We start from the raw sequence: 72,089 nt of genomic DNA on the forward strand, positions 1-72,089 counted from the left end.
GGAAAAGATTTCAAGGTTTCATGTCGAGTCTTAGGATTGCCCTAGGTTTTTTTTTTTTCATGTAGATAAACTTTATGAGATTAAGAAAGTTGCCTGTTGAAGTAACCTGCTTTAGAAATAGCCCCTCCAATCCCCATCTGCTGTACAGGCCCTTGTGTGGTTCCTTCCTACACTGCAGAAATGGTAATGTGTGACCTCCACGTGTGTGTGATAAAAAAGGGATGGATATACTCGTTAGTTTGAATGTGGTGATTATTTCACAAGGTATACATATGTCAAATCATCAAATTGTACACATTAAAAATATATAATTCTTAATTGTCAGACCTCAAAAAAAGAGCTTTTGTTAAAAAATGTAAAAACTGAATTACAAAAGATGTTGAGTCTTCCATCTTGCTCCTTGGAATCACTGTTCTTGGAGAGGCCAGCTGACATATCATGAGAACCTGAAGCAGCATATGGAAAGATTACGTGACAAGTTGTCAACATCTGGAACCAATTCATCAGCAGTATTTACTAGCCATCAGGAAGTAGATCGGCCATCCTCAACCTAATCTTCAGATGGCCTTAGTTTTACCTAATATATATTTTTCCCCAGCTTTACTGAGATATAATTGACACATAACATTGTGCAAGCTTAAGGTGTACAGTGTGATGATGTGATACATGCATAGATTGTGAGATGATTACCACAATAGAGTTACTTAACACCTCAGTCACCTCACATAATTACAATTTGTGTGTGGATGTGGTGAGAACACTTAAGATTTACTCTCTTATCAACTTTCAAGTATATAATACAATATCGTTAACTAAAGTCACCATTAGATCTCCAGAAAGTATTCATCTTGTAACTGGAAGTTTACATACTTTAATCAACATCTCCCCTTCACACATCGCCCTGCATCCACCCCTGGCAACCACCATACTAATTTGTTTCCATGAATGAGTTTAGCATTTTCGGATTCCACAATGTAAGTGAGATCATATATTGACTGCAACCTTATTAACAGCTCTGAGCCAAAATCTCCCAGATAAACTGAATTCCAAAACCACAGAAATCGTGAGGTATACAATGTTCATTATTATATATTGAGGTAATTTGTGACACAGTAGTAGATAACAACAATAGATAATTACAATCCATAGATTGTTTGCTGAGAGTTTTTATAAACAATGACTGTGAAATACAATCAAAACCTCTGCATGCACTGAATGAAAAGATAACGTGATTTTCTATGTTTAATCTCTTAAAATGGTGAATTACATTGACTGGTTTTCTAATGTTATCATTTTTATGCATTGCTGAAATTTTGCTTAATATCTAGTTTTGAACCTGCACCATGATGTTCAATAATAAATGTGGTAATATTACTTTCCAGTGGAGAATTTATTGGATTCAGGTCTCAAAAGTGATTCAGCTTGATAAAGAAATTTTGAATACAGTAAAAGTTTGGATGGTGAGTAACTTGTCTTGTGGGCGGTCCACAAGATGAGCAAACATTTCTAATAAATTTTAACTTGATAAACGAGCAATGTCTTGCAATATGAGTAGCACATGACACCAAATGTCACATGATCACAGCTCTCTCTCTCTCTCTCCCTCTCTCTCTCTGGGATTGTGGGTGATCGTCTCCCATGCTCAGATGCTGCAGTGTTTGGCAGAAATCAGTGATTTTTCAGAACATTGGAAGGTGCCCACAACTGGCAGTAATATATAGTCAGGAGATGCATTAGACAAGGTGACATTAGGAATTGGCCAATAACTAGACTACAGTAGAGTAGCAATTGGACACTTACACACTGAGCTTACACGGTGTATACTATCTGATTTTTTATGTGTATGTTAGTTGTGAAAGTGATATTCATTTAGGAACATATAATTTAGAAAAAACCCCATTGAAGTTCACCTTAAGTTTGGACAAAGTGATTTTCAGTCTTCTGGTTGAAATTTTATAAAACTTCCACTTAAAAATCAAAACAACAGGGGCACCTGAGTGGCTCAGTCAGTTAAGCGTCTGACTTTGGCTCAGGTCATGATCTTGCCCTTCCGAGTTCAAGCCCTGTGTGGGGCTCTGTGCTGACAGCTCAGAACCTGGAGCCTGCTTCAGATTCTGTGTCTCTGTCTCTCCCAGCCCCTCTCATGCTCACACTCTGTCTCTCAAAAATGAATAAACATTTAAAAAATTTAAAAATTAAAACAATAACAACAACAAAAGCTGATACATAAATCCAGTAATGCACCATTTCCCACTGATTTTATCTGCCCAATTTACAACTACCTCCTTTGTAAGATGCATAGTTATTTATTTGGTACAGTATGGATTAAGATAGATCAAATACATTTTGTTATAATTATTTCTTTGAAATGGTTAGAGATTTGTTTTACTTATTTTACAGGTAGATGTACTCAATTGAAGAGAACCTCTTTGACCTTAGCTGCAGCAACTTCTTACTCAACACATCTCCAGAGGCAACAGAAACAAAAGCAGAAGTAAACCATTGGGACCTCACCAAAATAAAAATCTTCTGCACAGTGAAGGAAACAATCAGCAAAACTAAAAGTCAACTGACAGAATGAGAGAAGATATTTGCCAATGACATATCAGAAAAAGAGCTGGTATCCAAAATCTATAAAGAATTTATCAAACTCAACACCCAAAAAACAAATAATCCAGTGAAGAAATGGGCTAAAGACATGAACAGACACTTCTCCAAAGAAGACATTCAGGTGGCCAACAGACACATGAAACGATGCTCAACACCACTCATTATGAGGGAAATACAAATAAAAACTGCAATGACATACCACCTCAAACTCATCAGAATGGCTAAAATCAACAAATCAGGCAACAACAGATGATGGTGAGGATGCAGAGAAAAAGGATCTCTTTTGCACTACTAGTGGGAATGCAAACTGGTACAGCCACTCTGGAAAATCATATGGAGAATCCTCAAAAAATTAAAAATAGAACTACCCTATGATCCAGCAATTGCACTACTAAGTATTTACCCAAGGGATATGGGTGTTCTGTTTCAAAGGGACACATGCACCCCAATGTTTATAGCAGCACTATCAACAATAGCCAAAGTATGGAAAGAGCTCAAATGTCCATCAATGGATGAATGGATAAGGAAGATGTGGTATATAGATACACACACACACACACACACACACACACACAATGGAGTTTTACTCAGCAATCAAAAAGAATGAAATCTTACCATTTGCAAGTACATGGATGGAACTAGAGGATATCAGGCTAAGTGAAATTAGTCAATCAGAGACAAATATCATATGACTTCACTCATATGAGGTCTTTAAGATACCAAACAGATGAACATAAGGAAAGGAAGCAAAAATAACATAAAAACAAGGAGGGGACAAAAACATATAGGACTCTTAAATATGGAGAACAAACAGAGGGTTACTGGAGGGTTTGTGGAGGGCGGATAGGCTAAATGGGTAAGGGGCATTAAGCAACCTACTCTTCAAAAAGAAAGGAATCTACTCTTGAAATCATTGTTGCACTATATGCTAATTTGGATACAAAGAAAAATAAATAAATATTTTAAACTATTATCCCACTGTTACTTTATTTACTTGGAAAATAAGAGTTAAGGAATAATTCTTTAATTTTTGCTAATGTAGCAGGAGACATCCTCTTTCTTTTCCAGAAGGAAGCCAAACTGGGAAGTGATGAAGTTTTCTACCTATTTCTTATACCCTTACTCCTGCACGGAGAACCTTAAACTACTGGAGCCTCTTCAAGGCTTTTTGCCCCCCCTCCCGCTAAAGATTTCATTAGAATTTTTAGGAATCATTCTTACTGTGCTAATTTGCAAGCATTTTAAGTTTATATTTATTTATGAGTTGGTTCTATAACAGAGACATTATAATTAAATAGAGTGATTTCCATAGTTTTGTTAGCTCATTACAAAACATAACAAAGAAGAATGTGTTATCTCTACCCACTAAATTAAAATAGCCTTAGAAATTCCAAGAATAAAAAATTCTAAGTATTAAAAAAGAAAGAAAAATTACTTAGTATTTTATGGCATTAACCATCTTAGATATTATAAGATACTGCTTCTGTGGAATGATATAGGAAATTTTGTTCTGTTTACAACGTTCTCATATTAAAACAAACCAACAGCCAAACTATTTAGGGTTTAAGACAACAATAAAATACACACCAATTATCAGCTTAACCTGATGTGTCTAATCATTTAAAATGATTATTATTAGAAAAATATATGTTTAAGATAACATTGATGAATGAATTAAAAATTGAAATTTAAAAATCATGTAAGTTTCAAGGACACAGTACAAATCTCTTTTATCAGTATTGAACAAAAATCTCTTCCACAAAAGACAAAAATCACACAGGGAAAATTAGAATCTCTGTTCCTCACACAGTCTTGATATATTAGTACTTGTAATTCTGAGAGACTTGACTAGTGTGCCCAGTAGACCCACCACAAAATATTTATTTTTGAGAAATACATATTGAATTGCAATCATTATAACTTAAAAAATATAGACAGGTTCTTGAAAATTCTATATTCTCCCCTATGAGATAAAAACAGTTGGGTAATTAACAGCGGTTCCTTCTAATGTCCCTGGGGTCATTTCCCCAAAGCCAGTCACACTTTTAAATATTACTACTAAAACATATCAACCACTTAGTGCCAGTGCAAAGCTGGTTAGTCTGCATCATACTTACATCTAAAGAATTGAACGAATCAACAAAATTATGAATCTTTAAAAATATCATCAAACTTCTAATTAAAGAAGAAATATGGGGTTTTATTTGGTAAGATATATCCAGATATTCTTTATGGCTTATTTCTTTCCTCAATTAAAAAAAACTTGTATTATCTGCATATCTGTGTATAATAGAGCACCTTAAGAAAAGTAATTATGAGATCTTATTTATGGAGAAATGAGTAAGCTTATGATTTATTAAAACAAAGGGAACAAAAAATATTAAGGCTCTGTTCTGTCTACAAAGCTATAGAATGGTAAAGAAATGAATATGAAGTAAAAAATGACAGTTGTGTACTTAAGGAATGCTGTGGATTACAACCATACAAAGTATTTTCAATTCAGAGACTGGGTTCATTTGTTCTCCAACTTACTAACTTACACTTTGTGTTGTGTTGTTCTAGTAAGAGACACATAATGATGATTTCAGCTTTGGCTGGTATTCTAAATGCTTATGATATAATTGCATAGATCCATAATCAATTTTTTTTTTAAATGGAAAACATATGAGAGTTGTGAGAAAGTTTACTTGACTCAAAGGTAAAGTCTATTTCTTCAGAAATGTTGAAAGCTGACCACCTTGATAAGAAGTGAAAGAGCTCTTTGGCCCCATTAGACGTAGCCAAAGAAATTAGCGGACTTAAGTAAATGTCATTAAATGATCAAAATGCTATGCAGCAAGTAAAATTTTATATTCTCTAGAGCATGTACTAATCATGGCACTGAAGTGGGTTTTGCAATAATGGTGAGAGGGTAAAGGGCAAAATCACTGTTACATCTGTCGCTGATTCTGGGACAGAATCTACATTCCATTCTAGGAGAATGGAGAGTGTGGGATCGCCAGTGTTCCTTTCCTTATGCTACTGAGAACATTGGCTTCAGAACTCAGAGGAAGCAAAATAGATAAGTGAGATAAAAGTATATATGTTTGGGGTACAGTTAAAGCAGAATAATAGGTTCCCCTGTCTCTTGAGGGCTTCTCCTTATTTCCCTTAGATAAAACCCCCAGAACGCAAACCCAAATCATGTCTTTGGTTAAGTTGACCAAACTGGCCTTAGCCAGGGAGCCCCAAAGCACTCACCCGTAGATTCTAATACAACTATGTGCCCCGCTCCTGCTTCACTCTCTCTGCCTGCACTGTGCCTTGACTTCCCCATGTGGTACCTTGAGTGAGCCGTGTGCCTCCTCTAGGACCAGTGACTAATAAATTTCTCTACTTCACTTTCCCTTGTGGTCTTTTATTGAACCCTAGTTCCACATCCAACACTTTATCTCTACTTCACGATGACTGAGTTTGGAAGGAGGACTTCTATATTCAAAGTCATAATTGTTCATAAGGATTTTTAAGCCCAACTCAAATAATAGGACTATATTTATGTGAGTAGTAGAAATATGGGCCCAGAGAAGTCAAATTATCGTTCAAGAGACAATATTAAAAATCACATAAATTAGCAGTCCCATGAAGATAACAGAAAAACAAATCAAGCATCTAAGTTATGCTTATTTTTTACTTATGTTTATCAATTGTTTGTCACATAAACATATATGTGCGTGCACATATAAGTGTAGAGGTACATAGTGGATGATGGTGTGGAGTGCACTCCATTCCTTATAAACATGGAATCTATATAGTAAAAGAGTAGAAAAGTATAACTATCCCATACTTTCTCTTTTTGTACCCTGGATTTATTTCATTTTTTAAAAAAACTAGTAGATGATTCTATTTTAAATATCATCTGCCTAAACTACTTCTACTTCATCCTGACAACAGCACACCTCTGACGAAGAATATGAACTGCAGGTTGTGATCACTGACAAGCAAAAAAAGGACGCCTCGGTGATAAGCAATTAGTAGGAGTTATGCAAATTATTTCTTTCTTCTTGATTTTATCTTATTGTAAGCATTATTTCTGCATCAGAGAAATAGAATGATGAGATGTCTCAGCACAGATATGCAGTTATGGGTTTTACTGATATATTTGAGATTATACTTATATTTAAACAATATCCTTTGATGCACATAGTTGATTCTTACAGAGAAACTAGTCCAAGATATGATTTGTGAAAATCACACCAAAGTCACTGAATTTATTCTTCTTGGTTTTACAAATAACCCTGAGATGCAAGCTTCACTCTTTAATCTGTTCCTGGTCATCTATACAGTCACTTTGTTGGGCAACTTCCTTATCGTCACAGTCACCAGTGTGGATCATGCTCTTCAAACACCCATGTACTTTTTTCTCAGAAACCTATCACTTCTCGAAGTCTGTTTTACTTTGGTCATGGTGCCGAAGATGCTGGTAGATCTAGTGTCTTCGAGGAAGATCATCTCTTTTGTAGGCTGTGGTGCGCAGATGTACTTTTTCTTCTTCTTTGGCAGCTCTGAATGTTTTCTTCTGTCCATGATGGCTTATGATCGCTTTGTGGCCATCTGTAACCCTCTCCGTTATTCAATCATAATGAATAGGTCCCTGTGCTTGTGGATGGCTGTCGGCTCTTGGATGTCTGGTGTTCCTGTCTCCATGCTACAAACAGATTGGCTGATGGCCCATCCTTTCTGTGGACCAAATACCATAGACCAATTTTTCTGTGACGGCCCTCCAGTGTTGAAACTAGTCACTCAGGATACTACCATGTATGAAATGCAAGCACTTGCCTCCACACTGCTCTTTATTATGTTTCCCTTTTCCCTCATTTTGGTCTCCTACACTCGCATTATCACAACCATCCTGAGGATGCCTTCTGCTACTGGTCGTCAGAAGGCATTCTCCACTTGTTCATCACACCTCATTGTGGTTTCCCTTTTCTATGGAACCGCCAGCTTGACCTACTTACGGCCCAAATCTAACCAGTCCTCTGAGAGCAAGAAGCTAGTGTCATTGTCCTACACTGTCATCACTCCTATGTTAAACCCAATCATCTACAGCCTAAGGAACAATGAAGTGAAGGGGGCTGTCAAGAGGATAGTCACTCGAAAAGTCTTGCAGAAGTTAGATGTGTTTTGAGTTCTACTGTGTAGAGTCTTAAAACAAAGTAGGGGCAGCAGGGCCCACAGACAAAAACTTAAAAGGAATATAAGATTTGCTCTGATTTTGTCAGTGTCACTTACTGTGATGGGTGGATCTCAGTGTATCAGTCTGAGTCCCAGCAAGAGAGCGATGGTAGTTTTAAATTGGAATCATTGAGAGAATATTTTTGAGGGGACTTTACAAATTGAGGGAGAGTAAGATAATTGTCACACAGCTCATATGATGGAAATTCCATATCTCTTGTCCTGAAGGGACAAGGAGGAGGAGTATTAACTGGACCTGGACAGTCTTACTACAATAAGTAAAAGCCACTCAACAGGAGTTCTGTTTTTGAGTAGAGAAAGGCAGCCATCCCAGTCTTATTCTATCCTGACTCTCAAATTTGCTGATTCCTGTTCTTTGTCAAACCAAATTTGAGGGGCACCTGGGTGGCTGAGTTGGTTGATTTCGGCTCAGAATATGATCTTGCAGTCTGTAAGTTGGAGCCCTGCATCCCGCTCTGCAGGGATAGTGCATAGTCTGTTTGGATTCTCTCTCTCTCTCTGCTCTTCCACCACTCTCACTCTCACAAAAGAAATAAATAAACTTTAAAAAAAAACAAACCCTGAGACAGAGGGCAAGAATGTCTATCAATATAGTATATAAAGGCCAGCCTTGTGGGGCACAAATCAGAATAGAAATGTTATGGAGTGTAAATGAAAATACTCACAAAAAACCCCTGTACATTCTGCAACTAATGTGATACAAATATAATCATGGCTGTGTTTTGGTAACTTTTTAAAGTATGTATTAAAAGGTAGAGACTTCTAGTTGCCAAGAATCCATGGTTCAAATTCTTTATATGGGCTGCTGTTTTAAATGAAGTTATTTATCAAAATTATTTTAGTATTAATATTTGATGATATGGATCTGGACTTTGATCATTGGCTAAATCATCTATTCAATTTTACTAATTAACCTTTACTTCTTAGAATTTAAACAAGAAATACTTTCCAGACACTATAGTAAAAGCAAAAAGTAGTGGTAAAAAATAGACAACATGATTTATCAAGGAACTGTCTTTACAAATGCCCATGCAACAATCCAACAGGGAGGTCCTATTATTTATTTAATTTTCATAAAAGACACATTGGGATTAGAAAATTTAAGAATCTTGACAAGGCAAAGAGTTGTTGAGAGGTGTCCACAAGAATTCAAATTCAGACTCTCTGTATTTGAAATTCAATATGTTAATGTCTTAAAAATCTCTAGCCACATTTTCATTCAGATAGAGCATGATTACAGATGGGAATGTTTTTCATTAACGTCTTAAAATTCCTTCAAACAACTACAAAGACAAAATATGATTGAGTCAAAATAATTTTGGAATATTTAATATCTCTGTTAGCACAAAGATATATTGGCTTTAAATATGCAATTTATATCTAATAGTACCTGTTGCCCTAAGTCTTCATTAGCCGTTTTTTTTCGAAATTGTATAGATTTGTCTTTAAGAAGTAACCACCCTCCATCATTCTTGATCAATTCCCAGGAAAAATTTAAATCATCACAAATCTGCAACTTGAGATGACTATTTTCCTTTAAATGTGATTCTTTGAGATTTGTATCCATTGACTATAATGGGAGTTTTGGGAGAGAAATACCAGTTTCTTTAAATCTTTCTCCTTCAATGGCCTTTTAGAGTTTTAAACTAAAGCACATATTCCAAAATTAATGTTTCTAAATTCAATGACCATCTGGTAAGACTGTGGCAACGTTTTTCTACTAGCCATATGTGGCTCATGAGTATATTGTGAGTTTGTAAAATCAGTTTAGTAGTGCATGGATACGCATTTAATAAGTTAGCATAATACAACCTAGAATAGAATAACATAACAATATATGGCAAGTAAATGCTATCTGAGTGTTTGATAGTATTATTGTGAAAAATAACAGAAAATATAGATCGGATCCCACATGTTATAGGGTATGCTTTAACTATGCATATATTATGTTTGAATGAAATGTAAAATTAATTTCTTCCCATAAGATGCCTGCCAAAATTTTCATAAGTCATTCACCTATGTCATATCTTATATGATTTGTAATCCCTGGCTTCTTGCCAGGAATTTATAATACAATTACTGTTTCATATAGTTTCATTAAAATTGATGTAAGTCACAGACTGTTTGAGACATTTTTTTCATGCTTATCATCCTCAGTTTACAACTTGATTTTTTTCTTTAGAGTTCCAAAAGCCAATTAATAGAATCATCATTATCTAGAGAGACAATTGAAAGGATTGATTTGATGAGTTATTCACCACCCCCAAAATGCAAAGATTTTCATCACTAACAATATTCCTGAGTTTTCTTTGGAAAGATGTTTTTACCATTGTCTTTATGGTGCTATGGTTGACTCGTTTAGTTGTAGTGGAAAAACGTTTTGTAAAGAGTTTTTGTTTGTTTGTTTGTTTACAGATCCATAGAGCACTTCCATATATACGTCCCCCTATTGTTATTTATAAGCTTTTTTGAAAATATCTCCTCCAGATGTCTTTCAGTTTTAGTGACAGAGGATGCCCTCAAAGGCCAAACCTGGTACCCCTAAAGTAAGAATTGGTTAGTTCAGTTACTTTACATATTATGCAATCCTGTCACACATATGAGAACTGAGATAAGAAGAAAAAGCAATCAACATGGTTGATACTTCAATGTAGCTTAAAAATTCTATCTTGCTTTATTTCAATGGCAGTCAAGTCAAATTTGTGAATCCAATCCAATGTATAGAATTGCTTCATATTTATATTTAACATACAGGAAATAAAACTGTCCCAAGAGAATTTTAAATTTGGTTAGGAGACAAAACTTAAGAACTTTGGTAAAAATGCAATTATGTAATGAAGTCATAAAGCAAAATTCTCAATTGCCAAAATCAATGTTACAAAATGCACATGTGTACACATTTAAAAACTCTATTATAAAATAATATTGATAGTGAGTGCTGTGGATCTTCAGGTAGCAAAGAGAATAAAATGCACTTAAATGCTGATTCATTATGTAATGAAACCAACACATTTGGTAGTGGGATAATCACTATGTTGAATAAAAATCTAATACACAGTAACTATTTCTCCTCCATGACCCTCATCCCTGGCACAGGTTTGTGGCACAGTCATGTCAGCTTTCATTGTGCTATTATAATTCAGTGCATTCAGAAGGGAGGGAACAGTGATGATTTACTGACTGCTTAGCCTCTGGACTCTTTGTTTTATGAGTCTTAGGGAAAGCAAAAAGCATTTCCCAGGGAGAAAATCTGAAGGTCATGCACATATTTTACCAGACTCCCTTACAGCTAGTTTGTAGGCATGTAAGCTAAGCTCAACTAATCAGATATTGACTTCTGACTTAACAGTGCAAAGAAATGGAGACAGTCAGGGTCCACCTGAAGCCAGCGGGTCTTAACGTCCATGGCCGTGGAAACTGCAGTGACAGTGGCAGTGCCCAGTGTCTAGTGCTGTAGCTCAAGCTTAAGTTGTGGAGTCCAGGTTTTAGTTGTGGCCACCTCACTGTGTTGATACAACGGAGTCTAGAGTATTAACTTAGATATTCACTGTGGTCCTGACTGCTGCTTATTCTTGCATTCCCCTTTCCACTTTATTTGTGGTATAGTTCTCACTATCTTTTAGTGTTTTTTTTTTTCCTGGAAAAATCACAAAGCAAGTCAGTTACAGGTTTTTTGGTTTCCTTTGTTTTTGTCTTTGATTTAATGAAGAAGTCTAATGGATAAAAAACGAATCAGTAAACAAACGTCATTTGACTGAATTAATTTGTAAGTTCCATCTAAATGGTTTGCACAGAAACATCATAAAAGGGACATTCCATATCTAGAAGAATAAAATACATACACATATGTATATATGGAATATATTGATATGTAGAGACAGAAACCCCTCTTCATGATTAATTAGATGTGAATAACTTTCTGTGTATGTTTTAAGGGCATCTGGACACAATGCAGAAATAATATTAAAATAAGCCTTTGGATACGGTCTTAAAAACTATTTTGGTATTTTAAAAATTCAGATTAGTTGTATATATTTTCTTTATATAAAACTTTTGACAGATTTTGGAGAAATGTGTGATAGAAAAAAAGATCATTTGTTTAATCAATTTTTAATTGTTAATGTGAACAAAAACCATCTATGAATGAAGCAAAATCAAACATGTGTTGGTAATATTACTTTTTAAAACCAAGATTCATACATATCAATGAATGCTTGATCGGAATCAAGAATACTCAATGGAGAAAAAAGAATCATTTCAATAACTTATGTAGGAAAATTGGATATTCACACATAAAAGAATGAAAGTAGACCCTTGTCTTACACCACTCACAAAAAGTAACTCAAATTAAAGTCTTAACTATAAGGTGTGAAACCATAAAACTCTTAGAAGAAAACAGGGAAAATACTTTTTGACATGGATCTTATGAATGATTTTTGGACAGAATACTTCAAATAAAAGCAACAAAATAAAAACTAAACAAGTGGGACTATATCAAAATAAACAGCTATTGCACAACAAAAGGAACAATCAGCCAAATGAAATAAACAATCTATAGAATAAGAGAATATATGTGCAAATTATATACTTGGTAAGGGATTAGTAGCCAAATATAAAGAACTCATTCAATTCAGTAGCCTAAAACTCTAAATAATCCAATTTAAAAATGGGCAAAGGACTTGAATGACATTTTTTCAAAGGTATTCAAACGACCAAGAAGTACATGAAAAGGTCCTCAAAGTCACTAATCATCAGGGAAATGCAAATTAAAATCACAATGAGATATCACTTTGGACTTGTTAGAGTGGCTATCATCAAAAAGAGAAAAGATAACAAATACTGAAGAGGATGTGGATTAAAGGGAATCCTTGTGCACTGTTGTAGAAATGTAAATTGGAACAGACACTCTGGAACATAATATGAACTTTTCTCAGAAAAAATTAAAAGGCCAACTACCACATGACCTAGCAGTTCCACTTCTGGATAAATATCCAATGGAAAAGAAATCACTATGTCAAAGATATATATGCATTTCCATGTTCATTGCAGCATTACTTACAATAGCCAAGATATGGAAACAATCGAAGTATCCATGACAAATGAATGGATAAAGAAAATGTGTTGTATATGTGTATATGTGCATATATGTGTATATACAATGAAATACTATTCATCCATAAAAAAGAAGGAAATCCTGCCATTTGTGACAACATGGATGGACCTTGAGAGAATTATGCTAAATAAAATATGACAGGCAGGCAAAGATAAACACTGTCTGAAATCACTTATATTTGAAATCTAAAAAATGCACAGAGAAAAAGAGATCATATTTGTGGTTAGCAGAGGCTGGGGGAAGGGTTGAAAATAGGCGAAGGTGATCAAAAAGTACAAACTTCCAGTACTTATTTAAGATAAATAAGTAGTGGATATGCAATGTACAACAACCAGACTGCAGTTCAATCCACAGTATGAAAAATCTGAGAGTTGCTAAGCAAGTAAAGTCTCAAATTTCTCATCATAAGGACAAAATTATTGTAACTGTATGAGGTGATTGATGTTAACTGAATTTATTGTGGTAATCATTTTGTAATATATGTATGTCAAGACATTATTCTGTATACCTTAAGCTTATATGGTGCTATATGTCAATTATATCTCGATAAAATGGGAAAAAGTAAAATTGGTGAAAGTTGAAAATAAAAATAAAAACCTAGATGTTATTGCTGACTCTTTCATTAGCTATCTTGTTGACTTGGTCAAGATAGAAACACTTTGGGACTCACTTTGATCATTTATAAAGGAAAAAGTAAAACTGTATGAAACAAAAATTTGACAACAATAAGGAGTTATGTATGGAATATAAATGGCAAAGTGGTTGGAAATCGGGTAGAAATTTCAGGGATGAATTTGCAAAAGGAACTTATCTTTAAATTGAAAAAAAGAGCATGCCTTGTGTTTGATCAGGTATCATAGGGAAGGCCAAAAAGAAAGTGAAGGAAGCTTTTTGCATGTTAATTGATATTTTTCTCTATTTCTTATACACTTGCTTATAGATTGAGCTTTTATATATTTTATGAGTTTATAGGCTTATGTTTTTAATGGTAATCAGGATATTTGATATCTCTTCAGCATATTCCACACAATATATATCATCACTGTTGTGAAATGACTTGTGTTCCTCCAGAGATAAATTTAAGTCCTAACAGTGGGTGTGTGTGAATGTGACTTTATTTGGAAATAGGGCATTTACACTTGCAATCAGGTGAAGATAGAGTTTTACTAGATGGGAGTGGGCCCAAAATCCAATAACTATTTTCATTATTTAAAGAGAGGTTAAGAGACACAAAAATATATAGATCCACAGGACCAACAGCCATGTAAAGATGGAGGCAGAAGCTAGAGAGATCTGGCTGCAAGCCAGGGGTACCAAGGACTGTTGGCCACCCCCAGAAGCTAGAAGAAATACATATTCCTCAGAGCCACCAGAAAAAGGGAGTATATAATTTAGACATCTAATTTGGCTTAAATAAATTCTCAACAAATATGTACTCAGTAAAGTCATCATGCTATTTCTTTCCTTCAGGGGATAGATAGATAGATAGATAGATAGATAGATAGATAGATCCATAGAGATATTGATACACTGACACACACCAATGTATCATAAAATAGTTGTTGCCAAACACTTGCTTAAGCATTCAGAGAAATTAGCATTACAAGGAATATGAGTGTTGAAATAGAGTTTTATAAAGCAAAGTATTTCAATGAAAGACATATTTAAGGAAATATTTGGCAGCACCCATATGGCTTACATTAAAAAAGAAAGGGCGAAGAGAATATAAAAATGTGAGTTATCATTAAAGCATTGGAGGGATTCAGTTGTTACTTCACAAGGCTAAAGTGCTAAAGATGTCACATGGGGAGATAATATATCAAAGGATGAAAGCATGTATTTATGCATATGTGAATCAAAAGGAAGTTTAAGAGTGAAATGGGCCTGTTTTCCTGAGAAAATATTGGAATCATTAACATTAATATGCGTGTGACAGGGTGGTGTCAGGCAAGCAATTAGTGGCTGTCTGGGAAAAGTTGACTAGGACACAATATTTATTTATTTATTTATTTATTTTGATAGAGAGAGAAAGAGAGAGTGGGCTCCTGAGAGGGAGGGAGAGAGGGAGGGAGTGTGGAAGGGACAGAGAGAGAGGGAGAGAGAGAGAATCCCAGTCAGGTTCCTCACTGTCAGCACAGACCCTGATGAAGGGCTCAAACTCACAAACTGCAAAATCATGACCTGAGTCAAAATCAATTGTCAGATGCTTAAAACACTGAACCACCCAACTTCCCCTACATTTTTTTCTTATTTCTATTTTGCATATAAAAGTTTTTTTATTGATTAAAATAATTTTGAAGCATGGGCATATTTAGCATATATACATGTTCTATCAATCTATTTATCTACATATCTTTATATTTTATATCACCTTTAATATATATAAATTGAATGTATGTTAAATATTTTTTATTTGTGTACATTTATTTTATACAGTGCTTATTTTATAAATCTGACTTTTTAAAACAAGTTTTGTTAGACATTTTTCTCGTCAATAAATTGACTTTATACTGAAGATTTACGCATGTGAATTGGAGATTAGAAGAAACATTTAATTTTTAAAAATATTTTTATTGATTTCTGAGAGAGAGAGAGAGAGACAGCATGAGCAGGGGAGGGTCAGAGAGAGAGGGAGACACAGAATCAGAAACAGGCTCCAGGCTCTGAGCTAGCTGTCAGCACAGAGCCTGATGCGGGGCTCGAACCCACGAACCGCGAGATCATGACCTGAGTTGAAGTCTGACACTTAACTGTCTGAGCCACCCAGGCGCCCCCCATCTAGATAATTTTTAACTAGAATTCTATACAATCTTTTATTTTTTAAAGATTTAAAAATTTTTTTTCATTTATTTTGAGAGAGAGAGAGAGAGCATGAGTGGAGAAGGAGCAGAGAGAGGGAAAGAAAACCCCAAGCAGGTCCCACACTGTCAGCACAGAGCCCCACAGGGACCTGACCTCACAAACTGTGAGATCATGACCCGAGTAGAAATCAAGAGTCGGATCCTTAACTGACTGAGCCACATAGGTGCCCCTATATAACCTTAAAACATGGGATCAAGTTAGGAAAATAATTAAAAAGTGACATTTTATTTAATTGTGCAATCTCAGGGACCCTGGGTGGCTCAGTCAGTTAAGCGTCCTACTTCAGCTCAGACCATGATCTCGCAATCCACAAGATGCAGCCCTGTATCAGGCGCTGTGCTTTCAGCTCAGAGCCTCAGGCCTGCTTGGGATTCTGTGTCTCCCTCTCTGCCTCTCTCCCGCTCACACTCTGTGTATCTTTCTCTCAAAAAAATAAATAAAAATGTTAAAAAATTTTTAATTGTTCAATCTTAACATTCCATTTTTTAGTGTGTTTTCTTTACCTGTAAAAATTGTTAGCTATTTGGTCTGTGATGTTTGCATGTGCACCCTCATGATTTAATCTGAAATATTATTAATGTAAGTTTTCAGGAGGAACTACAAAGTTCCTTTAATGTTATCCAGTGAGTGGGATATGTTATAGGGAAATCTATTTCCTTTACTGAACACTTAGAAGGGCATTACAGATCAGTTTGTTTGACATTTTTAATATAAATCAAATATTTATATGAAGTATGTTAAAATTTTTAATTTGTCAGTCATATCTTTTTCTGTATTAAGTATCTTTGGAGAAAAGGAATAGTTGTTTCAAACACAGTTGATCCCTTATAATACATTAAGGTAAATGATATGTCGAAATAGCTCAAGCCTACCGAAAACTGATATAAAATAAGGTTCTGGTAAAAAACAAGTTCCAATTAATGCATATCTCTAGGATTCCAAATATGTGCTAGTCACTTTCATAAGTCCTGGAGATACAGCATTAAATAAAGTCCTTCACCTAGTGGAGCTTACACTTTAGTGAAGAAACAAGAAAAGAAACACATAGCAAATAAATAATAGAATTTAAAAGTGGTGTGAAAACAAAAAATCTACTATGTATAAAATATCAAGCCAGTTAAGGCGTTAGACAGTAAGTGAGTAGTGCGCATCTTAGATAGTATGATCAGGGAAGCTACCCTGAGGCATGCCCCAATTCTGACATGAGGAAGCTAGTCAGGTAATGTCTAGAGCAAGAATATCACAGAAAGATGCAACAGCCATTGCAAAGGCTTTGAGGTGACCATGGGCCTGGGTGACAAAGGAATAGCAAGAGATCCACTCACACGGACCACAATGAATAAGAAAAATAGTGAGATGAATTAATTCTAAGAGTGAGGGAATGGCAAGGAAAGCTTGGCAGAGGATTTCAACCTCCTTACATACTCTGTTTCTTCTTTTTGCCTGCTAAATGACAGATCTTTGTTGGGACAAAAAGGCAGGCATTCCTGAGGATTTTGAAGCAGCCAAATTCTGATGACCCAGGGACCATTTCCCAACGGGTCCTAAGCCTTTATATTCTCTGATTTAGCCATGGAAGGAGCTGACTTGAAACTAAGGCAGAACTGACTCACCTGTTTGAGGTAGGAGACGGTTGGTGATGGATGCATTTAACTAGTGATGTATAGTCTATTACTTTGTTTGTTTACCTTTCATGTTTGCTTGTTGACACAACTGTGTATACATTCTTTTTAAAATAAAATTTTGACTGATTTAAACAAATACAGCTAAAAAATCAAAATATGACAGTATAGCATATATACATATATTCAGCAGAAAATGTTACACCATATCCACAGAGTTAGAGCTTAAAGTAAATCAAAGCACACTTTCTTCTGTTTTTCCCCTAAGTCCATTCTTACTTCCAATGGATTAAATGTTCTGAACTTTCTTCCTAAATGCTTCATAAACTAGCAAACACGTCCACCACAGAAGGAGACAGAGGCTAAATATGGCAGTTATATATAATTCATTGTAGAAATGATTTTACTTTGGAAAAGGCATTCATAACAAAATTTATCATGAAATTTTAAAGAAAGCTTTTCCAAGTCTTTTCAACTACAAACAAACTTCTTTAAAAACAAATCACTGTCTCAGCAGTAGGTCTTTGAGTAAATATATTTTTTGCTAAGTAAATATTGTTTGGGCCAAGAATTTATTATTTGATCATATATACATATGGTTATGTATATATCACATATGATATATATATATAAAAATTCTACACATAGCACTAATCTTTAGTATAAAAGAGTATCATCTTTTAATTTTGCCAAAGGAAATATGTTTATATAAATTTTTCTTTTTATATAAAATTTCTCATTTTATGTGATAGGTGATGAGGCCACTAACTAATAATTAAATATTTTCACACTCATTTTTGAACAGTCTTTTATTAATTCAATAAAGTGCTTCTATTACGTGGGAATAAGTTACGAAGTTTTCATTTCATCAAAAACTGATTACTTAAACAATGGAAATTTCAGAAGATTGATGTTCTCTAGCAAATGCAACTGCTTGAATATTGTTAGAATTTAAGTCTTAATTAATAGCTAGAATCTAAAACCGCAAGATTGACATCCATATCTCCATATTTTCTGACATACTAGCTACCTTTATGTAGAAACAGAAAATCATTACCACGTTCTCAAATCTCCAAGATTTATTTCAACTAGTTTGGCAATACTACAATCTAAAGAGCTATGTAGCCATAGTGGAAGAAGTGTACCTTAATATTTTCTGTATATAAAACAATTTTGAAAAGCTCATTATTTGTGCATATATTATTATTTCCTACATTCATTTATCTGTAACCATTAGAAAGTGGTCAACACAGTTGATGAAGCCATAGAAAAGCATTATTTCAACTAACACTTAAATTTGTATTATTGGTGTATTCATCTAATTATCAATACCGTATCAGAATTTTCAATAACACCTATAAGTGTGTAGCATCTTATAACTTTTAAATTTGTTAATATAGAAGTCTTTAACACAAAAGACAATCATCTACAAATGTGCAAATTGATAAAAGTTATGTTAGGAACCCTAAAAATTTCCTATATAATTCCAGACAATCAGCCTTCCTAAGCTGGCAAAACTTCTCTTTTTTCTGTACTAAATACTTTTGGAATTTTCATCTTCATAGGAATATATGATGTGTGACTATTACTAACTTATTATATAGTGTTATGTAAAAATTATCAACATATGTAGTAAAACAGTTGTTAAAATGAAAAGAATTTTATAACTTTTTGAGTAGAGAAAAGAATTCTTAGTAATATTTCTTTGTCTGATGATGAAAAATCCTAAGAGAAAATTCTGAGGAGCTATATGCATAAGCTAGGTGGAACTTTGATTTGTATAAAACTATAGCATTTAAGAAAATAGGGTTATGAATCTAAAGAAGTTAAAAAAATTGATAAATCACTGCATTCTATGCCTGAAACCAATATTGCACTATATGCAAACTAAATCAAATTTAAACTTAAAAAATTTAAAAATCATGAATGTAAGCAATTTTATAGAAGAGGAGCTAATAAATCTTAGATCCTCTTATTACTTCAAAAAAATTAAAGTTTTTACCAAATCTGTAAAATTTTCTTATCTCTGTATAAAAGATATGGAGAAACAGAGCCTATTCTTTGAGCATGAGATGTTAACTTTGGACAGATAAAGTATACATAGTTGATATAACTGGAAAACAATTGGACTTTTAGACCAAATGTTATGTTGTGGTAAATTTTAATACAGAAGGGAAGAAACAGTTATTGTTGATTGCAATTGTTAGGTAAAATTGTATGAAGAGTTGAACTTGAGCCGAAAATTAAGGAACTTCAATATGCTGGTGGACAGGTCCTGCATCCAGCAAGTAAGCACAATTAGTGAGATTATTTTAATTTATGTTTCCCCAAGTACTGACTAATCCATGTATCTATATTAAATGGTGGTAGAATTAAACAACTTTTTTTAACGTTTATTTACTTTTAAGACAGCGAGACAGAGGGCGAGTAGGGGAGGGGCAGAGAGAGAGAGAGATAGACAGACAGACACACACACACACACACACACACACACACACAGAATCCGAAGTAGGCTCCAGGCTCTGAGCTGTGAGCAGAGCCCAATGTGGGGCTTAAACCCACAAACAGTGAGACCATGACCTGAGCTGAAGTTGGACGCTTAACTCCCTGAGCCATTCACGTGCCCCTATGTGATAGCATTTATAAGGCCTTTGCCATGACCCAGGAACTTTAAGTAATCTGAATTCCAAACACTTTATTAGGAATTAAGAGAAAAGTCAATCGAGGCTTAGAGCTTCAGCAGATACCCAGAACCATTATTCAAAATGAGAAAACTGAAATAAGAAAAAATACAAAACAGCAAAGTGAAGAAAACAGCCAAGTTTGATTTTTTCCTATAGTTCATACCTTCATTTGTATTTACACTGTTTGCTAATAAACTGAGTGTTAAAATTTTTTTTTTAATAAGGTTTTTTTTTTTTTTATTTCTAGGAGAGAGAGAGAGAGACAGCGTGAGCAGGGGAGGGTCAGAGAGAGAGGGAGTCACAGACTGAAACAGGCTCCAGGCTCTGAGCTGGCAGTCAGCACAGAGCCCGACGCGGGGCTCGAACCCACGAACCGCGAGATCATGACCTAAGCGAAAGTCGGACGCTTAACCGACTAAGCCACCCAGGCACCCCATAAACTGAGTGTTAAAAGGCTAATTTCAGAAATTTAATTCAAATAGCCCTACCCTAAATTTGTTTTAGATTTGTCTATAGGCATGTGACACACAGCATCCAATAACGTAGTGAGGAAAAACAAAATAGATCAAGGAGGCAAATATAAATGAATTGAAAAGTGATGAGCAATGAGTATTAATACAATTTAGAAGAAATAATTGAGTATGTTTCTAAGAAGGAGGAGCTTTGTTAATTATAAAGTAAAATAAGAAAATGTGTTAATCATTTCATTAAAAGAGGTCATTTTTAAAATGAGGGATAGAGAAGGATTCAGAGTTTTAAATTCTCCTTCTAATATTTTTACCTGGATTATATATTTCAGTAAAAATCTGGAACCTTTCCTTTTATTCCAGCCTTTGTCATTATTATTGTCTCTCTTAATTTGTGTGAAGATAATGATGGGCAACCAGACATCAGTGACAGAGTTCATTCTTCTTGGGCTGACAAATGACACTGAGCTTCAGGCTGTGCTTTTCCTTTTTCTACTGCTAACTTACATCTTAAGCATCATGGGAAACATGACCATCATCATTCTGACCTTGCTGGATCATCGCCTCCAGACTCCTATGTATTTCTTCCTCCGGAATTTTTCCTTTCTGGAAATTTGTTTTACCTCTGTCTTTGTTCCCAAAATGCTAGTCAATATTGGAACTGGAGACAGGACTATCTCCTTTGCTGGTTGTTTCACTCAGTATTTTTTTGCCATCCTTCTGGGAGCAACCGAGTTTTATCTCTTAGCTGCCATGTCCTATGATCGCTATGTTGCCATTTGCAAACCCCTACATTATACAACTGTAATGAGCAGGAGACTCTGCATTCAGCTTGTCCTGTGTTCCTGGTTCTCTGGTTTTTTGGTTGTCATTGGGCCACATATAATGTCTCTCCAGCTGCCTTTCTGCGCATCCAATGTCATCAATCATTACTGCTGTGACTATACTGTCCTGTTGCATCTAGCTTGCTCAGACACGCATTTCATAGAAGTGACGGAGCTTATCTTGGTTGCGGTTACCCTCATCTTCACCTTGCTGCTAGTGATCCTTTCCTACACATACATTATCAGGACAATTCTGAGAATCCCTTCTGTTCAACAGAGAAAAAAAGCTTTTTTCACATGTTCCTCTCATATGATTGTGGTCTCACTTTCTTATGGAAGCTGTATCTTTATGTACATAAATCCTTCTGTTAAGGTTGCAGAAACTTTTAATAAGGGAGTGGCAGTTTTAAATACGTCAGTTGCCCCTCTGTTGAACCCATTCATCTATACCCTCAGGAATAAGCAAGTGAAAATAGCCTTCAAAGATATGGTAAGCAAGGTAACAGTTTTTTCAAGAAAATAAAACCGAGGCTCATAATAATACTAAATAACCAATAATGAACAAAATGTTTGTAGATGTATATTATTGTAATATTACAGTGTTTTCTATAATGTATCATCAATATTCCTACCTGAACACCAAATCAGTAAAAGTATTTCATGAAGCCTGTTTTAACATGACTTTATTTCTTAAAATTCTACAGGCTTCTGAGTGTGTGTGTGTGTGTGTGTGTGTGTGTGTGTGTATCTTCCAATACCTTCATGCTATTTTTCCTTATTTGTACCTCACTTTTAAGGAATCGATTTGGAAGAAAATTAGAATTGGTAATATGAATTCTAGTAGTTAGTTTTTTACAACTGAACTTTTCTTATCCACTTCCATATGGTGTCCAATCTATATACTTGGAAACAGAATAATTAAAAATACACACAGGAGAAATCAACTTTAGTTTGTAAATAATAGGTTAAATAATATATTAGTGAATTAACATAAAGTTGGTTATTTTTCAATTATATTATTCAGATTTAAATTTAGTGTTTCTACAATAATCACTTACTGAAAAACTAGGTTACTCAACGTTTGGGGTAAGAAAGATCTAAAGAAGGGAAAATAAAATTCTACTTATTTTCAAACTGATAGGAACATAGTTAAAAATGATTTATACACACATTAAACACTGAGTGAATCCACAAAAGAAGGAAAAGGATGATTCAAAGTTAAGTTAATTAGCAACATATCTGTCGGAGACTGGCTCCAGACGGGATCAAGGGGTCCCTGAAGGATGGACGGTGTTGGCGAGAGAGAGTGAGAGAGCCCCGGAGATTCTTTCTGATCACCAGGCAGGCATCTCTGCTCTGACTGGGGCTCAACTTTATTTTATCATTAAGTGTTTGGGGGACGAAACAGAGGTGGCATTTGCCTTAGACAATGATTTCTGATGACAAGCTTCTTTGATATGTAAGAATTTCCCAGAACTTAGATTTGTAGAAGACTCATGCATAACCTTTATCAATAGTGACTGAGGTAGGGGATTTAGATGCTTATCCTATGGGGAAGAAGTTATCTTTAGCATATCAGACAATGTTTATAGCATAAAAAGGGTGAAGTTATTTCTTTGTGGGCAGGAGTTAATAGCTTGTTTGTTTAAGGTGGAAGTATCAAGAAAAACAAGTCTTCAAGGAAACACCTTTGCTCCCATAATCACAAAAGAAGATGTTCCTCAATAGGTTCCTTCACAGTGAGCAATCAACATATTCAAGGCCAGAAAATGCTCCAAGCAGAAACAAGTGGGTTGGGGTGGTTATCTGTCCTTAACTCTAAATTAGGCTCTGTCTCAGGGCCAGACTCACTTGTGACTCTTGTTCTTAGCCCCCTTTATTATGTAAGTCTTGGATCTGCAAGGCCCTTAGGAAGAGCCTTTTAATAATCATCCACAATGTTTTCATCTGAACTCTCTTTGGAAAAGGCAGGGATATGCTTTTCCTCATAAGCAATCTGTGTGGGGAATAGCGGTCTGATCTGGAATATTGTGAGGTCTGGTCAATACCAACAGCCTCACTTCCAACATGAGCCAGTAGTAGCAGAAGGAGATCCCAGTTTTTGTTTCTCATGGCAGGAGCTGTGCAAACGCTGCCATTTTCTCGCTGTGCCTGCCATCCAGCGAGGCCAGTGTGGCTCCCAGCACATATCATTATAGCAAACTCATACAAATTAATTTTATATCTAGTCATTGTTCTTGTTCTGTTTTACAAGAATATGAAATAAAACTATATTAACAGTATATATGATGTTAATAATTTTATAAAATTAATCATATTCTTTTTAAATTCATGATAAACTTTACCATTTTATAATCTGATATCCTCAGGCAAGGTGTCCATCACAAGCTGATATTTTCTAAACATTTCTTACCCATATTAATTTTTTTCAGAGAGCCTGGGTCAGACACATAGTTTTGATAATTTGTAAATTTAAAGAAATTATACATCTTTCTTTAATCCTTTCAATGAACAGATAAAGAAAACAGAGTCTTCGAGATATCAACAAACTATTATTAAAGCATATCATTAAATTTCTACACTTGAATTCTTGACTCAACCATCTAATAACGGAGAATCTACTCAGTAGCAGAGATACTAAGAGTGCCCTGGGAAAGCAAGGAGGAGAAAGATGACTGAAGATGTAGCACCTGTTAGTTCTTCTACACCTTGCCATAATTTCACCTGAAAAATCACCTAAATTCCTGATACATAGTTGTTGGCAAGTGAGTGTGTTTGAAACTTAATTAGTTATTTAGATTGACAAGTAACTGACTCGTTAGTTCACTCGATTATTTGTTGTTTTCTACATCATCAGTAGTACATCAGTCATAGTCATTGAGCACATTATCTCATGTTATGGTGGTTGCTCAATTTCAAAAGACAGATCAAACAATGCTATGTAGTTGAACATTTTTTTGGCAGAGGTAATGATTTTAACATGCATGAAACTCTGTTACCCCATTTAATTAAAATACAAAAGTAAATCAGCCAAGCACACAACCACAAATCTAGGAACATTATGCTGGAGTTGCTGAAAATCTGCAGGAGATAGAAAACTAATGGCAGTCAATTAGGAAACAGGCGGTGGAGAGGGGGGAAATCATAGGACATCCAGAGGAATAATAAGAGGGAATCATTATTGAGTCTCAACAATAAACTGGACCTGATAAAGTTTGTACCTTGAGATTTGACACATGTATACACTTGTGAAACCTGCTGGGAGCCGCAGTGGCTTTGCTGGATGACAGGCACAGTGAGGAAATGGTAGCGTTTGCACAGCTCCTATCATGAGAAACGAAAACTGGTATCTCCTTCTGCTACTACTGGCTCATGTTGGAAGTGAGGCTGTTGGTATAGACCAGGCCTCACAATATTCCAGATCAGACTGATATTCCCCACACAGATTGCTCATAGGAAAAGCATATCCCTGCCTTTTCCAAAGAGACTTCAGATGAAAGCATTGTGGATGATTGTTAAAAGACTCTTCCTAAGGGACTTGCAGATCCAAGACTTACATAATAAAGGGGGCTAAGAACATGAGTTACAATTGAGTCTGGCCCTGAGACAAAGAACCTAATTTAGAGTTAAGGACAGGTATCCACCCCCACCCTATTGTTCTTGCTTGGATCATCTTGTGAGTAACTTATTCTGGCCTTGAATATGTTGATTAATCCCTGTGAAGGAAGGTATTGAGGAACTACTTTTGTGATTGTGGGAACAAAGATGTTTCCTTGAAGACTTGTTTTTCTTGATACTTCCACCTTAAACAAGCTATTGATCCCCGCTGGCAAAGAAGTAACTTCACCCTTTTTATGCTAAAAACATTGTCTGGTATGCTAAAGCTACCTTCTTTCCCCATAGGATAAGCATCTCAATCACTATTGATAAAGGTTATGAGTCTTCTACAAATTGATAAAGGCATGAGTCTTCTACAAATCTATGCTCCAGGAAATTCTTACATATGAAAGAAGTTTTTTTTTTTTATCAGAAATCATTGTCTAAGGCAAATGCCACATTTGTCCCGTCCCCCAAACACTTAATGATAAAATAAAGTCGAGCCCCAGTCAGAGGTGAGATGCCTGCCTGGTGACCAGAAACACTCTCCGGTCTCTCTCACCCCTCCCTCGCCGACACAGCCCATCCTTCAGGGACCCCTGGACCCCCGCCAGAGCTGGTCTCCGACAGAGATTCTCTTATTAAACATCTCCGCCCAACCCCAAAACTGAAGAAATGAAGCCATCACCATTTTGGTATACATGTAAGTTTTCTTTACTACAAACTGATTGTGAAGTGCTGGTAGTGGATAGGCATAGCCTCTGGAATGAGGCGGAAATTGTTGTGACCGAATCGGGAGTCCCCAGAAACCACCAAGGAGCCAACACCGATGCAAGTACATAAGGGTCTTTACCACAATCTTGAGCAGGGGCTCACCAGTCAACCGGTGCAGTAGCAGCAGGGTGATCACCCGAACAATAGCGAGCAGAGATTTTATGGGGTAAGGGGCGGGGGTGTTACAGTGCACACATTGTACGTATAGATCATCACATAAACACCAATTACAATAGTACAGCACCCCTTGTAATAGTTTTGACCATTCAGTATCTGTGAGGTGTTAGTTACTTTTGGCGGGACCCAATCATGACCTTTGAGAATCCTTTGAAAATGACCAATTATGAGGTGAGTTCAAGGGGCCCGAGTGGGGTTTTAGACAAGAATCCTCAGTCCCTGACTCAGACAACAGGAATGTTACACATTTCTTTTGATTGGCTGATCCGAGGGCGGTCCGAGGGTGGCTTCAGCTGAAGCTTTTCCTGGAACTGGGGCTACGTGCAGCCCGAGGTGGCTCTTAACGGAGGACTTAATTTCAGGCTCCTCAAAATGAATTTGAATTCTCTCTTTCTTCCTAGTCCTATGTGGCCAGGAGTAACTTATTGTACCTCTTTGAGGTTCATTGTTTTTTACAAGATAAAATCAGAATAATTTATGATGCAAGTTTTGTTTTGGTTTGATTTTTAATCTGGAATATATACTTATACTTTCAAATTAGCCTAAAACCATCTGAAAATAAAGTGAGTGTTATTATTATATTATAGATTTAGACTCTAAGGATCATGGTTAGTTTCAAGATGAATAAGGAATCGCTGGTAAAGCATCAAATGTGATATCTCCAGGTGGCATTTTATTCTTAATCGAAGTTGCCCAGATTTAATATAGCCATACGAGTCAGTGTTTATTAATCACTTAATTTACTCATTTATTTACTTATATGGAATAAAATGTAAAATACAATAAATCTATGATTTTCTAATTATGCTAGCACAGTGCACTTTCTTTTTGAATTCTCAAGACCAAGGATTGATATTTTAATCTCAACTTCCTATTTTTAAATATCTTTATTTAACAAGCAGTAGAGAATGTGTATCAAGACAGAAAAGTCCAAGTCAAGGCAAAATCCCAAAGAAATCACATCACGTAATTATTTTGAATCTATCAAGATTTTACAAAAAATCAAATAGAAGAACAAAAAATACTGCACATATATGGAAATAATTAAGTCTCCGTGATCTAATGCATAAAGTTCATTAAAATAATTTTTCAAATATTTGCTACCATTAAATGGAGGAAGAGGGGAGGAAGGGGTCAAATTCAAATTTGAGAATCCTTACGATAGGACAGAAAAATAATGTTTTAGTGATTTGAACGGGAAGGCATTTCTTAGAACAAAGAGCCAATGTTAGGCTCTTGATACTTCAAGAAAGAAATGAAAGGACAAATATGATTATATACTGTGTGATACAATAGTGACTTTGGGACCCCATCTAAGCACTTCCTTTGGAATTTGTCTTCTAAATGTCATTATAAACCTTATTACGATTCTACTTGGATAAAGACAGAACCCTTTGTAGCAAGTAGTAAAATGCTTGCTTCACCTGCTGGTTCCTTAGAATGTAAATAAAAGAGTTCAAAAGTGGTGCAACCAAAGTTTTGAGAACTGCCACTCCCTTCGTCAAGGATATCCTCTGTTTGGCTGAGGGTTTTATGTACATGAAGATGCAGCTGCCATATGAGAGGGAGATGACAATCGTGAGAACACGTGGAGAACGCCTTTTTTCTCTGGTTGGCAGAAGGGATTTTTAAAATGGTCAGGGCAATATAGGTGTACGATAGAATCACTAATGCCACAGTGACCAGTAGAGTCACCAAAGCTAAGATGAAACTCATCATTTCCAACACATGTGTATCCGTGCAGGAGATCTGCAGGAAGGGAGCAGTGTCTCAGTAGAAATGATCAATGATATTGGAGTCACAGAAGTCCAGGCTTAAGCCTAAAATGAGTCCTGGAAAAATGATGAGGAAAACAGTGATCCAAGGGCTAAGGATCAGCTGTATATAGATTTTGTTGCTCATGATGGTTGTATAATTTAGGGGCTTACAGATGGCGACATAACGATTGTAGGACATGACAGCCAGGAGATAAAGTTCAGATGCTCCAAGAAGGAAGACAAAAAATAACTGAGCTGCACAGCAGTTATGGGTAATGGTATTGTCTCTGGTTGCCATGCTTGCAAGTAATTTGGGGATACAGACAGTTGTATAAGAAATTTCTAAGAAGGAAAAATTTCAGAGAAAGGAATACATAGGGGTCTTGAGATGAGAATCCAGCAAAGTGAGGGTAATGATAAGTAAGTTGCCTGAGATGCTTAGCAAGTAGGTGAGAAGCAGAGAGACAACGCTTCACTTTTGGGTCCTCTGTCAATCCTCTTGAGATAAATACTGTCACGGCCATATGTTTTTCCATTGTTACCTCCTGATATGCTTCTGTTGTCATAAAATACTGAGAAAAATTGTGAAGATAACAATACAAAAATATGAGTACTGTTATTGATTATATATATTAATGGGGTACTTTTTAAAAATGATTAATGTATGATAAACTCTATCAAAAGCTGTTACTTTGCCTTTAGGTAAGAAATATTTTCTATGAATCTGATGAAATAAACTGTCTTATAAATTGTCTTTATGTTCTATCTTGGTTCAATTCATTGTAAAGACATGAAGAAATGATCATGTATGTGAAAATTCTGTTGATAAACATCCAGATTCTGATCATCACTATTCTAAAACCTGGGACCTGGGTGATGATATGACTAGAGTAATAATCTGAGCAAACCAATACACCAATAATTCAATACAAGGGAAGACAGAAAAATGGGTAGAGAAGAGAATCACAATTTAAAAATAAGATAAGTAGGAAACAACTTGCATAACAATTTATAATCAGCCATTCCCCCGCCACACACACATTATATAATCTTTTCCCAAAAAAATGAATATAAGGTAACTGACAGTGAATGATGACATAGGTATCCGTTTTATCACGTCCTGAGATGCGAAGTAAATTCTTGCTTATCAAATTGAGCTGCTTTGAAGTGTTTGGAGCCTATTGGAAATTTGTTATTAGGGGACAGTATGATTAAATAATCAAAGTAACTATTAAAAGGTACACACGATTTCTCTGTACTTGAAAGCTGAAACTATGTATTTATGTCCATAGAACTTAACTTAGTTCACAGTGCTTTTTTATCTAATTGATTTACTTGAGTATGAGAACGTTAAACTAGGTAAAGTACTAAACTAATGGAAGTAGCCTCTAAATATAATAAAATCTCTTAGAGAAAAAGTAATTTCTGGGTCCAGAAGAGTGTCTCAAAATAATTTGTAATACAGTGATTATTATCAAAGCTTATCACTTATTAATAAAGTCAATAGCAACTGCTATTTTATGGCTTCTCAGTGTCAGGACATGAGCTAAGTGAGTTTTAATAATGTTTTACCTATTTAATCACCACAACCTATAAACATAATCAAAAGGAAAATAATTTGTTCTTCTGTTATTACATTATGATTACCATATTATAGACGAGTGTATTTTGCACAGAATTCCATAAACAAAATCTCAAAATCTCATTTATGTTTATTATAAAGAGGATGTTTTGTATTGGAAAATATATAAAGGGGTTTCTCAAGTCCTTCTGGACAATGAGCATGCATATCCAAAAACAGTAAGAAACAAAAGGAACCTGAAAGTACTGTTCAGACCACTAGAAAGGTGATTTTCTTTAGTTTTTTTCTTCCAAGTTTTTACTTAAATTCCAGTTAGGTAACATACAGTGTAATATTAGTTTCATGTGTAGGGTTTACTGTTTTATCACATACCACACCCAGTGTTCACACCTCCCCCCTCAGTTTATTCTCTGTAGTTAAGAGCCTGTAGTATAGTTTGCCTCTCTATCTTTTTTTCTTCCCTGTGCTCATCTGTTTTGTTTCTTAAATTCCACATATGAGTGAAATCATATGGTATTTGTCTTTATCAGACTGACTTATATTTCTTAGCATAATACACTCTAGCTTCATCCATGTCCTTGCAAATGGCAAGATTCCATTCTTTTTTTAATGTTTATTTATTTATATTGAGAGAAAGAGGGAGAAACAGCAAGTGGGAGAGGGGCAGAGAGAGAGGGAGACAGAGAATCTCAAGCAGGCTCTGTACCGTAGTGCACAGTCCAACGTGGGGCTCGAACCCATAAACCATGAGATCATGACCTAACCCCAAATCAAGAGTTGGATGTTTAACCAACTGAGCCATCCAGGTGCTCCAAGAGTTCATTTTTTTTTTGATAGCTGAGTGATATTCCACAATATATATGTATGCCACATCTTCTTTATTCTTTCATCAGTCGTTGGATTGGACTATTTCCATAATTTGGTGATTGGTGATAATGCTGCTATACACAGCAGGAGGCATGTACCCTTTTGAATCTGTATTTTTGTATCTTTTCGGTAAGTATTTAAGTGTACAATTGCTGAGTCATGGGATGGTTTGCCCACACTCACACGCTCTCTCTCTTTCAAATTAAAAATATACACTATTGCTGACATATGCTAACCATGATGGATCTGAGCTTTCAGTAAGTAACAATCACTGTTTACAGATTACCATAATATAATATTAATAATGGTGAAAAAAGTTTGAAATATTTTGAAAATTACCAACATGTGACACAGAGACATGAAGGAGCAAATGTCATTGGAAAAATGACACTGACAACTCACCAAATGTAGAGCTGCCACAAACCCTTAATTCTTAAAAATAAATAAGTAAATAAATAAATATGCTGTATCTGTAAAGTGCAATAAAGTAAGGTATACCTGTATATCCATATATCCATGGAGAGATACATAATGAAAAACAAAGTATCTGGAATTATGCATATACTATTATCTGCAAATAGCATCCATTTTTCCTTCATTCTAACATTTTTTATCTTTTAGTGTTTCTTTTTTTTGTTTTGTTTTTTTATGTCTTTATTTTATCTTGAGAGACAGAGAGAGAGCGAGTGGGCGAGAGGCAGAGAGAGAGGGAGACAGAATCAGAACTAGGCTCCAAGCTCTGAGCTCAGCACAGAGCCCGATATAGGGCTCAAACTCATGAACTGTGAGATCATGACCTGACCCGAAGTCGGCCACTTAACCGACTGAGCCACCCTGGAGCCCCATCTTCTACTGTGTTTCTTAACTCACTGCATTACACAGAAAAATATTTCAAGATCTCACGTCATCTTAGGATTGCTTTAGGTTTTTTTGTTTGCTTGTTTTATGCAGATACACTTTATTAGATTAAGAAAGTTGCATTTTGTAATAACCAGCCTAGGAAATAGCCCCCTACAATCCTCATCTTCTGCTATTCAGGTCCTGGGTAGTTCCTTCTGACACTGCAGAATAGCAATGTGTGATCTTCAAGTTGTGTAATAAAATAGGGATGGGTGTGTTAACTAGTTTGAATGTGGTGATTTATTTCACAATGTATATGTATATCAAATCAGCAAATTGTACACCTTAAAAATATACAATTCTTCATTGTCACATATATCTTGTTAAAAAAACAAAAATTAACTTTAAAAGATGATATTGGATCTTGCATCTTGCTCTTTAAAATCACTGCTCTTGGAGAGGCCAGCTGACATGTCAAGAGAAATCAAAGCAGCATATAGAAAGATCTACATGGCAAGTTGCCAGTAGTCAGAACAAACTCAACAGCAATGTGCATGAACCATCTGGAAGCAGATCAGCCAGACCCAGCCCAGTTGTCAGATGGCTACAGTCTTAACAATATTTAGTTGGTTTTTTTTTTTCCAGCTTTACTGTGATATAATTGACATACCACATTGTGCACATTTAAGGTGTACGTTGTGATGATGTGATACATGTATAGATTGTGAAATGATTACCACAATAGAGTTAGTTAATACCTCTAACAGTTCACATAATTACCGTTTGTGTGTGCATGTGATGGGAACATTTAATTCACTGTCTTAGCAACTTTCAAGTATGTAATACAATATTGTCAACTATAGCCACCATTATATCTCTGGAACTTATTCGCCTTATAAGTGGGGGTTTATACCCTTTGAATAACACCTCCCCTCCCATCCCACCCTGCCTTGCCCCTGGCAACCATATGCTAATCTGTTTCCATGAGTTCAGTTTTTTCAGATTCCACATGTAAGTAAGATCATATCTTGACAGCAATCTTATTAACAGCTCTGAGCCAAAACCTCCCAGATAATGAATTCCAAAACCACAGAAATTGTGACGTAATCAATGTTTATTAATACTTTATGTATTGAGGTAAATTGTGACATAGCAATAATAATTATAATCAATAGATTGTTTGCTGAGAGTTTTCATAAAGAATGACTGTGAAATATAATCAAAACCTTTGTGTGTACCAAATAAAAGATAATGTGATTTTCTTTGTTTAATATGGTGAAAAAGTTAAATTATATTGGTTTTAATGTCAGATTTGATCCTTAAACATGATCATTTTTATACATTACTGAATTATTTTTCCTAATACCTAATTTTGGAACTTTACATTGATATTCAAGAATAAAGAATAAAATTTGTAATATTCCTTCCTAGTACAGAATTTATTGGATTTAGGTCTCAATAGTGATTCACCTTGATAGAATAATTTTGAATACTAACATGTCTTCTATTATTTATGCACAAAAGCAGTTTGTGAAGGACGTGTGTGTGTGTGTGTGTGTGTGTGTTTTAAATTGGTAGAGTTTTCTGGTTATTCACTTTATTTTCTGAGTATATCTTTCCAGACTATTGTCAAATTTTAATTCTTTTCAAAGAATCACTACTGGCTCCACTAATATGTTAGATTTTGTTTAATTAATCTCTGACATTTTCTTTGTAAGTTATTTCTTCCCATTTTCATTGGGTTTAATTTGCTGTTGTTTTTAAAAGTCTAGGGAGGAGTAGTTAAGCAATTATTTTTGGTATTATCAAAAATAAACACATGAATTGCAATTTAATTAGAAATTTTATGAATTCCAGATTACTTTTTTGACAAATCAATATGGTGGGTAGAATAATGGCTTCCCAAAGATGTGTAGACCCTAATCCCCAAAACCTGTGAACATGATAACTTATATGTAAAATCTGCATTTTGTAGATGTAAAAATGCTAGAGAATTTAACATGGGGAGATTATTCTGAGAAATCTGATTTGACTCAATCTAATCATATGAATCTTAGAAATGACTCTTAAAATGAAATTCTTGTTCTCAGGGTCAGGAATTGGAAGGAGTTTGCTTAAAAACAATAAAGCATGTCTGTCAACTAAGCTCAAATTTTAAAAAAACAGTAAAATAAAAAGATACATGCCTCACTTAAATACACGCAAATAATATATTATACATCTTTAGTGGTTACACACTTTTCACATTTACACACCAACTTTGAAAGACTTTAATTTATGTTATCTTCTAAGAGCTTGCTATCTTCTGGATTAACTCACACATTCAAATTCTGAAATTGAAATCTATGGACCAAATCCTAGACTAACATAAGGTCATATTTTATCTTTATTCAAGAGCCACTAGATAGATAGCCTCTCTTGCTGATGTGACTTGATTCTTTACTTTTTCAAAATGTATTTCATTAAATGAGAATTACAATGCAGTCTTTTGGATACCGGGATCTGTGTTGAGTTGACATTTCAAACCTGCTACTTAGCACAATGCCTGCCACTTCATAGATGAACCAAAAAAATCTATAGGAAAAAATCATTGATGTATTTTCAGGCAAAGCCAAAAATACAACAAGTGGAAATTTTCAGCACAAATAGTTATGGTGAACTACTCACAAGATGACAGCATATATAGTTAGGGGATGTGTCGTACAAGGTGACTTTAGGAATTGGCAAGGAGTTAGACTACTGCAGAGTGACAGTTGGACACTTACACAGGGAGCTTACACAGTGTATTTGATCTGAATTTTGTATGTATGTGTGGGTTGAGAAGTGACATTCACTTAGGAGCAGATAATTTAGAAATAACTCCACTGAAATTCACCTTATGTTTGGATAAGGCAATTGTCATAGTCTTTTTGTTGAGATCTTATAGAACTTTCATTTAAAAGTTTTGAAACAAGAGGTACTTGGGTGGCTCAATCAGTTAAGCATCAGGCTCTCGATTTCTGCTCAGGGCATGATCTTGTCATTCATGAGATGGATCCCAGCAGGAGCGCACTGCTATCAGAGCAGAGCCTGCTTGGGATTCTCTGTCTCTGTCTGTCTCTCTCTCACTCTCACTCTGTGTGTGTGTGTGTGTGTGTGTGTGCGCGCGTGTGTGTCTTTCTCTCTCTTTCTACCCCTCCTCATGCTCTCTCTCCCAAAATAAATAAATAAACATTTAAAAATAAAATAAAATAAAATTTCAGAAAACAAAACAAAGGCCTGACACATGAGTTCAGCAATGCACCATTAACAACTGACTTTTTAAATCCTTAATATGACCCATAGTTTATTATTTGGTTCAGGTACAAATTAAGATAGTCAAGTACATTTGTTACAACTTGTCCTTTGAAATAGTTACATTTGTTTTATGTATTTTAAAGGTAAATGTATTCAGTTGAAGATTAAAAAATCTTTTGAGCTATAATCCCATTATTACTTCATTTTTACTTGCAAAATAAGGGTTAAGGAGTAGTCCTTTAATTTTTGCAAATGTAACAGGAAATTTTCCTATTTTTCTTCCCAGAAGAAAATAAAACCAGGAAGTGATGAAATTTTCTACCTATTTGTTATACCCCTACTCCTGCATAGATTAATCTTAAGCACTTGGGGACTTTTCAAGGCTTTTTCCCCCCAAAGATTTCATTAGAATTTTGGGGAATCAGGGGCGCCTGGGTGGCTTAGTCGGTTAAGCGTCCGACTTTCGCTTGGGTCATGATCTCGTGGTTCGTGGGTTCGAGCCCCGCGTCGGGCTCTGTGCTGACTGCCAGCTCAGAGCCTGGAGCCTGTTTCACAGTCTGTGTGTCTCTCTCTCTCTCTGACCCTCCCCTGTTCACGCTGTCTCTCTCTCCTAGAAATAAATATAAAAATATTAAAAAAAAAAGAATTTTGGGGAATCATTCCAATTGTGTTAATTTGTGCTTTAATTTTATATTTATTTAAGAGTTGGTTCTAAAGCAAAGACATTATAATTAAATAGAGTGATTTCCATAGTTTTGTTAGCTCACTACAAATGTCAAAGAAGAATGTGATGTCTCTAGCTACCAAACATTCCAAGTATTAATAAAGAAAAATTACTTACTATTTTATAGCATTAACCATATTATAAAATATTATAGTATGATAAAATATTATAAGACACTTCTTCCATGTAACAATATATGAATCATGGTACTGTTTACAGTGTTCTCGTATTAAAACAAACCAACAGCCAAATTATTTAGGGCTTAAGACAGCATAAAATACATCCCAATTATCAGCTTAATTTGATGTGTTTAATCATTTGAAAGGTTATTATTAGGAAAATATATGTTTAAAGTAATATTTAAAAATATGTTAAAGGGACACCTGGGTGGCTCAGTCAGTTAAGCGTCCGACTTTGTCTCAGGTCATGATCTCACGGTTTGTGGGTTCAAGCCCTGCTTCAGGCTCTGTGGTGACAGCTAGCTCAGAGCCTAGAGCCTGCATCAGATTCTGTGTTTCCCTCTGTCTCTGGCCCTTCCCTGCTCACACACACTCTCTCTTTCTCTCTCTCAGAAATAAATAAGAACATTAAAAAATTTTAATAAAAAATAGTATATTCTGTTGAGCTATGTAGTAATCATGGCAACTCAGTCACAGTGTGCAAATTTTAATAAGACATTAATATAAATTTGTGGTATTTTGTAATCACTGATGATAAATCATGTTTTTTGTTGTTTTTCTTTTTTAAAAGATTATAGGCAGTGTAATCAGTAGGAATTTTAGGATTATAGGAAGGCTGAGAGGAATATTTGCAAGCACATTCTATGACATTATAAACCCCTACTTTTCCAAAATTTTATTGACTTTAAATGTGTCTGCTCATGGTAGAAAATGCATAACCTTAATTATCAAGGAATCAAAAAACTGAAGACTTTCTTGGATAGCCTTATTAATATTTTACATTAGAGATCGTGGATGGTACACTGTAGACCTCGGTCACTCAAAGTTCAGCCATTCAACCTAGAATTGCTTTCTGCCACCTCAATATCAGAGTCCTGAGAGTCAGTGATGGTAGAAGCATTTTAGGAATACACTAAAAGTGAAATATAATAAATATCAATAATTATGTATACCTTCATCAACTCTCCTATTGTTTTTTCTCAAGACAAATAACGGAGTACTGTTAGCACCATAACATACTTAGAATTATTACAAAATGCTGGTGACCATGATCGGTTTCTATAGGTTTTGCTAAATGTCCCAGAAAAAATATTGTTCTAACATTGGTGATGAGATTGGCATTGAAGTAGGTTTTGCAATAATGGTGAGAGGGAAATGGGCACAATCACTGTTACATCAGTCCCTGTGATTCTGGGACAGAACCTAGATTCCTTTCTAGGGGAATGGAGAGTGTGAGATCGCCAGGGTTCCTTTCCTTATGCTACTGAGGACATTGGCTTCTGAACATAGAGGATATATGTTAAATATATTTGTTCTCTAAAATAAAGTATTTACTTTTTCAATAGCCAAAACTTGGAAAGCACCTAAGTGTCCATCAACTGACAAATGGAATGAGAAGATGTGGTTCAGTTTGACAATAAACTATTAAAAAAAAGATAAAATAAACAAAAAAACCCCAAACAAAACAAAACAGCAAAACAAGAAGATGTGGTTTATCTAGACGATGGAATACTACAAGGCAATGAGAAAGAATGAAATCTGGCCATATATAGCAACATGGATGGAACTTGAGGGTGTTATGCTGAGTGAAATAAGTCAGGCAGAGAAGGACAGATACCATAAGTATGCACGTATAGGAGGATTAGGAGGAACTTAATAGAGGACCATGGGGGAGAAGAAGGGGAAAAATAGTTGGGGAGAGGGAGGGAGGCAAACCATGAGAGACTCTTGAATGGTGAGAACAAACTGAGGGCTGATGGGGGTGAGGGAGAGGGGAAGGGGGATGATGGGCATGGAGGAGGGCACTTGTGGAGATGAGCACTGGGTGTTATATGGAAACCAACTTGACAATAAACTATTAAAAAATAACCTTTTTTCCCCCTTCAAATTTTTATTTATATTCTAGTTACTTAACATACAGTGCATATTTGCTTCATGAGTAGAACTTAGAGATTTCTTACTTACAATCAACACCTACTGCTCACCATAACAAGTAATCTCCTTAATAATAATGTCAGTGATGATAATGATGATGACATTGGCTTCAGAACATAGAGGAAGCAAAACAGACAAGTGAGATAGTACCAAAAGTACATGTTTGGGGTAGAATTAAAGCAGAATTTTTCAAATGAGCCACTTGTTTCAGAATGGATCTAGAGGCTGTGAGTTTTCAGTGCCTTGCTTTCAGAGGGGAAACCTGTTTAAAATATATTTGTTCTCTAAAACAAAGTAGTTACTTTTTCTGAATTAAATTTGAAAATGCACTGTAAAATAACAGATCCAATATTCACCTAACCCCAATGTATAAAAAAAAATAAGGAACATTGTTCATCTCAGCTTCAATGAAGCATTTTGAGTAATTGTTTTCCCGACATATTTCTGTGGTTACTAATATCTGCTATGTTATTGCTGAGTAAAACTTGTACAGAAAATATGTGTATAATTCTACTTTGGGTCAAAATATTTTATTCTAAATAATATAGAGTGACCAAGTTCTTAATAATTGAGTCAGTACTTTCAGGACTAGATTTTTAGTGGACACACAACAGTGAATAACTCTCAATTCTGACCACGCATGCGGTTTTAGAAACCATTGACAGTCTATTGAGAGTTTAGCTAAACTACTTCATCATGCTACCAACTCAGCATCCATTTGTGATAGCAAAATTGCCTGCAGGGCCCTTGAACTGGTGGTAACCCCTCCCTCAAGTGCATTTCCTTATTAATAGCCAATAGAGTCACCAGTAAAAATAATTTCCGATATGATTCTCTCAACTGCCCTTGTGATAAATAATAGATTCCCCTGTCTCCCAAGGCTTTCCTCTTAGGCACCATTAGATAATACCACTAGGAAAGATACTGAAATCTTGTTCTTTTTGGTTTGAATTGACCAACTGACCAGGACCCCAAGTACTTCACACTCAAGCTCTAATACAAGCCATGTGCCCAGAGCTCTCTCTTTTCACACACTGCCTTGACTTCATTATGTGGCACATTGAGTGAGCCTTGTTCCTTCTCCAGAACCGGTGATTAATAAACTTCTCTATTTTGCTTCCCTCGTGGTCTTTAGTTGAACCCTGGCTCACGAAGGTACACCCCCTTGTTACTTAATTAATGATAATTTAGCAAAGTACAACACAGTAGGAAGCAGAACAGTTTTGATGAACAGGAACTGAAATGAACGTTGGAAGGAGCATTTCTCTATTGATAATCATATTCATTCAAAGTTTTATTTTAATCCCAACCCAAAAGATATGACTATACCTATGACCATAATAAGAAATAGAGGCCCAGGGAAGTTAAAGTATGGCTCAAGAGACAATATCAAAAATCACATAAATAAATAGTCCCATGAAGATTATAGAAAAGCAGCAAAGTCAAAATTATATGTTGTGTTCATTTTTTACCTATGATTATTTACTGTGTTTTGTGTTTACATATATGAGTGTGCAAAGGAATATGTTTATGCACACATATATATGTATGTCCAGAGTGGATGACAGAATGGAATACACTCTATTCAATAGAAACATGTAGTTTTAATACTAAAACACTAGAAAAGTAAAACTAGCCCATAATTCTCTTTTTCTACATTGGATTTATTTCACTTTCGAAAAAAAATAGTAGATGATTCTATTTTAAATATTATCTGTGTAAACTACTTCTACTTTATCCTGACAACAGCATGCCTCTGATGAAGAACATGAACTGCAGGCTGTGACCACTGACAAGCAAAAAAATGGCACCTCGGTGATATGCAATTAGGAAGATTCGTGCAAAATATTTCTTTGATCTTGATTTTATCTTCTTCTAAACATTCTTTCCATTTCAGTGAAATCAAATGGTGAGATGCCTGAGCACAGAGATACTTTTATGGATTTTAGTGACATTTTTCAAATTATACCTATATTTAAGTAATAACCTTTGATGCACATAGTTGATTCTTACAGAGAAACTAGTTTAAGATATGATTTGTGAAAATCACACCAACGTCACTGAATTTCTTCTTCTTGGTTTTACAAATAACCCTGAGATGCAAGCTTCTCTCTTTATTCTGTTCCTGGTCATCTATACAGTCACTTTGTTGGGCAACTTCCTTATCGTCACAGTCACCAGTGTGGATCTTGCTCTTCAAACACCCATGTACTTTTTTCTCCGAAACCTATCACTTCTCGAAGTCTGTTTTACTTTGGTCATGGTGCCGAAGATGCTGGTAGATCTAGTGTCTTCGAGGAAGATCATCTCTTTTGTAGGCTGTGGTGCGCAATGTACTTTTTCTTCTTCTTTGGCAGCTCTGAATGTTTTCTTCTGTCCATGATGGCTTATGATCGCTTTGTGGCCATCTGTAACCCTCTCCGTTATTCAATCATAATGAATAGGTCCCTGTGCTTGTGGATGGCTGTCGGCTCTTGGATGTCTGGTGTTCCTGTCTCCATGCTACAAACAGTTTGGCTGATGGCCCATCCTTTCTGTGGACCAAATACCATCGACCACTTTTTCTGTGACGGCCCTCCAGTTTGAAACTAGTCACTCAGGATACTACCATGTATGAAATGCAAGCACTTGCCTCCACACTGCTCTTTATTATGTCTCCCTTTTCCCTCACTTTGGTCTCCTACACTTGCATTATCACAATCATCCTGAGGATGTCTTCTGCTACTGGTCGTCAGAAGGCATTCTCCACTTGTTCATCACACCTCATTGTGGTATCCCTTCTGTATATAACTCCAGCTTGACCTACCTACAGCCAAATTCCAACCAGTCCCCTGAGAGCAAGAAGATAGTGTCATTGTCTTGCACTGTCATCACTCCTATGTTAAACCCAATCATCTACAGCCTAAGGAACAATGAAGTGAAGGGAGCCGTCAAGAGGACAATCACTCAAAAAGTCCTGCAGAAGTTAGATGTGTTTTGAGTTCTACTGTGTAGAGTCTTAAAACAAAGTAGGGGCAGCAGGGCCCACAGACAAAAACTTAAAAGGAATATAAGATTTGCTCTGATTTTGTCAGTGTCACTTACTGTGATGGGTGGATCTCAGTGTATCAGTCTGAGTCCCAGCAAGACACGGATGGTATGGTATTTTCAAATTGGAATATTTGAGAATCTTTAATAGGTACTATTTATAAATTGGGGGCTCATCTGATGGAAATTCCATATCTTTCCCTGAAGGGGACAAGAGAAAGGGTATTACTTGGAACCTGGATGATCCTACAGCTGGAAGTAAATGCCACACAGCAGGCCTGGTGTTCTTTAGTAGAGGAAGGCAGCCACCTCAGCCTTATTCTGTTCTGACTTTCTCAAATATGCTAGTGCCTGTTCTTCATTAAACCAAATCTGCTATAGGGGGCAAGAGTGTCTGCCGATGCAGTATATACGGACCAGTCTTGTGGGGCACAGATCAGAATAGTAAAGTTATGAAGCATAAATGAAAATATTCACCACAAATGATTATATTCTGCAGCTAATGTGATGCAAATATCCTCATGTAATGTTTTTTAAGTAACTTTTTAAATGATGTATTAAAATGGGGAGACTTCAAGTTGCCAAGAATGTATGGTGTAAATTCTTTATATGGGTCGCTGTTTTAAACGTGGCTATTAATAAGATTACCTTATTATTAATATGTGATGACATGGTTCTGGACTTCTTCGATCACTGGCTGAATCTTGTATTAATTTTTATTAATTAGCTTTTACTTCTTAGAATTTAAACAAGAAATACTTACTGGATACTATAGTAAAAGCAAAAGAGTAGTGATAATAGTAGCCAAAATGATTTATCAAGTCACTGTGTTTAAATAAATGCCCATGCAACAACCCAACAGGTAGATCTTATTACAGACTTAATTTTCATAAGAGACATACTGGGATCAAAAAAATTAAGAATCTTGACAGGGCAAAGAGCTATTGCGAAGTAGCCAAAGAATTCAAATTCAGACCCATTAATATTTGAAACATAGTATGTTAGCTTCTTAAAAGTCTCAAGTCCCAATTTCATTCTAATAAAGCACTATTTATACCTGGGAATTTTTTTCATTAAGGGCTTAACGTGCCTTAAAACAACTAAGAAAACAAAATGTGACCGAGTCAACTGTATATATACATCATGATACATTAGAGCATTAGGGTACTCAGTTGTTGTTAGGTCATGACACATTGTAGCATTAGAGTAAATCAATTGTTATTTCACAAGACTAGATTAAGTGTTAGAGATATCACATGAGGAGATAACATATCAAAGGAGGAAGGCATTGCACTCAGGAATATATGAACCAAAGAGAAGTTTAAGCATGAAATTGGTCTGTTTTCCTGAGAAAACATTAGAACCATTAATATGTGTGTGGCAGTGTGGTGTCAGGCAAGCAATTAGTAGCCATCTGGAAGAAATTCAAATTGCAAAAATATTTTTCGTATTTTTATTTTGCGTATGAAAGTTCTTTATTGATTATAATCATTTTGAAGCATGGGTATACATGTTCTATCTATCTATCTATCTATCTATCTATCTATCTATCATCTATCATCTTCTTACGTATTTTCCATTACTTTATATGTATATATACATATATATATATACTGAATATATACTGAACAGTTTATTTGTGTACATTATTTTATACAGTCCTTATTTTATAAATCTATTTTTTAAACACATATTTGGTTGGAGACTTTTTCATGAACAAATTGATTCATACTGAAGATTTACACACGTAAATTGGAGAAGACCCATCTATGTAATTCTTTAACTTGAATTTGTCTATATAATGTTTTAAAACATAGGATTGAAATAAAATATAAAGGTGACATTTTATTTACCTCTGTAACCTTAACATTCTAATTTGGTGTATGTTTTCCTTGCTTCTAAATATTATTAACTACTTTGTAATTTTTGCATGTGTATCCTCATGATTTACTCAGAAATATAATGATAAATTTTCAGGAAGAATTACAAATTTCCTTTAAAATTATCCCATGAGTAGGATATGTGACAGTGAAATCTATTTCCTTAACTGAACCCTTAGAAGGGCCTTTGAGATCAGTATATATGAAATATTTACTATGAATCAAATATTTACATAAAATCTGTTAAAACTGTGATTTGTCAATCTCATCTTTTTCTATGTTTTAGCATCTTTGGCTTGCTGAGGAGAAAAGGAATAGTTCTTTCCAAAACATTTGATCCCTTATAATAGTTTGAGGCAAATATTATGTTGGGATAGTGCAAGCCTACCGAAAATTGATATAAATACGGTTCAGGTAAAGAAAGTTTCAATTCATGCATATCTCTAGGATTCCAAATATGTGCTAGTCACTTTCATAAGTCCCAGAGATTCAGCATTAAATAAAATCCTTCACTTAGTGGAGCTTACACTTTGGTGATGATGTAAGACAATAAACACATAGCACGTTAAGAAATAGTAGAATTTAAGAGTGGTGTGAACAACAACAACAAAATCTAAGCATAAAATATTATGCCAGTTAAGGTGTTAGACAGTGAGTGAGTAGTGGCTATCTGGGATAGTATGATCAGGGAAGCTTCCCCTGAGGTATGCCCAAATTCTGAGATCTCAGTGACATGAGGGAGCTAGTTAGGTAATGTCTGGAGAAAGAACATCACAGAAAGATGCAACATCCATTGTATAGGCTTTGAGGTGACCATGGGCCTGCGTGACAAAGGAATAGCAAGAGATCCACTCACACGGACCACAGCGAATAAGAAAAATAGTGAGATGAATTCTAAGAGCAAGGGAATAGGAAGGAAGGCTTGGCAGAGGATTTCAACCTCCTTACATACTCTGTTTCTTCTTTTTACCTGCTAACTTGACAAATCTTTGTTGGGGCAAAAAGCCAGGTATTCCTGAGGATTTTGAAGCAGCCAAATTCTGATGAACCAGGGACCATTTCCCAACGGGTTCTAAGCCTTTATATTCTCTGATTTAGCCATGGAAGGAGCTGACTTGAAACTAAGGCAGAACTGACTTACCTGTTTGAGGTAGGAGAGGGTTGGTGATGGCTACATTTAACTAGTGATGTATAGTCTATTATTTTGTTTGTTTACCTTTCATGTTTGTTTGTTGACACAACTGCATATCATTCTTTTAAAAATAATTTTTTGAATGGGGCTCATGGGTGGCTTAGTCTGTTAAGCGTCCGACTTTCGCTTAGGTCATGATCTCACGGTTCGCGGGTTTGAGCCCCGCGTGGGGCTCTGTGCTGACTGCCAGTCAGAGCCTGGAGCCTGTTTCAGTTGTGACTCCCTCTTTCTCTGACCCTCCCCTGCTCACGCTGTCTCTCTCTCTCTCTCCTAGAAATAAATAAAACATTAAAAAAAATTAAAAAAAATAAAATTTTGAATGATTTAAACAAATACAGCTAAAAAGATCAAAATATGACAGTTTAGCATATATACATATATTCAGCAGAAAATGTTACACCATACCCACAGAGTTAGAGCTTAAAGTAAATCAAAGCACACTTTCTTCTGTTTTTCCCCTAAGTCCATTCTTACTTCCACTGGATGAAATGTTCTGAACTTTCTTCCTAAATGCTTCATAAATTAGCAAACATGTCCAGCACAGAAGGAGACAGAGGCTAAATATGGCAGTTATATATAATTCATTGTAGAAATGATTTTACTTTGGAGAAGGCATTCATAACTGAATTTATCTTGAAATTTTAAAGAAAGCTTTTCCACGTCTTTTCAACTACAAACAAACTTCTTTAAAAACAAATCACTGTCTCAGCAGCAGGTCTTTGAGTAGATATATTTTTTTGCTAAGTAAATATTGTTTGGGCCAATTATTTATTATTTGATCATATATACATATGGTTATGTATATATCACTAATGATATATATATATAAATTCTACACATAGCACATAGTATAAAAGAGTATCATCTTTTATTTTTGCCGAAGGATATATGTTTGATATAAATTTTCCTTTTTATACAAAAATTGTCATTTTATGTAATAGATGATGAGGCCACTTACTAATAATTAAATATTTTCACACTCAGTTTAGTACAATCATTTATTAATTCAATAAAGTGTTTCTTTTATGTGGGAATAGGTTATGAAGTTTTCATTTTGTCAGAAACTGATTACTTAAACAATGGAAATTTCAGAAGATTGATGTTCTCTAGCAAATGCAACTGCTTGAATATTGTTAGAATTTAAGTCTTAATTAATAGCTCGAATCTAAAACCGCAAGATTGACATCCATATCTCCAAATTTTCTGACAGATTAGCTATATTCATGTAGAAACAGAAAATCATTACCTAGTGTTCCAATCCCCAAGATTTATTTCAACTAGTTTGCCAATATTATCATCTAAAGAACTATGTAGCCATAGTGGAAGACAAGTATGTACCCTAATATTTTCTGCATATAAAATAATTTTGAAAAGCTCATTATTTGTGTATTATTTTAGTTTCTTACATTCATTTATCTGTATCCATTAGAAAGTAGTCAACGAAGTTGATGAAGCCATAGAAAGCCATTATTTCAACTAACACTTAAATTTGTATTATTGGTGTATTCATCTAATTATCAATACCGTAACAGAATTTTCAATAACACCTATAAGTGTGTAGTATATTATAACTTTTAAATTTGTTAATATAGAAGTCTTTAACACAAATGACAATCATCTACAAATGTGGAAATTGATTAAAATTATGTTAGGGGGGCGCCTGGGTGGCTTAGTCGGTTAAGCGTCCGACTTTCGCTTAGGTCATGATCTCGCGGTTCGTGGGTTCAAGCCCCGCGTCGGGCTTTGTGCTGATTGCAAGCTCAGAGCCTGGAGCCTGTTTCAGTCTGTGACTCCCTCTCTCTCTGACCCTCCCCTGCTCACGCTGTCTCTCTCTCTCCTAGAAATAAATAAAACATTAAAAAAAATTAAAAAAAATAAAATTATGTTAGGAACCTTAACAATTTCCTATATAATTCCAGACAATCAGCCTTCCTAAGCTGGCAAAACCGCTTTTTTGTCTGTATTAAATACTTTTGGAATTTTCTTCCTCATAGGAATATATGATGTGTGACTATTACTAACTTATTATATAGTGTAATATAAAAATTATCAACATATGTAGTAAAACAGTTGTTAAAATGAAAAGAATTTTATAACTTTTTGAGTAGAGAAAAGAATTATTAGTAGTATTTCTTTGATGATGAAAAATTCTAAGAGAAAATTCTGAGGAGCTATATGCATAAGCTTAGGTGGAACTTTGATTTGTATAAAACTGTAGCATTTAAGAAAATAGGGCTATGAATCTAAAGAAGTTTAAAAAATTGATAAATCACTGCATTCTATGCCTGAAACCAATATTGCACTCTATGCTAACCAAATCAAATTTAAATTTAAAAAATTTAAAAATCATGAATGTAAGCAATTTTATAGAAAAGGAGCTAATAAATCTCAGATTCTCTTATTACTTCAAAAAAATTAAAGTTTTTACCAAATCTGTAAAATTTTCTTATCTCTGTATAAAAGATATGGAATAATAAGAGCCTATTCTTTGAGCAAGAGATGCTAAAGTTGGACAGATAAAGTATAATACTTGATATAACTGGAAAACATTTGGACTTTATGACCAAGTGTTATGTTGTGGTAAATTTTAATACAGAAGAGAAGAAACATTTATTGTTGATTGTAATTATTAGGTAAAATTATATGAAGAGTTGAGCTTGAACTGATAATTAAGGAACTTCAATATACTGGTGGACAGGTTCTTCATACAGCAGGAAATCACAATTCATGAGATTGTTTTAAGTTTTGTTTTCCCAAGTACTGACTAATCCATGTATCTATATTAAATGGTGGTAGAATTAAACAATTTTTTTAACGTTTATTTACTTTTGAGACAGAGACAGTGTGCGTGTAGGGGAGGGGCAGAGAGAGAGAGAGAGACACACACACACACACACACACACACACACAGAATCCGAAGTAGGCTCCAGTCTCTGAGGTGTGAGCAGAGCCCAATGTGGGGCTCAAACCCACAAACAGTGAGATCATGACCTGAGTTGAAGTTGGACGCTTAACCTGGACGCTTAACCCCCTGAGCCATCCACATGCCCCTATGTGATAGCATTTATAAGGCCTTTGCCATGACCCAGGAACTATAAGTAATCTGAATTCCAGACACTTTATTAGGAATTAAGAGAAAAGTCAATCGAGGCTTAGAGCTTCAGCAGATACCCAGAACTATTATTCAAAATGAGAAATCTGAAATAAGAAAAAATACAAAACAGTAAAACGAAGAAATCAACCAAGTTTGATTTTTTCCTATAGTTCATACCTTCATTTGTATTTGCTTTGTTGGCTAATAAACTGAGAGTCAAGAGGCTAATTTCAGAAATTTAATTCAAATAGCCCTACTCTAAATTTGTTTTAGATTTGTCTATAGGCTTGTGACACACAGCATCCAATAACTTAGAGAGGAAAATCTAAATAGACCCAGATGGCAAATATAAATGAATTAAAAAGTGATGAGCAATGAGTATTAATACAATTTAGAAGAAATAATTATGTTTCTAAGAAGAAGGAGCTTCGTGAATTATAAAGTAAAATAAGAAAATGTGTTAATCATTTCATTAAAAGAGGTCATTTTTAAAATGAGGGATAGAGAAGGATTCAGAGTTTTAAATTCTCCTTCTAATATTTTTACCTGGATTATATATTTCAGTAAAAATCTGGAACCTTTCCTTTTATTCCAGCCTTTGTCATTATTATTGTCTCTCTTAATTTGTGTGAAGATAATGATGGGCAACCAGACATCAGTGACAGAGTTCATTCTTCTTGGGCTGACAAATGACACTGAGCTTCAGGCTGTGCTTTTCCTTTTTCTACTGCTAACTTACATCTTAAGCATCATGGGAAACATGACCATCATCATTCTGACCTTGCTGGATCATCGCCTCCAGACTCCTATGTATTTCTTCCTCCGGAATTTTTCCTTTCTGGAAATTTGTTTTACCTCTGTCTTTGTTCCCAAAATGCTAGTCAATATTGGAACTGGAGACAGGACTATCTCCTTTGCTGGTTGTTTCACTCAGTATTTTTTTGCCATCCTTCTGGGAGCAACCGAGTTTTATCTCTTAGCTGCCATGTCCTATGATCGCTATGTTGCCATTTGCAAACCCCTACATTATACAACTGTAATGAGCAGGAGACTCTGCATTCAGCTTGTCCTGTGTTCCTGGTTCTCTGGTTTTTTGGTTGTCATTGGGCCACATATAATGTCTCTCCAGCTGCCTTTCTGCGCATCCAATGTCATCAATCATTACTGCTGTGACTATACTGTCCTGTTGCATCTAGCTTGCTCAGACACGCATTTCATAGAAGTGACGGAGCTTATCTTGGCTGCGGTTACCCTCATCTTCACCTTGCTGCTAGTGATCCTTTCCTACACATACATTATCAGGACAATTCTGAGAATCCCTTCTGTTCAACAGAGAAAAAAAGCTTTTTCTACATGTTCCTCTCATATGATTGTGGTCTCACTTTCTTATGGAAGCTGTATCTTTATGTACATAAATCCTTCTGTTAAGGATGCAGAAACTTTTAATAAGGGAGTGGCAGTTTTAAATACGTCAGTTGCCCCTCTGTTGAACCCGTTCATCTATACCCTCAGGAATAAGCAAGTGAAAATAGCCTTCAAAGATATGGTAAGCAAGGTAACAGTTTTTTCAAGAAAATAAAACTGAGGATCATAATAATAATAAATAAATAATAATGAATAAAACACTGTTAGGTGTGTATTATTGTAATATTACAGTATTTTCTATAATATATCATCAATATTCCTAGCTGAACACAAAACAGGAACAATATTTAATGAATCCTATTTTAACATGACTTTATTTCTTAAAATTTTACTGGCCTGTGAGTGTATATGTGTGTGTGTGTGTGTGTGTGTGTGTGTGTGTGTATCTTCTAACACCTTCATGCCATTTTTCCTTATTTGTTCCTCACTTTTAAGAAAAGATTTGGGAGAAAGTTAGAGTCGGTAATAGGAATTCTAGTAGTTAGTTTTTTACAACTGAACTTTTCTTATCCACTTCCATATGGTGTCCAATCTCTATACTTGGAAACAGAATAATTAAACATACACCCAGGAGAAATCCACTTTAGTTTGTAAATAATAGCTTAAGTAATATATTAGTGAATTAACATAAAGCTGGTTATTTTTTAATTATATTATGCAGACTTAAATTTAGTGTTTCCATAATAATCACTGAAAAACTAGGCTACTCAACGTTTGGGGTAAGAAAGATCTAAAGAAGGGAAAATAAAATTCTACTTATTTTCAAACTGATAGGAACATAGTTAAAAATGATTTATACATGCATTAAACACTGAGTGAATCCACAAAAAAAGTAAAAAGATGATTCAAATTTAAGTTAATTAGCAACATATCATTATAGCAAACTTAATACAAATGAATGTTCTACCTAGTCATTGTTCTGGTTCTGTTTAACAAGAAAATGAAATAAAACTATATTAACACTATATTAACAGTATATATGATGTTAATAATTTTATAAGCTTAATCATATTCTTTTTAAATTCATGGAAAACTTTACCATTTTATAATATGATATCCTCAGGCAAGGTGTCCAACTCAAGCTGATATTTTCTAAACATTTCTTATCCATATTATTATTTTTTTTTTTCAGAAAGCCTGGGTCAGACCCATAGTTTGGATAATTTTAAAATTTAAAGAAACTATACATCTTTCTCTAATCCTTTCAATGTACAGATGAAGAAAACAGAGTCTTCGAGATATCAACAAACTTTTATTAAAGCATATCATTAAATTTGTACTCTTGAGTTCTTGACTCATCCATCTAATAATGGAGAATCTATTCAGTAGCAGAGATACTAAGAGTGCCCTGGGAAAGCAAGGAGGAGAAAGATGACTGAAGATGTAGCACCTGTTAGTTTTCTACACCTTTCTATAATTTCATCCAAAAAATCACCTAAATTCCTGACACATAGTTGTTGGCAAGTGAATGAGTTGGAAACTTAATTAGTTATTTAGATTGACAAGTAACTGACTCGTTAGTTCACTCGATTATTTGTTGTTTTCTACATCATCAGTAGTACATCAGGCATACATCGAGCACATTATCTCATGTTATGGTGGTTGCTCAATTTCAAAAGACAGATCAAACAATGCTATGTAGTTGAACACTTTTTTGGCAGAGGTAATGATCTTAACATGCATGAAACTCTGTTACCCCATTTAATTAAAATACAAAAGTAAATCAGCCGAGCACACAACCACAAATCTAGGAACATTATGCTGGAGATGCTGAAAATCTGCAGGAGATAGAAAACTAATGGCAGTCAATTAGGAAACAGGCGGTGGAGAGGGGGGAAATCCTAGGACATCCAGAGGAATAATAAGAGGGAATCATTATTGAGTCTCAACAATAAACCGGACCCGAAAAAGTTTGTACCTTGAGATTTGACACATGTATACACTTGTGAAACCATTACCAAAATCAAGATAAGGAACTTCAAAAGTTTCTTTAGGCACTCTGGCAATACATCTCTGCAGGCTTCGTAATGTTTCAACTTGGTTAGGCTGCTGTTTCCTTCGGATTTCCCTTCCAAGTTTGTCTCTTTTAGTGGACCACCAGAGAGATTACTTGGGGTATTTGGAGGACAGAGTAAGCAGAGGCCATTCTGTGGCTCACAGAGGTTGTTCATTATCTGCTGGTTTGTTCTGTTAGAAGGACACAGCTGCCAGGCTTATAGTCTTTCCCTTTTCACCTGGATCTCTCTTCATCTTCTCCAACTCCAGATCTGGGTATCTCTGTTGAGCTCCATGGCAAAGTGCCCAAGCTTTTCTAGGAGACCAGTAAATGTGAGCTCAGAGGCAACAAGAGCTAACACAGGTTTCAGTCTCTTCTCATGTGATTCTGTCCATGCACAGACTTCACATTCATCACACAAATGAACTGAACATGGATTGTGGACCTATGTGTACCAGGCAAAACACTAAAAGAATCTCTGAAAAGATTGCACAGAGACTATCTAGATGACTTTGAGCTTAGCAATGATCTTTTATTTTATTTCTTTTTTAATGTTTATATAAGAGAGAAAGAGCCCTTCAGTAGTGGAGGGGAAGAGAGAGACACAGACAGAATCTGAAACAGAGTCCAGGCTGTGAGCTGTCAGCACAGAGCTGGATGTAGGACTCAAACCCACGAACTGTGAAGTCATGACCCGAGCCAAAGTTGGACCCTCAACTGACTGAGCCACCCAGGCACCCTAGCAATGATCTTTTAGATACCGCACGAAAGACGCGATCCATGAAAGAAATGATGGATAAGCTGGATTTCATTAAATTAAAAACTCTTGCTCTGCAAAAGACAATGTCAAGAAAATGAAAAGACAAGCCACGTACTGGCAGACAATATTTGTGGAAACACCGCTAAAATGAATTGATAATTCAAAGGTACAAAAACTTGTAGAATTCAGCAATATGAAAATGAACAATCAGATTAAAAAATGGGACAGAGATCTTGACAGACAGCTCAACAAAGATGATATACAGATGGCAAATAAGGCTACCCAAAGGGATCTATATCTCATATCAGTAGGAAAATGTAAATTAACAACAAGGTGAAACCATTGCACACATATTAAAATGGACAACTCTGAAACAGTGAAATCACCAAAGTCTGATTTTGATGTAGAATGACAAGAACTCTCATTTATTGCTGGTAGAATACAAAATGTTATAGCATCTATAGAAGAAAGTTTGGTGTTTGTTTTTTCACAAAATTAAGCACACTCTGGCTGAATAATAGAACAATCACCCATCTTGGTATTTACCCAAAGGACATGGACACATGTCCGCAAAAAACCTGCACACAGATCTTTTTAGCAGCATTATTCATAACTACCCAACTTGGAAGCAGCTAAAATACCCTTTACTAGGTAAATGTATAAACTATCATACATCTGGAAAATCTAATATTATTCATTGCTAAAAATCAATGAGCTATCAAGGCATGAACAGGACATGGAGGAACCTTAACTGCATGTCACTAAGTGAAAAAAGCCAATTTGGAAAGGCTGTATATGTTATGGTTCCAACTAAATGAGATTCCATAAAAGGAAAAACTATGATGACAGCAAATGAGTGGTTTTCAGGGGGTGATGGGTGAGGAGTAATGAATAGGCAAGACACAGAGGATTCAGATCCATCTATCTAAATATATTATCTATGTATCACCCATTTATATCATTTATCTATCTATCTCTCTATCTGTCAAACATTATACATTTGTCCAAACATATAGAATGTACTACAACAAGAATGAACCATAAGGCAAACTGTAGACTTGACGTGACTATGATGTTTCAATGTAGGTTCATCAAATGTAACAAAAGTACCAGTCTGCTGGGGGATTTGGTAAATGGGGGAGGCTATACATGTGCGAAGCCCACTGGTATATGGGAAATCTCTCTACCTTACTTTCAATCTTGTCATAAATCTAAAACTATTCTAAAATAAACATCTTAAAAAGACTGTCCCTTTCTGTAAACGAATTTCTAGAAATATTTGGCCTAATGGCATTTGCATAAACATTAAGTAAACACCTAATAGACAAAAAATATAGGGAGTACATTTTTTTTAGTTTTCCTTTTCTCTTGCTTTCTACCTGAGGACAAAGCCTCCAAGGTCCAAGAGGTACACAGTGGGGTAGAGAAAACATTTAGTAGATAGAACAACTAAATAAACTCATCATAATTATGAGTATAGAAAAATCCACCCTGAAATTCCAAGAGATGATAGCCTTTGTTATTTTTGGTAACAGAAGATCAAATGAGGGTATTGGGATTCATACTCTCTCTGTGTTTTACTGGGCTCTGCTTTTCTTTATACTGGTTTCATAGTGAGGTAGAGGCTCTATTTAAAGGATCCCTGAAACCTCTGGGCTTAGTTTGTATAGCTGTAATTAAAACAGAAAAGAATATTCTCTCTAACACTTACAAAAGTGTATCGAATTGAATTTTACTAACCTGACTTTTGTCTAATGCCCAACACTGATTGAGCTCATGTTTGTAAAAAGAATATTGTCATTTGTAAAACCAGGAATAGAAGTGTAACCTTGAACTAATCCTGGAGTCCAATGATTTAATTGGCTAACTGTGGTTTATGGACCATATATGATTTATAAGAATCATTATACCAAAAGAATAAAAAAGAAAAGAAAATTACTGACATAGATATAGAGATAAATATGTGTGTATGTGTGTGTGAGAGAGAGAAAAACGGAGACACAGAGACAGAGTGAGACAGACGGGAAGAAAGATTTTTTTGGGCATACAAAAACAATTATCTCCTTTAAGACAATTTGACTCTATGACTCTATAGCAGGCCATACGGTAAAACTGTAAGAAGCATCTTCCAAGTACGTAACTGATATATTACAGAGCTTTCCAGAGTTTTAAGTGGCATGTCACATATGGAAAATGACAAGACACTACAGCAAACTACAATAGCAGCAAATGTAACCGGCCTGAGAATCTCTTATTGCACCTCTCCACCCAACCACAAAACTGAAGAACTGAGGCCATCACCATTTTGGTATACATGTAAGTTTTCTTTACTACAAACTGATTGTGAAGTGCTGGTAGTGGATAGGCATAGCCTTTGGAATGAGGCGGAAATGAATTTGAATTCTCTCTTTCTTCCTAGTCCTATGTGGTCAGGAGTAACTTATTGTACCTCTTTGAGGTTCATTGTTTTTTACAAGATAAAATCAGAATAATTTATGATGCAAGTTTTGTTTTGGTTTGATTTTTAATCTGGAGTATATACTTATACTTTCAAATTAGCCTAAAACCATCTGAAAATAAAGTGAGTGTTATTATTATATTATAGATTTAGACTCTAAGGATCATGGTTAGTTTCAAGATGAATAAGGAATCGCTGGTAAAGCATCAAATGTGATCTCTCCAGGTGGCATTTTATTCTTAATCGAAGTTGCCCAGATTTAATATAGCCATACGAGTCAGTGTTTATTAATCACTTAATTTACTCATTTATTTACTTATATGGAGTAAAATGTAAAATACAATAAATCTATGATTTTCTTATTATGCTAGCACAGTGCTCTTTCTTTTTGAATTCTCAAGACCAAGGATTGATATTTTAATCTCAACTTCCTATTTTTAAATATCTTTATTTAACAAGCAGTAGAGAATGTGTATCAAGACAGAAAAGTCCAAGTCAAGGCAAAATCCCAAAGAAATCACATCACATAATTATTTTGAATCTATCAGGATTTTACAAAAAAAACAAATAGAAGAACAAAATATACTGTACATATATGGAAATAATTAAGCCTCCGTGATCTAATGCATAAAGTTCATTAAGATAATTTTTCAAATACTTGCTACCATTAAATGGAGGAAGAGGGGAGGAAGGGGTCAAATTTGAGAATCCTTATGATAGGACAGAAAAATAATGTTTTAGTGTTTTGAACGGGAAGGCATTTCTTAGAACAAAGAGCCAATGTAAACATCATGATACTTCAAGAAAGAAACGAAAGGACAAATATGATTATATACTGTGTGGTGCAATAGTGACTTTGGGACCCAATCTAAGCACTTCCTTTGCAATTTGTCTTCTAAATGTCATTATAAACCTCATTACGATTCTACTGGGATAAAGACAGAAACCTTTGTAGCAAGTAATAAAATGCTTGCTTCACCTGCTGGTTCCTTAGAATGTAAATAAAGGAGTTCAAAAGTGGTGCAACCAAAGTTTTGAGAACTGCCACTCCCTTCTTTAAAGATATCCTCTGTTTGGCCGAGGGTTTTATGTACGTGAAGATGCAGCTGCCATATGAGAGGGAGATGACAATCATGTGAGAAGAACACGTGGAGAACGCCTTTTTTCTCTGGTTGGCAGAAGGGATTTTTAAAAAGATCAGAGATAGAATAGAATCACTAATGCCAAGGTGACCAGCAGAGTCACCAAAGCTAAGATGAAACTCATCATTTCCAACACATGTGTATCCGTGCAGGAGATCTGCAGGAGGGGAGCAGTGTTGCAGAAGAAGTGATCAATGATATTGGAGTCACAGAAGTCCAGGCTTAAACCTAAAATGTGTCCTGGAAAGATGATGAGGAAACCAGTGATTCAAGAGCTAAGGACCAGCTGGATACAGATTATGTTGCTCATGATGGTTGTATAATGCAGGGGCTTACAGATGGCGACATAACTATCGTAGGACTTGACAGCCAGGAGATAAACTTCAGATGCTCCAAGAAGGATGGCAAAAAATAAGTGAGCTGCACAGCAGTTATAGGTAATGGTATTGTCTCCGGTTGCCATGCTTGCAAGTAATTTGGGGATACAGACAGTTGTATAAGAAATTTCTAAGAAGGAAAAATTTCGGAGAAAGGAATACATAGGAAGCTTGAGATGAGAATCCAGCAAAGTGAGGGTAATGATAAGTAAATTGCCTGAGATGCTTAGCAAGTAGGTGAGAAGCAGGAAGACAAATCTTCACTTTTGGGTCCTCTGTCAATCCTCTTGAGATAAATACTGTCACAGCCATATGGTTTTCCATTGTTACCTCCTGATATGCTTCTGTTGTGGTAAAATACTGAAAAAAAATTGTGAAGAAATTAATATAAAAATATGAGTAATTGTTGATTATATATACTAATGGGGCACTTTTTAAAAATGATTAATGTATGATAAATTCTATCAAAAGCTGTTACTTTGCCTTTGAGGAAAGAAATAATCTACAAATATGATGAGATAAACTGTCTTATAAATTGTCTTTATATTCTGTCTTGGTTCAATTCATTGTAATGACATGAAGAATGATCATGTATGTGAAAATTCTGTTGATAAACAGCCAGGTTCTGATCACCTCTATTCTAAAACCTGGGACCTGGGTGATGTTATGACAAGAGTAATAATCTGAGTAAACCAATACACTAATAATTCAATACAAGGGAAGACAGAAAAATGGGTAGAGAAGAGAACCACAATTTAAAAATAAGTAGGAAACAACTTTCATGACTATTTATCATCAGCCATTCCCCCCCCCCACACACACATCATATAATCTTTTCCCAAAATAATGAATGTAAGGTAATGACAGTGAATGATGACATAGGTATCCCTTTTATCACGTCCTGAGATGTGAAGTAATTCTTGCTTATCAAACTGAGCTGCTTTGAAGCATTTGGAGCCTATTGGAAATTTTTTATTAGGGGACAATATGATTAAATAATCAAAGTAACTATTAAAAGGTACACACCATATCTCTGTACTTGAAAGCTGAAACTATATATTTATGTCCATAGAACTTAAATTAGTTCACAATGCTTTTTTATCTAATTGATTTACTTGAGTATAAGAAAGTTAAACTAGGTAAAGTACTAAACTAATGGAAATAGCCTCTAAATATAATAAAATATCTTGGAGAAAAAATAATTTCTGGGTCCAGAAGAATGTCTCAAAATAATTTGTAATACAGTGATTATTATCAAAGCTTATCACTTATTAATAAAGTTAATAGCAACTGTTATTTTATGGCTTCTCAGTGTCAGGACATGAGCTAGGAGATTTTTAATAATGTTTTACCTATTTAATCACCACAACCTATAAACATAATCAAAAGGAAAATAATTTGTTCTTCTGTTATTGCATTATGATTACCATATTATAGATGAGTATATTTTGAACAGAATTCCATAAACAAAATCTCAAAATCTCATTTATGTTTATTATAAAGGGGATGTTTTGCATTGGAAGATATATAAAGGGGTTTCTCAAGTCCTTCTGGACAATGAGCATGCATATCCAAAAACAGTAAGAAACAAAAGGAACCTGAAAGTACTGTTCAGACCACTAGAAAGGTGATTTTCTTTAGTTTTTTCTTCCAAGTTTTTATTTAAATTCCAGTTAGGTAACATACAGTGTAATATTAGTTTCATGTGTAGGGTTTACTGTTTTCTCACATACCACACCCAGTGTTCACACCTCCCCTCCACCAGCAACCCTCAGTTTATTCTCTATAGTTAAGAGCCTGTAGTATAGTTTGCCTCTCTATCTTTTTTTTCTTCCCTGTTCTCATCGGTTTTGTTTCTTAAATTCCACATATGAGTGAAATCATACGGTATTTGTCTTTCTCAGACTGACTTATATTTCTTAGCATAATACACTCTAGCTTCATCCATGTCCTTGCAAGTGGCAAGATTCCCTTATTTTTATTTAATGTTTACTTATTTATATTGAGAGAGAGAGGGAGAGACAGCAAGTGGGAGAGGGGCAGAGAGAGAGGGAGACAGAGAATCTCAAGCAGGCTCTGTACCGTCAGTGCAGAATCCAACGTGGGGCTCGAACCCACAAACCATGAGATCATGACCTAAGCTGAAATCAAGAGATGAATGTTGAACCAACTGAGCCATCCAGGTGCTCTAAGATTTCATTTTTTTTTTTTTTTTTTTTTTTGATGGCTGAGTGATATTCCATAATACATATGTATACCACATCTTCTTTATTCTTTCATCAGTCGATGGACATTGGGCTATTTCCATAATTTGGTGATTGGTGATAATGCTGCTATACACAGCAGGAGGCATGTACCCTTTTGAATCTGTATTTTTGTATCTTTTGGGTAAGTATCTAAGTGTGCAATTGCTGAGTCATGAGATAGTTTTATTTTTAACTTTTTGAGGAAATTCCATACTGTTTTCCAGAGTGGTTTAGTTTGCATTCCAATCAACAGCATAAGAGGGCTCCCCTTTCTCCACATTCTCACTAACATCTGTTGTTTCCTGTGTTGTTAATGTTAGCCATTCTGACAGATAGGAGGAGGTAATTCAATGTGATTTTCATTTATATTCCCTACTGAGTGATGTTGAACATCTTCCCAAGTTTGTTTTGACCATTGTCTTTTTTGGAAAAATGTCTGTACTTGCTTTCTGTCCATTTCTTAACTGGGCTGTTAGTTTTTTGGGTGTTGGGTTTGATAGGTTCTTTATTTGATATGTGGTTTGTAAATATCTTTTCCCATTCCATAGGCTGCCTTTTAATTTTGTTGATTGCTTCCTTCACCGTGCAGAAGTTTTTATCTTGATGAAGTATGAATACTTCATGTGTGTATTTACTTTGCCTCAGGAGACATGACTAGTAAGAAGTTGCTGCTGTAGCTGAGGTCAAGGGGTAGCTGCCTGTATTCCCATCTAGGATTTTGATGGTTTCCTGATGCACATTTAGGTCTTTCATCCATTTTGAATTTATTTCTGTGTATGGTGTAAAAAAGTATTCCAGTCATTCTTCTACATGTTTTTCCAATACTATTTGCTAAAGAGACTATCTTTTTTCCATTGGATATTCTTTCCCACTTTGTCGAAGATTGGTTGACCATATAGTTTGGGATATATTTCTGAGTTTTCTATTCTGTTCCAGTGAACTATGTACCTCTTTTAAAAAATATATTTATTTACTTATTATCACATTGATTGATTTGTGAATATAGAACATGTTTGCAATTCACACTTAATTATGTGAATGGTTATCATAATGTACTTTTGGATTCAATTTGCTACTATCTTGTTGAGCATGTTGCATTCACTTTCATCAGGGATATTGGCCTATAGTTCTCTTTTTTAGTGGAAACTTTGTCTGGTTTGGAACCAAGGTAATACTGACCTCGTAGTTTGGTAGTATTCCTTCCATTTCTATTTTTTGGAACACTTTGAGAAGATTAGGTATTAACGATTCTTTAAATCTTTGGTAGAATTCTCCTGGGAAGCCATCTGGTCCTAGACTTTTGTTTGTTGGAAGATTTTTGATTACTGATTCAATTTCTTTATGACTTCTCAGTCTCTTCCAAGTTTTCTATTTCTTCCCGTTTCAGTTTTGATAGTTAATACGTTTCTTGGAATTTATCCATTTCTTGTGAATTACCCAATTTAATGGCATATATTTTTTCATAATGTTCTCTTACAATTATTTGTATATCTGTGCTTATCTGATTTCTCCTCTCTCATTTGTGATTTTATTTATTTGGGCCCTTTCTTTTTTCTTTTTGATAATTCTGGAGAGGGGTTTGTCAATTTTTGAAATGTTTTCAAAGTAGCTCTTGGTTTCACTGACCTGTTTTACTGTTTGTTTGCTTGTTTGTTTGCCTCTGTATCATTTATTTCTGCTCTAATCACTAATATTTCCCATCTTCTGCAGGTTTTAGGTTTCATTTCTTGTCTTTTTTCTAGTTTTCTTACTAGATTGTAAGATTAGGTTGCCTATTTGAGATTTTTCTTGCTTCTTGAGTAGGCTTGTACTGCTATGTACCTCACCCGTATGACTACTTTTGCTGCATTCCAAAGGTTTTGGACCAGCACGTTTTCATTTTCACTTGTTTGCATGAATGTTCTTATTTCTTCTTTAATGTCCTGCTTGACTCATTCATTCCTTAGTGGGATGTTCTTTAATCTTCATGTATTTGTGGTATTTCTAAATATCTTCTTGTGGTTGACTTGAAGTTTCAGAGTGTTGTGGTTGGAGATATGCACAGCATGATCTCAATCATATTGTATTTACTGAGGACTACTTTTTGACCTGGTATGTGATCTGTTCTGGAGAATGTCCCATGTATACTCAAAAAGAATGTGTATTCTGCTATTTAGGATAAAATGTTCTGAATATATCTGTTAAGTCTATCTGGTCCAGTGTGTCCTTCAAAACCATTGCTTCTCTGTTGATTTTGTGCTCAAATGAACTGTCCTTTGAGGTAAGGGGTGTTAAAGTCCCCAACTACTATTGTATTATTATGTTTTATGCTTGTTTTGAAATGTTTTATATATTAGTGTGCTACCAAGTTGGGGGAATAAATATTTATAATTGTTAGATCTTGTTAGATGGATCTCTGTATTATGATATAGTGCCCTTCTTCATCTCTTCTTATAGCGTTTGGTTTAAAATGTAGTTTGTCTGATACAAGTATGGCTACTGTGGCTTTTATTTTGCATACATTTGCATGTTAAATGTTCCTCCATTCTGTCACTTTCAATGTGCAGGTGTCTTCAGGTCTAAAATGAGTCTCTTCTCTTGAATACCTAGAACAAACTGAGGGCTGATGGGGGTGGGGAAGTGGGGAACGGGGGTGATGGGCATGGAGGAGGGCACTTGTGGGGATGAGCACTGGGTGTTATATGGAAACCAACTTGACAATAAACTATAAAAAATAAATAAAATAAAATAAAAAAGAGTCTCTTGTAGGCAGCATATAGATGGGTGTTGTTCCTTTATCCATTCTGACACCCTATGTCTTTGATTGGAGCATTGAGTCCATAACCATTCAGAGTAGTAATTGATGGATAAGAATTTAGTGCCATTTTATTGCTAGTTTTGTCATTGTTTATGGATATTTTCTCTGTTCCTTTTTAGTGTTGATTCCATTCTAAAAGTCCCCTTCAGATTTCTGCAGGGGCAGTTTAGTGGTCATTTAGTTTTTATTTGTCTGGGAAACTCTTTATCTCTCCTATTCTGAATAATAGCTTTGCTCAATAGAATATTCTTGGGGCAGTTTTTCCCATTCAGCACATTGAACATATCACTCCACTCTCTTCTGCCTACCCAGTGTCTGTGGAGACATCTACTGCCAACCTTACTTGTCTTTCCCTGTAAGTTAGGAGTCTTTGTCTAGCTACTTACAAGATTTTTCTTTATCTCTATGTTTTGCAGATTTAACTACAATATGTCTTGGTGTTGGCCTGCTTTTATTGATTTTGTTGGGAGATCTATGTGCTTTCTGGACCGGAAGTCTGTTTCCTTCCCAGATTAAGGAAGTTTTCAACTATAATTTCCTCAAATAAGCTTCTGCCCCCCCTTTTCTCTCTCCTCTTTCTCCTCCTCCTCCTTCTTCTTCTTTCTCCTCCTCCTCCTTCCTCTTGTTGGATTCTTATCTCACCAATGTTATTTTGTTTTCTGGAGTCACTGAGATCCCTAAGTATACTTTCATGATCCAATATTTTCCTTTACCCTTTTGTACAGCTTCATTATTTTCCATAATTTTGTCTTCTATCTCACTTATTCATTCCTCTGCTTCTTCCATCTTTGTACTTGCATCCAGTCAGTTTTGAATCGTGGTATGGCATTTTTCATTTCAGCCTCATTGGTTTTAAGCTCATTTATCTCTGTGGTAAGAGACTTGCTGAAGTCTTCAATGATTTTTTCAAGTTCAGCTAGTACCCTTAAGATTGTTGCTTTAAATTGTATATCAGGAATATTAGTTATAAGTGTTTCAATTAGAAACCTGGCCATGACCTTTTCTTGTTCTTTCTTTTGGGATGAATGATTCTCTCTTGGCATTTTGTTTGTCTTTGTCTTCTGTTTGTTAGGAAAGCCTAGTATGATTCCTGCTCCTGAGAATAATAGTTTTGGTAAGAAGAAGTCATATAATGACCAGGGCTTTGTGCTTCAAGAAGTGTATCTGGTCTATGCTGCATGAACTCTACTGATGTGTTTTGTTTACTTTGTCCCTAAGGTGAGTCCTCTGCAGAGTTTCTCTTTGTCTGCCATGAGGAGTGTTTGGGCATTAGACGGAGTATGAGAGTTTGAACTAAGTGTGCTCTGGTCTGGTTGTTCAGAGAGACCTGATGCTATTTCCACTAGACTTCAAGCTTTGCAGAACTCTATAGTCAGTAGATGTGGTGTGGGTGGGGGGTGTTTGTGCTTAAATTCAGGAGAGCATCCCACCATGCTGGTTCTCAGGCACACTTGCTCAGAAAGTAGGTTGTTGAGACTTGGTATTAGCAAATTGTGCAGCTAGTGTTACTCTTGCTGCTTATTGAAGTTTACCAATACTGAGGGGAAGGGTTGTAAAATGGCATTCACCGGTTCTCTGGAGAGGAGTTCATTCTTGCTGCTGTTAGGTAAGCCCTCCCAGAAAAGCAAGTAATTTCCCCTAATGGATCATGAGTATTTTTCAGATCACTGTTTTCACACTCTATGTCTGCGTTGCTTGCCTTCCTTGGCCTTCCTAAAGAGCAGTGCACTTTAGGTTTTATCCCAGCCAGGTGGCTGAGTTTTAAAACTCCAACTTTAGGGACCTTGTCTGGTGGGGACCTTTGTTGGTCTAAGTAAGTAGGACCTCACTGCACTGGGATTGATTGACACAGAAGGACAGTCGTATCAGAGTGCAGGAACATGGGATTTGGAGCAAAGCACAGTAAAGTGCCAATGTTTAGATTAGTCTCTCTCAGCAGGTGTCTCTATGCCTGGTAATGAGGATCCCCCGTACCTTTGTCAGTGGAAAGACAATGCTACCTCTCCCAGATGCACTGCAAGAAGGGGAAAATGTCTCCCCAGTGTGTCTCTGGTGATCTACATATCCCACCCTAGGCCAATGGGTTACCTGCCTGCCTTTCTATAGGAGCACTGCAGCGCCCTGAGGGCTCTATACCAGCCATGCCAGGGACCTGTGAAACTCTAGTCTTTGAGCCCCCTGGTTGCAAAAACTCATGAAAATCATCCCTTCTCAATTTCCCAGTCAATGGCTTCAGGAAAGTGTTTTTCTTGTGTTACCCCTGTGTGCTCCTCTCTTTCAGTCTATCTGTCTCTTTTTCTCTCTCACCTCTCTCAATGACCAAGGCTCCCTCCCCTCTGTAGTGCTTGTGATCTGTTTCTCTTCCAAACCATATCTCTATATCTTATACCCTTTTTTCTCCCTCTAGTAGTGCAATTTGTTCTGTCAGTCCTCTATCAATTTCTTGGGGATTCAGAGTGATTTGATATTTACCTAAATGTGTTCAAGAACAAGGCAAGCCTAGGTCCTTTTACTACTCCTCCATTTAGTGCCTCCTCTTTTTGTTTTTTAAGATATAGGGGTATTTAAACCTAAATGTGGGGGGAGGGGCAAGATGGTGGAGAAGTAAGGAGCTCCGTACTTGCACTCACGCCCATACCTCACACGGAAAAGATCTGAAACCAATGGAAACCTCACGAAACCTGAGAGATTGGGAGAAAAAGGATGTAGAATCCCCTGAGAAAGACTTCTAATGTGAGTGCGAACTGGGGAAGATAAAATCGGGCCGGGATCGGAGACTCTAGGGTCGGAGGCGATCCCCCTCTGCAGGGAGTGAGAGAGGAAAAAGAGAGAGTCCGAAACAGAAAAACCTCCGCTCGGGGGGGAAAAACCTCTGCTCAGGGCATAGAAACACTCTGAGTGCCAAATACCTGCACGCCAGGTCCCCTCGTGCCAACTGGTCCCGGAGGGGCTGAGCTCGCGGACTGCTTCTTTGTGCTGGCTCCTGGCTGGCTGGACTTCTAGAGTAGCGGCGCGCTTGCGGCCATTGTCCTCCTGGCGGGCTTGGGCCCCTGGAAGAGTCGCGCACAGACACCGGGCGTCCGCGCTCCTGGCTGGCTGGAACTCTAGAGGGAAGGCAAAGAGCTAAAAACTGGGAGATTTGCATGCGAGTTCGTGTTTCAAGTGACGAGACGTAGAGGGACCTGGTTTTCCTCACTCCAGCGGGCTCCTCGCACACGGCAGGCAACCCCAGCCCATGCTCGCCAGCCCGACCCAGAGAAGGAAGCAGCGATTCTGACGCCACCCCCAGAGCTCGGCAGGGGGCCTGGAATTTCCCCGAAGGGATTGCCTGGGAAGTTGTGTCTAAGGCAATTTCAGTGGGGCGCGCGGACTGGGATTTGGAGATTGGAACTGGCCTGGGTTGAAGAGCGCAACCAACTTCGGCTGCACCCCCTGTACGGGGAGTTTACACGCCCAAAAAAGCGAGGTGCAGCGCTTGGTTCAAGAAGGGACTGGAGCGCCGCCACTGTCCTCCCCACAACCCCCAAGGCAGAGCTCCCGCCTGAGGCATTGGATCACGCCACGCCCATCCCTGCCAGAGAGGTGCCCTCCTCCCTTTTTTTTTTTTCTCTTTTCTTTCTTTTTTCCTCAGAACACTGACCTGATTAACTCTGGTCGCCAGCTTGCTTAAACAATCACAACTAGTCCATTCTGTAGATGTAAATTCTACACCTCCCGACCTTTTCTTCTCTTTCTCTCAGGAGTAATTAGACTATATAGTTTCTCTGGATAATACCAGCACCCTTCTCTCACCTATCCAATCATATTCTACCCTTTACCTCTTTGAAAAAAGCTTCTTATCCCTTCTGCTTGTTCATTCTATTTCCAATTTTGCCTCATCCCTGCCCTGTCTTCTCTCTCTTTCTCTATGTTCTTCAACCAGCACTGCATACACACGGCTATTTAACTGTAGCTGGGAAATCCGGTTATATGCTTTAAACCGTTCTTTGTCCATCAGTTTTCTTCTATTTTCCTTTTTTTTCTCCTTTTTGACCCTTTTATGTATTTTATACTCCCTATTATTTGCCCTCCCTCCTCCGTCTTTTCTCTTAACTTTTTCATTTTCCCTCTCGGTTTGCAAGTTAGTTGAATTAGCCTGTGCGTTTGTGTGTTCCTGCTCCCTGTGTGTTTGTCTATCAGTTTTCTTTTCCAGGGCTACATCAAGAAACAAGCCAGAGTACACAAGGTGGAGAGTCCCAAGTATCACTACGAATAAGAAAATAAAATAACCAAGGTCCCAACAAGAGAGACTAAGAGATACCATTCTAAAAACACTCTGAAAGGATAGGCCTTGGACAGTCAAAAAGTCTTCTTGGATACAGCAGAGCTCATAGGAGCAGAGAGCATAACAGGTCTTTAAAACTAAAAAGAGCCAGAAAGGTAACTAAAATGATGAAACAAAAGAGCTCTCCTCCAAAGAAACTCAAAGAAGAAATGACAGCTAATGAACTGCTCAAAACAGATATCAGCAGCATAACTGAACAAGATTTTAGAATAATAATGGTAAAATTAATAGCTGGGCTTGAAAAAAGCATAGGGGACATCGAAGAAACTATAGCTACAGACAGAATGGAAAATAAAAATAGGCAAGAAGAATTAAAAAACGCTATAAATGAGATACATAATAAATTAGAGGCCTCCAATGCACGGATTGAAGAGGCAGAAAGGAGAATAAGTGATTTAGAAGACACCATTATGGAAAAACAAGAAGCTGACAGAAAAAGAGTCAAACTGATCCAGGAACATGAAAGAAGAGTTCGAGAGCTCAGCGACATGGTCAAACGCAACAATATCCGTGTCATAAGAATCCCAGAAGAGGAAGAGAGAGCGCAAGGTGCTGAAGGAGCCCTGGAACAAATTATAGCAGAGAACTTCCCCAACCTGGGGAAGGAAGTAAATGTTGAAATACAAGATACTCAGAGGACTCCCCTCAGACGTAACTTGAATCGATCTTCTGCACGGCATATCATAGTGAAACTGGCAAAATATAAGGACAAGGAGAGAATTTTGAAAGCAGCTAGGGATAAAAGGGCCCTAACATACAAAGGGAAACCTATCAGAGTGGTGACAGACCTATCTACTGAAACTTGGCAGGCCTGAAGGAATGGCAAGAGATCTTCAATGTGATGAAGAGAAAAAATATGCAGCCAAGAATCCTCTATTCAGCAAGCCTATCATTCAAAATAGAAGGAGAGATAAAAACCTTTCCAAATAAACAGAAATTGAAAGAATTTGTCACTACTAAGCCAGTCTTACAAGAAATCCTGAGGGGGACGCTCTGAAGGAAAGGTTTCAAGGAACAAAGATACCAGAGACACCACCACAAACATGAACCCTACAAAAGATACAAAGACTCTAAACCCACATATTTCAATAATAACACTGAATGTAAATGGGCTGAATGCTCCAATCAAAAGACATAGGGTAGCAGAATGGATTAAGAAACAAAATCCATCAATATGCTGTCTACAAGAAACTCATTTTAGACGGGAAGATACCTTCAGATTAAAAGTAAGGGGATGGAGAAATATATATCATGCTACAGGAAATCAAAAGAAAGCCGGAGTAGCGATACTTATATCAGACAAACTGGACTTTAAATTAAAGACAATCACAAGAGATGAAGAAGGGCACTACATAATAATTACAGGGTCCATCCATCAGGAAGAACTAACAATCATAAATGTCTACGCACCGAATATGGGAGCACCTAAATATCTAAAACAATTAATCACAAACAGAAACAAGCTTATAGATAAGAATGTGCTAATAGCAGGGGACTTTAATACTCCGCTTACAGCAATGGATAGGTCAACCAGACAGAAAATCACTAAAGAAATAATGGACTTGAAAGACACATTGGACCAGATGGATCTGACGGATATATTTAGAACTTTACATCCTGAGGCCAGGGAATTTACTTTCTTCTCAAGTGCGCATGGCACATTCTCCAAGATAGATCACATACTGGGACATAAAGCAGCCCTCAATAAATATAAAAGAATAGAGATCATACCATGCACACTGTCAGATCACAATGCTTTGAAACTTGAAATCAATTACAGGAAGAAGTCTGGAAAACCGCCAAAAACATGGAGGTTAAAGAACACCCTTCTAAAGAATGAATGGGCCAATCAGGCAATTAGAGAGGAAATTAAAAAATATATGGAAACAAATGAAAATGAAAACACAACAATTCAAAATCTATGGGATGCGGCCAAGGCAGTCCTAAGAGGAAAGTACATTGCTCTCCAGGCCTATTTCAAGAGATTAGAAAAAGCACAAGTCCAAAATCTAACAGCTCACCTAAAGGAGCTAGAGGCAGAGCAACAAGAACGCCCTAAACCCAGTAGAAGAAGAGAAATAGTAAAAATTAGAGCAGAAATAAACAACATAGAGACCAAAGAAACAATTGAACAGATCAATGAAACCAAGAGTTGGTTTTTTGAAAAAGTAAACAAAATTGACAAACCTCTAGCCAGGCTTATCAAAAAGAAAAGAGAGAGCACCCAAATAGACAAAATTATGAATGAAAATGGACTTATTACAACCAACCCCTCAGAAATACAAGCAATTATCAGGGAATACTATGAAAAATTATATGCCAACAAATTGGACAACTTAGAAGAAATGGACAAATTCCTAAACACACACTCACTACCAAAATTCACACGGGAAGAAATAGAAAACCTGAACAGACCCATAACGAGTGAAGAAATCGAATCAGTGATCAAAAATCTCCCAACAAATAAGAGCCCTGGACCTGATGGTTTCCCTGGGGAATTCTACCAGACATTTAAAACAGAATTAATCCCAATTCTTCTCAAGCTATTCCAAAAAATAGAAGTCGAAGGAAAACTCCCGGACTCATTTTATGAAGCCAGCATCACTCTGATTCCCAAGCCAGACAGAGATCCAGCAAAAAAAGAGAACTATAGGCCAATATCCTTGATGAATACGGATGCAAAAATTCTCAACAAGATCCTTGCAAATCGAATCCAGCAGCATATCAAAAGAATCATCCACCAAGATCAAGTGGGATTCATTCCTGGGTTACAGGGCTGGTTCAACATTCGCAAATCAATCAATGTGATCCATCATATCAATAAAAGAAAAGATAAAAACCATATGATCCTGTCAATAGATGCAGAAAAAGCATTTGACAAAATACAGCATCCCTTCTTAATAAAGACTCTCGAGAAAGTTGGGATAGAAGGAACCTACTTAAACATCATCAAAGCCATCTATGAGAAGCCTTCAGCTAACATCATCCTCAACGGGGAAAAACTGAGAGCTTTCCCCCTGAGATCAGGAACACGACAGGGATGTCCACTCTCACCACTGTTGTTTAACATAGTGCTGGAAGTCCTAGCATCAGCCATCAGACACCAAACAAAAAAAATATACCTAAATATAAATGAAGTGGTGTCACATTACTTTGTATAAAATATTATAAAAAATTTATACTTTATAAATATACTCTGATTAACATATACTTAAAGAGCTTATTATGTGTTTCATTTTTTACTCATAGCATTATATGGATACAAATAAATAAAGAAATAGTAGAAATGACTGTGTTCAGTTTAGGTAACAAATCATGAGAAATGTTTCATTGGTAATTTCAGAAACTAGGCTCACTTAAACACAGCTATGTAACTATGTGCTTGGGACTTGTACCTATAGTCTTTCATCTTCTGATTAACTTAAAATACAAAATTTGTCTATGAAGGCTATTCTAAGAAAGACTAATTTTCTAGCTCTAACAAAGCTAAATCAATGATTGAAGGGAAGATCAATCTATGATAAAAAGAGATCGATATGACAAGATTTATATGTTTCTTCTGTCTGTGTGATATTCAACTCTAGCACTGGCACCTCAGAAACTACCATTCTCCAAAAAGAGTCAGAATATGAAAGAGAAAATAACACTTTTTGCAATCTAAATTCCTGTTTTATATTCGTACCGATTCTTTGCTATATATACATACACTTTATCTTCAATTACCATCACAAATACAAGCATCACAAATACTTCTATAGACTAAATTTGTAGCCCTCAACAATACACTTCTTATATCCCTACAACTTTGCCATTTTAAGATCCAATGCCAAATGCTATCTAGATGCCACAAATTCAAATCACTTTCCTGAGGGCATTTCCAGAAGTCTGCTACAGTTAGTGGTGAAGTGGTAGTGTCAGTGTTAAATTCCCTAGGATCAACTCTCAATCAATGAGTTCTAAGGGTAGGTGTATATGTACACAGACCTACAGCAAGGTATATTTTAGGATTGTGTTTTATACTATTTCCCCCTAAGAATAAATTTTAGTAGCTTTTTATGGTGCCTGGTATAATAATGGGTAGTTTAGTGGCTTTCTCCTCTCTCTTGCTTTTATCATTTTCCCAATTCTAAGCCCCTTCCAAATAAATTAGTTGCACCGTTGTTAGAATTTGACTATAGGGTTTTGGCATGTGGGTGGCTCAGTCAGTGAAGTGTCTGACTCTTGATCTTGGCCAAAGTCATGATCTCACAAACTGTGAGACAGAGCCCTGCATTAGTTTCTGTGCTGATAGTGCAGAGCCTGCTTGGGATTCTCTCAGTTTCTCTCTCTTGGCTCTTCCCCTCACTCATGTGCATAGTCTCTCTCTCTCTGAAGGTAAATTAAAAAACTGAAGAAAAAGAATGTGGTGGAGGATTAAATTTAAATTATTAAAAAATAAATGACTTTAGGGTAGTAAGACTAAGATAAATATTGAAGTTAAGCTCTAAGTTCTACAAAATATTGAACATTTTCATTATTTTGGTCGCCTCACTTCTCCAGAGTTGCCATTAAGAAACTAGCATTTGCTGGGGCGCCTGGGTGGCTTAGTCGGTTAAGCGTCCGACTTTCGCTTAGGTCATGATCTCGCGGTTCGTGGGTTCGAGCACCGCGTCGGGCTCTGTGCTGACTGCCAGCTCAGAGCCTGGAGCCTGTTTCAGAGTCTGTGACTCCCTCTCTCTCTGACCCTCCCCTGCTCACGCTGTCTCTCTCTCTCTCTCCTAGAAATAAACAAAACATTAAAAAAACTAACATTTGCTTAAAAATTATTATTTGAGGGGTGCCTGGGTCGCTCAGTTGGTTAAGCATCCGACTTTGGCTCAGATCATGATCTCATGGTTCGTGGGTTCGAGTCCCACGTCAGGCTCTGTGCTGACAGCTAGCTCAGAGCCTGAAGCATATTTCATATTCTGTGTCTCCCTCTCTCTCTGACCCTCCCCTGCTCATCCTATCTCTCTCTCAGAAATAAATAAAAAAACATTTTAAAAATAAATAAATAAATAATTATTTGAATCTTGTATGGAAGTCTTGTATTCATGGTATGAGGGTCAAAATTATAGTTTATTAGGTACAATAGATGTGAAGTGCCTAAAGGAAATTAAATTAAAAATATACTTAAACAAGGCTTACAATGAGAGTAACTAGACTGAATGTCACATGGGGGAAATTTCTCTAAAACTTCACTTGTATGAAAAACTAAACACTAAGTGAATAAGAACAAAGGAAGATTCTAGTCTAGATAAAGAACCAGGCTCACACTTGACTTACAGGTTAGACGCTTTAAATGCTTACTTTAAACACTTATGAGTTGTGTTATACTGTATATCACTCATCAGTATTTATTAACAGTTTATTATTTAAGATGCATCATTTTTATAGAGAGCTAAGTAAGTGAGGGAGTGTACTCCATTTAAAAACTTAAATTCTAACAGTCTGTATCTGAAACTAAAAATGTCCTAATTACGTCCTTTTCATTTTTAACTTTTTCACAATAATATTTCATGTTCTACAGTAAAATGATGTAAAGGATACTGACCTTAATCCCATTACTATGGAGAAAGAAAAAATGAATAATGTGGGGCACAGGAAATGCTTGTGAATAAAAGATAAATAATTTTTAAGACCCTAATACATAGTTCCCTTTTGCTTAAACACATTTAAAAAATCACATTCACAAGTGTTTCCTAGTAGGATGATATAAATACTTTAAGGACAATTTATATTAGTAAAGGGATCATAAAATCTTGGGTGACTTATCTGTATACAAGTTTAAGATTCATCTAACTGGTGGGTTTAGGTCATTTGTCTAAGAGGATTCCTCTGTGTTACTCTTTGAAAAGCTTCCTTTACTTCCTTGTTCCTCAAGGTATAGATAACAGGATTCAGAGCAGGGGTGACCACCGTGTACATGAGCGCAGTTGCTTTGTCTGTTTCTGGAGTGTGTGCACTCTTTGGTTGGATATAGGTGAACAAGGCAGTGCCATAGAACAGAGAAACAACCAGGATATGAGATGAACAGGTGGAGAAAGCCTTGCGTCTGCCAGCTGCTGAAGGGATGCTCAAGATGGTTACAAGAATTCGCAGGTAGGAGCACAAGATGAGCAAGCAGGGAGTCATGATGAAGAGTATGGAGAGAACAAACATCACAATCTCATTGTGAGAGGTATCAACACAAGCCAGTTTCACTACAGGCATGATGTCACAGAAAAAGTGCTGAATCTTTCCTGTTCCACAGAAGGGAAGACTGAAGATCCAGGTGATCTGGGCTGACTCCACCACCACCCCGGTGGCCCAAGACGCTGCAGCCAATATCAAACACACGCGAGGGCTCATCACGAGAGTATAACGCAGCGGGTAACAAATAGCTACAAAGCGGTCATAAGCCATGGCTGCTAGCAGGCAGCATTCTGTCAGTCCCAAGATGGCAAATATGTACATCTGAGCTGCACAACCACCCACACTTATAGTCTTATTTTCCATCAGCAGATGCACCAGCATCTGAGGCACCACGCTGGTGATGTAGCACATCTCCAGAAAGGAGAGGTTAACCAGGAAGAAATACATGGGGGTGTGCAGGGAAGGGGTGACCGAGATCAGGGAGATGATGACGAGGTTTCCTCCCACAGTAAACAAGTAAACGAGTAAGAACACAGCAAAGAGCACAGGCTGTAACTCTGCTAGAGAGGAAAAAGCCACAAATGTGAATTTGGTGCAGAGGGACTGATTTCCACTCATTGTAGGCTCAGAGCCAGACATCTGTGGAGATAACAGAGAGGACAGGTAACCCTGAAGGGAATCCAGTCACCGAGCATGGTTGTCTATCAAACCCCAACAAAGGAGCCCTCCTAGAGTCAGGGGACTTATATGAGAATTTAGAAATTTGGATTCCTTTGCTAAATCTTTCTAAATAAATGCCTAATTCAAATAATTGTAATGCAATAATTCTTCCTGATTTTGATTTCTAGCTCTTATGGTGTTTTCACAGAAATTTAAAGAAAAAAAAATGCCTTTATGTTACATAACTTAATTTTTTTAGAATCATCTTATTGATATTCTAATCCTATACCCAGTATGTATGTAAGTAATATGAGAAGGATATTCTCATTGAAAGAAGTTTCACAAAACTTAAGTGTAGAGAGTAAAATATAAAGGTACGATATTCAGCTTTTGCATTACAAACTTCTCTTTAAGCCACAATTAAGGGTTTGGAAGGCAGTATATTTCCAGTCATTTGTCTATTCATTTTCATACATATTTTTATTCATTTAGGTTTGAAAAGAATAATCCAATGGTTAGGCAACTAAAATCCATGGAAACCAAAACTAACAGAATCTCCTTTCCAAAACCTCATTGTAATTTTACAGGAAATTATGAACAGGAGAACATACCTATAACCACAAGGTGAATTTTCGATCCCTTATTGGTCTCTAAATCTTCTATAATTGCAAATTGGTGATGGAGTAGGCAGCATTTTTATTCTGACTATAGACCTTAGGGACTGTATTCACTGTACAGCTTAATTAGATGTCTCTCAAGAGGGATTTCTGCAGAAACAACAACAAGGAACATTCTACATAAATTTGATTTTCATTTTTGAATACATTTTCCAGTGATAATCTTTGCTTTTGGTTCCACCGCTAAGTTTCAAGGTGTAAAACACAATGTTTATAATGGATTTTCATCATGCAATTGAAACAGTTATTGGACTTATGAATGTCTGCTGTAGTACTCTTCTTTAAGTTCCTCAAATATTCAGTGACTCTTCAGGTATTTGTGATATTTTAGGCACAGTGCAGGACACAAAGAAGGCTATATAACACCACAGATGGCTGTCCCTTTATTTGTTATCTGTCTATAAATTAACCACTTAAATAGGCCTAAACAGGGAATTGCAACTTTTCATACAACTAATTAAAATTAATATGTCAAAAATGTGTTTTCTGCATTGTCTTCAGGAAACAAAACTTGTTCATTCTGAGGGATCCGCATTCTTCAAACATAACACATTTTCATTTTATTTTGTTTTTTCAGTTTTATGGAGATATAATTGAAAAATAAAATTGTATATATTTAAAGTATACAATATGACAATTACATATTTGTATGCATTTGAAATCACTAACCACAAGTAGGATAATGAGCACACATGTCATCACACATGTCATCATTTTGTGTAGTGATAACAATGCTTAGAATATATTGTGTTAGCAAAG

General features: G+C 36.0%; 4 protein-coding genes and 3 pseudogenes across 4 annotated transcripts; 4 read left to right on the forward strand and 3 right to left on the reverse strand.

The window, feature by feature from the left end:
* Positions 1-6,823: 6,823 nt before the first annotated feature.
* On the forward strand, positions 6,824-7,774 carry LOC120220045 (olfactory receptor 10A7). The gene has a single exon (XM_039217019.1). It carries the CDS (start codon positions 6,824-6,826, stop codon positions 7,772-7,774), a length of 951 nt encoding a protein of 316 aa, XP_039072950.1.
* Positions 7,775-20,995: 13,221 nt separating this feature from the next.
* LOC120220050 (olfactory receptor 6C4-like) lies at positions 20,996-21,937 on the forward strand. Its single transcript, XM_039217024.1, has one exon. It carries the CDS (start codon positions 20,996-20,998, stop codon positions 21,935-21,937), a length of 942 nt encoding a protein of 313 aa, XP_039072955.1.
* A 5,395-nt stretch (positions 21,938-27,332) lies between these two features.
* Positions 27,333-28,255, reverse strand: LOC120220028 (annotated as a pseudogene).
* Positions 28,256-39,154: 10,899 nt separating this feature from the next.
* On the forward strand, positions 39,155-40,102 carry LOC120220020 (annotated as a pseudogene).
* Positions 40,103-46,952: 6,850 nt separating this feature from the next.
* Positions 46,953-47,894, forward strand: LOC120220046 (olfactory receptor 6C4-like). The gene has a single exon (XM_039217020.1). The coding sequence runs from the start codon at positions 46,953-46,955 to the stop codon at positions 47,892-47,894; it is 942 nt and encodes a 313-aa protein (XP_039072951.1).
* A 5,985-nt stretch (positions 47,895-53,879) lies between these two features.
* LOC120220027 lies at positions 53,880-54,797 on the reverse strand (annotated as a pseudogene).
* A 14,872-nt stretch (positions 54,798-69,669) lies between these two features.
* LOC120220019 (olfactory receptor 10C1-like) lies at positions 69,670-70,611 on the reverse strand. The gene has a single exon (XM_039216974.1). It carries the CDS (start codon positions 70,609-70,611, stop codon positions 69,670-69,672), a length of 942 nt encoding a protein of 313 aa, XP_039072905.1.
* Between the last annotated feature and the right edge of the window lie 1,478 nt (positions 70,612-72,089).

This window comes from Hyaena hyaena, unplaced genomic scaffold, assembly GCF_003009895.1.
Source record: "Hyaena hyaena isolate Hyena2069 unplaced genomic scaffold, ASM300989v1 scaffold_663, whole genome shotgun sequence".
Classification (NCBI taxonomy): Eukaryota; Metazoa; Chordata; class Mammalia; order Carnivora; family Hyaenidae; genus Hyaena; species Hyaena hyaena.

What these genes read in the sequence shown, in the direction of transcription:
- LOC120220045 (XM_039217019.1), top strand. Translation starts at nt 6,824, where the DNA reads ATGATTTGTGAAAATCACACCAAAGTCACTGAATTTATTCTTCTTGGT.
- LOC120220050 (XM_039217024.1), top strand. Translation starts at nt 20,996, where the DNA reads ATGATGGGCAACCAGACATCAGTGACAGAGTTCATTCTTCTTGGGCTG.
- LOC120220046 (XM_039217020.1), top strand. Translation starts at nt 46,953, where the DNA reads ATGATGGGCAACCAGACATCAGTGACAGAGTTCATTCTTCTTGGGCTG.
- LOC120220019 (XM_039216974.1), bottom strand. Translation starts at nt 70,611, where the DNA reads ATGAGTGGAAATCAGTCCCTCTGCACCAAATTCACATTTGTGGCTTTT.